At 35.2% G+C, this 72,089-nt stretch overlaps 3 protein-coding genes and 1 pseudogene across 3 annotated transcripts; 1 reads left to right on the top strand and 3 right to left on the bottom strand.

The window, feature by feature from the left end:
* Positions 1-10,997: 10,997 nt before the first annotated feature.
* LOC107892645 (uncharacterized) lies at positions 10,998-11,672 on the bottom strand. Its single transcript, XM_016817711.1, has one exon. It carries the CDS (start codon positions 11,670-11,672, stop codon positions 10,998-11,000), a length of 675 nt encoding a protein of 224 aa, XP_016673200.1.
* A 24,955-nt stretch (positions 11,673-36,627) lies between these two features.
* Positions 36,628-40,656, top strand: LOC107891898 (electron transfer flavoprotein subunit beta, mitochondrial). Its single transcript, XM_016816826.2, has 5 exons — positions 36,628-36,855; positions 36,942-37,226; positions 38,572-38,652; positions 39,313-39,407; positions 40,291-40,656. Exons 1-5 carry the CDS (start codon positions 36,787-36,789, stop codon positions 40,514-40,516), a joined length of 756 nt encoding a protein of 251 aa, XP_016672315.1. The 5' UTR covers positions 36,628-36,786; the 3' UTR covers positions 40,517-40,656.
* Positions 40,657-41,700: 1,044 nt separating this feature from the next.
* On the bottom strand, positions 41,701-46,162 carry LOC107891899 (1-aminocyclopropane-1-carboxylate oxidase homolog 1-like; annotated as a pseudogene).
* A 9,469-nt stretch (positions 46,163-55,631) lies between these two features.
* LOC107891900 (1-aminocyclopropane-1-carboxylate oxidase homolog 1) lies at positions 55,632-68,418 on the bottom strand. The gene is made up of 3 exons (XM_016816827.2): positions 67,868-68,418; positions 67,342-67,663; positions 55,632-55,925 (listed from the first exon to the last, which is right to left on the bottom strand). The coding sequence occupies exons 1-3, from the start codon at positions 68,416-68,418 to the stop codon at positions 55,671-55,673; spliced, it is 1,128 nt and encodes a 375-aa protein (XP_016672316.2). The 3' UTR covers positions 55,632-55,670.
* Positions 68,419-72,089: the final 3,671 nt, after the last annotated feature.

The following is a 72,089-nucleotide window of genomic DNA, read 5'->3' as shown; positions in this document are numbered from 1 at the left end:
TCTAGTGTTAATTAAGAAATGTCGAATGTCACCAACTAAATGGCATACACACTCACCCACATGTATAAAAATCATCCACACCCCCTATAGCTCATTCGGCCTTCACCCTTGCTAGTTTTTCCCATTCTTTTGTCGGTTATATATACATAGTCCTAAGGTAGTATCATGAATGGGCTTACATATATTTGTGTATATATATATATGGCCGAATATGCAAAGCTTAACTCAACATCACCTATGTTCCTAAGTGATGGCCAAATATGTATTTCTATATCTATTCATCAACTATATTATTACCTTTAATTTATCTAGTCACACAATTTCATCTCATGAATACTTGACCCAAGTCTCTCAAAAATGAAACAACATCTAAAATGAACATCCCATTTTACCCCATATGGCCGATTACTACATTAGTTACCAAGCTAACAAATTCAACAATTTCAACCTCATTACAACTTCTACCTATCCAATATAACATGAACACAATCCTCCACCCCTAAATTAGATTCGGCAATCACTTAACCCATTTTAACCTCAACCTTCAAGTTAAAAGCAATTAACCACTCACCATATCCTACATTACTATCCATTTTAATGACATTACACATCTACTAAGAGTTTCAAGCTTCTTGGCCGAACTTCAACCTCAAAATCCTAAGTCCAATCTATAGGATGAGTAGAATTTAAACTAACCATCTCAAACATGCATAGATTTTCAAGAATCCTTCAATACATACCTCATTCTAGTTGCATGCATGGCCAAACCTCTTAGAAACTTTTCCCCTTGGCACCGAATATTCAAGAGCTTCTTAATCAACTTGAAGATGACCAAATGCCTTAGCTTCACTTTCTTCTTTTCTTTCCTTCTCAAGTCACGGCAATGGGGGGGGAGAACATGGATGAGACAACTTTGTTCTCATCACCCCTCCCTTTTCATTTCTTTATTACTAACCCTTTATTATATTTTTTTCTCCCATAACACACTAACACAACATGTTTCCAACATGTTTCACCCCATAACATTTTGTCCACTCTCATGCTCATGGCCGGCCACTACTAATTAGGGGGGGAAATTGACATGCAAGTCCCCCCTTTTTCTTACATGCACTAATAGATCCTTATGCTTTGACCTATCATATTTCAAAATTTTCTCACATAAGTCCTATTTACTAAAATTCACCTACAATTAATCAAAATTCAAATATGAAATTTTCACACATGCATATATACATATAATAAGCATCAAATATGACAGCTAATTATTTTTATGACTCGGTTTAGCGGTCCCAAAACCACTTCCCGACTAGGGTAAATTTTGGGCTGTTACAACTCTCCCCACTTAAGAAATTTTCGTCCCCGAAAATCTTACCGGTAAATAGGTTTGGGTATCGTTCTTTCATCGAGCTCTCAGTTTCCCAAGTAGCTTCCTCAATCCCATGTTTGAGCCATAACACCTTCACTAACGGAACCCTTTTGTTTCGCAACTCATTTACCTCACGAGCTAGGATACGTATCGGTTCTTCTTCATAACTCATATCGGCTTGAATTTCAACCTCTGATGGGCTAATTATATGCGACGGATCAGATCGATAGCGTCGAAGCATCGAAACATGAAAGACATCGTGAATCTTTTCAAGCTCAGGGGGCAAAATCAATCTATACGCAACTGGCCCCACTCGTTCGGAGATTTCGTACGGCCCAATGAATCTCGGGCTCAACTTGCCCTTACGGCCAAACCTAAGTACCTTTTTCCAAGGCGAAACTTTAAGGAACACTTTATCTCCCTCCTGATATTCAATGTCCTTCCGTTTCAGATCCGCATACGATTTCTGACGATCTGTGGCTGCCTTCAGACTTTCACGGATTACTTTTACTTTCTGTTCGGCATCTTTAATCAAATCAACTCCGAAAATTTTACTTTCACCGAGCTCGGTCCAAAACAATGGTGTACGGCATTTACGACCGTACAAAGCCTCGTAAGGTGCCATCTTAATACTTGATTGAAAACTATTGTTGTAAGCGAATTCAATCAAGGGTACATACCGTTCCCATGAACTACTGAACTCGAGAAGGCAACATCTCAACATATCCTCAAGTATCTGAATTATCCGCTCGGTTTGACCATCGGTTTGGGGGTGAAAAGCGGTGCTAAAATGCAGCTTGGTACCCAAAGCTTCTTGCAATTTCTTCCAAAATCGCGAAGTGAATCTCGGATCTCTATCCGACACGATAGAAATAGGTACTCCATGTAATCTCACAATCTGAGTAACATACAATTTGGCTAGTTTATCCAATGAAAAATCCGTACGTACGGGGATAAAGTGAGCCGACTTAGTCAGCCTATCGACAACAACCCAAATCGCATCCTTCTTACTTGCGAACAATGGCAGTCCAGACACAAAGTCCATTGTGACTCGGTCCCATTTCCACTCGGGTATCATGATCGGCTGAAGTAATCCTGAAGGCACCTGATGTTCCGCTTTCACTTGTTGACATATTAAACATCTCGAAACAAAGTCAGAGATGTCTCGCTTCATACCATGCCACCAAAACCGACGTTTCAAGTCGTTGTACATTTTCGTGCCCCCCGGGTGAATTGACATTCGGCTACAATGGGCTTCGTTCAGTATCATCGGAATGAGTTCCGAATTCCTTGGAACGCACAAACGACTTCTAAACCTCAAACAACCATCATCATCAATCTGAAACTCCGATTCCTTGTTCGGAACACACTCAGCTCGTTTTGCAACCAATTCATCATCAACTTTCTGAGCTTCACGAATTTGATGAGTCAATAATGGTTTGGCTTTTAATTCAGCTGCTAACACATTGTCAGGTAGAACAGACAATTGTACATTCATCGCTCGCAAAGCAAACAGTGATTTCCGGCTTAAGGCGTCCGCAACCACATTAGCCTTTCCCGGGTGGTAATCAATGACAAGCTCGTAATCCTTCAACAACTCAAGCCAACGTCTTTGTCGCAGATTCAAGTCTCGTTGAGTCATCAAATATTTGAGACTTTTGTGATCCGAAAACATATGACACTTCTCGCCAAACAAATAATGTCGCCATATTTTTAGTGCAAACACAATGGCGGCTAGTTCGAGATCATGGGTCGGATAATTTCTCTCGTGTGGCTTCAATTGTCTTGACGCATAGGCCACAAGTCGACCTTCTTGCATCAATACGCAACCCAACCCAAGTAGGGATGCGTCACTATAAACGACAAACTCTTTACCCGATTCGGGTTGCACCAAAATTGGAGCTTCAGTCAGATGAGTTTTCAGTTGATCGAAGCTTTTCTGACATTTCTCCGTCCATTCGAACTTAACATCCTTCTGAAGTAGCTTCGTCATTGGTGTGGCTATCATCGAGAATCCTTTGACAAATCGTCGGTAATAACCGGCGAGCCCTAGAAAGCTCCGGACTTCGGTAACATTTCTCGGAGGCTTCCAGTTAAGTATGGCTGAAATTTTGCTCGGGTCAACTCGAATACCCGATGTGGATACCACATGACCCAAGAAGCTAACCTCTCTTAACCAGAACTCACACTTACTGAACTTAGCATATAACTGCTTATCCCGCAAAATTTGCAACACTTGCCTCAGATGCTCAGCATGTTCGGTCTCATCTCTTGAATAGACCAAGATGTCATCAATAAACACAACTACGAACCGATCCAAATACGGCCTGAAGATCTGATTCATCAAATCCATAAACACCGCAGGGGCATTAGTGAGCCCAAACGGCATCACTAAGAACTCGTAGTGACCGTACCTCGTTCTGAAAGCAGTTTTGGGTACGTCCGAATCTCGAATCCGCAACTGATAATAACCCGATCTCAAATCTATCTTTGAAAACACCGATGCTCCCTTTAATTGATCGAACAGATCATCAATACGCGGTAACGGATACTTATTCTTTATCGTCACTTTATTCAGTTGACGATAATCAATGCACAACCTCATGGTTCCGTCCTTCTTTTTCACGAACAATACTGGTGCACCCCAAGGTGAGAAACTCGGTCGAGCGAAACCTCTATCCGTCAATTCTTGCAACTGAGCTTTCAACTCTTTTAACTCGGTTAGTGCCATACGATACGGAGCGATCGAAATAGGCGTAGTTCCAGGTACAAGCTCAATACCAAACTCTACCTCCCGAACAGGTGGCAAACCCGGTAACTCTTCAGGAGAAACATCCGGGTATTCACAGACCACCGGCACCGATTCGGGTTTCTTTTCTAACTCCTTGTCATCAAGTACATACGCGAGGTATGCTTCGCACCCTTTCCTTACATATTTCTGGGCCAACATTGCTGATATTACAGCTGGCAACCCCCTTAAGTCCGCAGACTCAACTCGGATTATTTCGTTATTTGCGCACCTCAAATCGATAGTCTTGCTTTTGCAATTCACAACCGCATCATGCGCGGTTAACCAATCCAAACCAAGAATAACATCGAACTCGTCGAACGGCAAAAGCATCAAATCGGCCGGAAAACAGGATTCTCGGATTATTAGAGGGCATCTCTTACACACTTTATCAACAAGTACGCATTGACCCAAAGGGTTTGATACTCGAATTACGAGCTCAGTAGACTCAACAGGTAGAGTCTTACTGGTTGCTAAGGTTTCACATACATATGAATGAGTAGAACCAGGGTCAATCAATGCAATCACATTAGTATCAAAGAGAGTGAAGGTACCAGTGATGACGTCGGGGGAGGATGCCTCCTCTCGTGCGCGAATGGCATATGCTCTAGCAGGAGTACGGTTCTCGGCGCGATCGGCCGTATCAGAGGCCCCCCTCTGACTACCACCCCTGCCTCCTAAAATTCTCGGTGGTCTACCTCTAGATGTCACTCCACTAGGTCTTGCACCTTGAATCTTATTCTTCTCATCCAGCTCCGTGCAATCTCTAATGAAGTGGTCCTTCGAACCGCATCCGTAACAGACCCTGCTAGTAGACTTGCCCCAACATTCACCTAGGTGTCGTCTTCCACATTGGGGACATTCAGGTTTCTCGTGACAATTATTGCCCACACTAGCTACCGAAGTAGCTCGGGAGCCCATCGATGGTCTTGCCCTGATGGAAATTCCCGCAGTCGCCCTCGACTTCTTAATGTCCTCCCTGAACTTCTTTACAGCTGAGAACGGAGCTTTACCCGTCGATCTCTTACGATAATCTCTAGCTTCAAATTCAGCCTTCCTCTTCTCCTTTCCAAGTTCTTCCGCCTTACAGGCTCGTTCGACTAGTGTTACGAATTCTTTTATTTCCAAAATACCCATTAGTAGCTTTAAATCTTCATTCATTCCTTCCTCGAATCTTTTGCACATAGCAACCTCGTCAGCTACACACTTCCGGGCATACCTACTGAGTCTTACGAATTCATGTTCGTATTCAGATACAGTCATACGGCCTTGCTTGAGTTCCAAGAACTCCTTACGCTTCTGATCAATGAACCGTTGGCTAATAAATTTCTTCCGGAATTCCATTTGAAAGAAGTCCCAAGTTACTCGCTCGTTCGAGACTATGGAAATCAAGGTCCTCCACCAATAGTAGGCTGAGTCTCGCAACAAAGATACAGCACATTTTAGACATTCGTCGGGTGTGCATGACAATTCATCGAACACCCGAATGGTATTATCTAGCCAGAACTCGGCCCTTTCGGCATCATCAGTTACTATGGCCTTGAACTCCTCGGCCCCACGCTTCCTAATCAAGTCTACAGGTGGCTTACTCAGCCTCACAGGATCAGCGACTGATGGCATTACAGGCTCTTGGGGTGGATTATTCAAATTCGGGAATTGTTGGACAGCCGGGTTGGTTCGGGCATATTGCGCGACCCACTCATTCATCATGGTAAAGAAGGCTTGTTTAGCCCCCTCACCTTGATTATTCGCAGATGACTGAGGTTCAACAGGCGGCGTCCCTTGTGCAGGAGCAGCCGCTACGCTCTCAACGTCATCCGCTAGGGTTCTTTCTACACCGGGATCCATTTACTAATCAAAACAAAAACATTTCAACCGTCGGAAGTCATCACACATTTAAACATTAACATTCGGCATGTATAGCTAGACTCATACGCGCTATGGTAGTCCTAGAACCGACTATACCATAGCTCTGATAACAATAAAATGTAACACCCCGAACCCGAAACCAACACCGGAGTCGAACACGAGGTGTTAACTGGCTTTAACCCCTTACAAAATTTATTTTCCAGACACTGCCCAATCTGTGTACTAGTCGTTTTAAAAATCATATCTTGAGTTTCGTAACTCGAAAATCAGTTTCGTAATTTTTCCCAGAAACTAGACTCATGTGCCCATCTATGTATTTTTTTCTAGAATTTTTGGTCGGGCCAATTAGTACAGTTTATTAGTCAAAGTTTCCCAAGTTGCAGGGGTCGACTACACTGACCTTTGCCCATTACGACTTGAATATCTCCCTGCACAGGGCTTCAATACTGGTGCCGTTTGTTTCTATGAAAACTAGACTCAGAGAGGAATCTGTACATATATGGTACGACCCCTAATTGTCTCTGGTTAATTTATAATGAATTTCCAAAGTCGGAGCAGGGAATCCAGAAACCGTTCTGGCCCTGTCCCACTAAAATCTGATTATCTCTTAATATACTGCCCATATGATCTTTTCGTTACTTCCTCATGAAAGCAGACTCATCGAGCTTCGATTACATAATTTATTCATCAATTAATTCCACTCCTACTATTTTTAGTGATTTTTCAATCTCATGACACTGCTGCTGGCAGCATCTGTTACGAAAGTAACTAGGTCCATTTCATGCCTACCCTTGATCCAATTCAATCGAACATTCGTGCCATTTTCGCATGGCTTAAAGTTTACATGCCATAATTCAAACACAACGTACTAGCTTATACATGCCAAAATGATCTTCTAAACACACTAAGAAGAAAGTACCAAAACTTGCTATCCGGTGTGATGACTTCGATGACGGCCCGACCCCGCAAAAATAGATGAGTCCAAGCAACCTATAATGGGTGACAAGGAAACACCGAGTGAGTTTATAACTCAGTAAGTCATAAGCTATGCACTACCATCCATCAATAACATTATCACAAGAGAAAACAAAATGGAACGAGGCTAATTACTCCATCCATTCCGAACCATACCATAGTTCCTCCAACCTATCAATTCAATTTCATATCAATTCATGCATTCACATTCCATATACTCATCAATAGGACATTGAAGCATTTTCATAAATCAATTTATTTTCGTTACAATCAAACGACTAAACGGCCTTTCACCCATCCTACGATAAATTTTATGTATGTGACTTCAAGTATATTTGTCACATAGGTTCAAACTTACCGAGCTCAACACCAAGTATAAGCATAGCACATAATAGCCATGTACTCAAAACACTTACCCGATCCGCTGTCCGCGATCGACTCAATAGTGTCGCACACATAGTGTCCGTAATGATTCACGAATGTATATCAAGTCCGCACACTCAGTGCTATATAATCAACTCGCACACTTAGTGCTACATAATCAAATCGCACACTTAGTGCCACATAGTCAAACTCGCACACTTAGTGCCGCATGGTCAATTCGCACACTTAGTGCATCATATTCATTTCGCACACTTAGTGCAACATAGTCGAATCGCACACTTAGTGCTGTACAATTTAATCCCGCGCACTTAGCGCCAATCTCATGGTCATAAATGGTTATCCCGCACGTTTAGTGCCGAGATCAACAACTCAGTACATCTTACCTCTTTTCTTTCATTCAACAATTTCATCATCACATACGTACATGCATATATATATATATGTATATTTATTCATTCCATTCAGCATCAATACATACACATTATGACCATTTGAAATAGTACCAACTACATGCTTAATGACTTACCTCGTGTTGGGTAAGACGGTTCCAACTCGGCTACTCGATAACCTTTTCTTTGCCTTTGCTCGATTCACCTCCTTTAGCTCCTTGAGCTAAATCAATAATTTAACTAGTTTAACCATCTTGCTAACCATTCATACTTCAATTACACATGCATATGTATGTTTGTATATTCGGCAATGACAATGGTAATTTAGCAACCCTTAGTTTAACTCATAATTGTTCATAACACATTTAAAGCATCCACTCCATTCCATCATTTTAAAGCACATACATTACTCAATATTATCCAAATTCACATTCGGCATTTTCACAAACACACATGCCGATTTCATTCACTCATTTCTAATGTTAATTAAGAAATGTCGAATGTCACCAACTAAATGGCATACACACTCACCCACATGTATAAAAATCATCCACACCCCCTATAGCTCATTCGGCCTTCACCCTTGCTAGTTTTTCCCATTCTTTTGTCGGTTATATATACATAGTCCTAAGGTAGTATCATGAATGGGCTTACATATATTTGTGTATATATATATATGGCCGAATATGCAAAGCTTAACTCAACATCACCTATGTTCCTAAGTGATGGCCGAATATGTATTTCTATATCTATTCATCAACTATATTATTACCTTTAATTTATCTAGTCACACAATTTCATCTCATGAATACTTGACCCAAGTCTCTCAAAAATGAAACAACATCTAAAATGAACATCCCATTTTACCCCATATGGCCGATTACTACATTAGTTACCAAGCTAACAAATTCAACAATTTCAACCTCATTACAACTTCTACCTATCCAATATAACATGAACACAATCCTCCACCCCTAAATTAGATTCGGCAATCACTTAACCCATTTTAACCTCAACCTTCAAGTTAAAAGCAATTAACCACTCACCATATCCTACATTACTATCCATTTTAATGACATTACACATCTACTAAGAGTTTCAAGCTTCTTGGCCGAACTTCAACCTCAAAATCCTAAGTCCAATCTATAGGATGAGTAGAATTTAAACTAACCATCTCAAACATGCATAGATTTTCAAGAATCCTTCAATACATACCTCATTCTAGTTGCATGCATGGCCAAACCTCTTAGAAACTTTTCCCCTTGGCACCGAATATTCAAGAGCTTCTTAATCAACTTGAAGATGACCAAATGCCTTAGCTTCACTTTCTTCTTTTCTTTCCTTCTCAAGTCACGGCAATGGGGGGGGAGAACATGGATGAGACAACTTTGTTCTCATCACCCCTCCCTTTTCATTTCTTTATTACTAACCCTTTATTATATTTTTTTCTCCCATAACACACTAACACAACATGTTTCCAACATGTTTCACCCCATAACATTTTGTCCACTCTCATGCTCATGGCCGGCCACTACTAATTGGGGGGGGGAAATTGACATGCAAGTCCCCCTTTTTCTTACATGCACTAATAGATCCTTATGCTTTGACCTATCATATTTCAAAATTTTCTCACATAAGTCCTATTTACTAAAATTCACCTACAATTAATCAAAATTCAAATATGAAATTTTCACACATGCATATATACATATAATAAGCATCAAATATGACAGCTAATTATTTTTATGACTCGGTTTAGCGGTCCCGAAACCACTTCCCGACTAGGGTAAATTTTGGGCTGTTACAATCCTGGATCTTTTCAAGCACGACTTCTTGTGTAGAAGATTTCAAACTTCTGAAAATGCTTCAAATGTTGTAACTTCTCCATTCAACTCCCCGTTCAAGTTGTCTTGCTCCTTTAAGTTCGAACTTGCTTCATTAGAACGCCCTTTCAGGTTTTCATCCTAATCCTTTTTGTTTATCAAAACACCCTTTTCGAGTTTTCATCTTGATTTTTTTTAGGCATAATATTTCTTCACAGCATCTGAGTTCACTAGCTTAGGAGATTCTTTGCCATCCATCTCAGTAAGAATCAGAGCCCTTCCCGAGAATGCTTTCTTTACAACATATGGCCCTTCTCAATTTGGTGCCCATTTTCCTCGAAAGTCTTTTTGTATTGGGAGGATCTTTTTTAGTACAAGCTCTCATTCACAGAATTCTCTTGGCCGCACCTTTTTGTCATGGGTCGTGATCATTCTCTTCTGGTACATCTGTCCATGACAAATTGCTCTCAAGCGTTTTCCTTCAATAAGGTTTTGTTGATCATATCTAACTTGAACCCATTCTGATTCTTCTAACTTTGACTCCATCAAGACGCGTAAGGATGGGATCTCCACTTCGATAGGCAAAATATCTTCCATCTTGTAAACCAAGGAGAAAGGAGTTGCTCCCGTAGATGTCCACATAGAGGTGCGGTATGCGTACAAAGCGAATGTTAGCTTCTCATGCCAGTCTTTATACATCTCAGTCATCTTCCCGATAATCCTCTTAATGTTTTTATTAGTCGCTTCTACTGCTCCATTCATTTTCGAGCGATAGGGTGAGGAATTATGATGCTTTATCTAAAATTGCTCACATACTTCTTTCATTATCTTGTTGTTCAGATTCAAAGTATTATCTGAAATGATTCTTTCAGGCAGACTATATCGACATATGATCTCCTTTTTTAGGAACCTACAGACTGTAGTCTTCGTCACATTGGCAAACGAAATGGCTTCTACCCATTTTGTGAAGTAGTCTATAACCACAAAGATGAATCGATGTCCATTAGAAGCCTTCGGGAAAATTGGTCTTATAACATCCATGCCCCATATAGAAAAAGGCCACGGAAAAGTCATGACATAAAGGGACAAATGAGCTGCATGAATTTTATCACCGTAAATTTAACACTTATGGCACTTTCGTGCTAGCTAATGCAATCCCTTTCTATTTTCAGCTAATAATAACCAAGTCTCATAATTTGTTTAGCCATAGTGAAACCATTGGCATGCATTCCAAAAATTCCTTCATAGACCTCTTCAAGTATCTTTCTGGCTTCAACATCGTCTACGCATCTCAAGAGCACTTGATCTTTTTCTCTTTTGTATAGAATATCCCCATCAAGAACAAATCCAATTACTATTCTCCTTATCGTTCTTTTGTCATTCTCGTTGTCTTGCTCGAGATATCATTGATTCTTGATATACTGCAAGATATCATGGAACCATGGTCGTCCATCTGACTCCTTCTCAATATTAAAATAATGTGCGGGAACCTCATATATGCTCATTTGGAGAGGCATTATTTTAATTCCTCTGTTTGCTTTGAACATTAGAGCCAAGGTGGCTAGGGCATCAGCCAATTGGTTTTCTTCTCGTGGGAAGAAGTTAAAAGTCACTTCTTTAAACTCTTTGAACAATTTCGCAATGAGATCGCGATACTTGACTAATTTTGAATCCCTCACTTCCCAATCTCCACGGATTTGATCAATGACTAATGCTGGGTCCTCGTACACCTCTAAGATTTTGATTTTTCTCTCGATAGCTGTACGAAGTCCCATGATGCTAGCTTCATACTCCGCTATATTGTTAGTACAGAAGAAATTTAATCTAGCAGTGAGCGGGTAATGGTCCCCTTCCGGTAACACTAAGACTGCTCCGTTCCTATGCCCCAATGCATTCGATGCACCACCAAAGCTCATCTTCCATGATTTCTCTTTTGATGACTCACACTCTTTTTTTGAAATGCACATCAAGTCTTCATCTGGAAAATCGAATCTCAAAGACTTGTGCTCTTTTATTGCTCGACTTGCCAAGAAGTCAGCTATCGCGCTTCCCTTTATCGACTTTTGGCTCACATACATGATGTCATACTCAGACAATAAGATCTGTCATCGTGCCATTCTTCCTAAGAGTGCGGGTGATTCCATTATATATTTTAACGGATCCAACTTCGAAATTAACCATGTCGTATGATACAACATGTATTGTCTAAGCCTCCGAACTACCCAGACCAATGCACACCATAAATTTTCAATTGACGGGTACTTTGCCTCATACTCTGTGAACTTTTTTATTGAGGTAGTAAATCATCTTTTCTCTTTTCCCTGACTCATCATGTTGCCCCAGTACGTAACCCATTGAGTTTTCAAATATGGTCAGATACAATATTAAAGGTTTTTCAGGGGTCGGCGATACTAGCACCAGAGGATTAGACAAATACTGTTTTATTTTGTCAAAGGCTGTTTGGCACTCCTCATTCTATTCTCTCGGATTATGCTTTCGAAGGGGTCGAAAAATTGGACCATATTTATTGGTAAGTTGAACAATAAATCGAGCAATGTAATTCAACCTTTCTACAAATCCTCTAACTTCTTTTTGTGTGCGCAGGGGTGGCAGTTCTTGTATGGCTTTTATCTTGTCTCGATCAACCTCGATACCTCTCTCACTGACAATGAAACCTACCAGTTTTCCCGAAGTAGACCCAAAAGTACATTTGTCTGGGTTAAGCTTCAACTGGAACTTTCTTAATCTTTCGAACAGCTTCCTAAGATTCCCAACATGCTCTTTTTCTTCCCGAGATTTAGCAATCATATCATCGACATAAACTTCTATTTCTTTGTGCATCATATCATGAAACAACGTCACCATGGCCCTCTTATATGTTACCCTAACATTCTTTAATCCAAACGACATTACCTTATAGCAGAACGTTCCCCATATTGTTACAAATGTGGTTTTCTCCATATCCTCGGGAGCTATCTTTATCTTATTATAACCTGAGAAACCATCCATGAAAGAAAACAGTGAATGATTTTTCGTATTATCCACCAAAGTATCGATGTGTGGCAAAGGAAAGTTATCCTTGGGGCTTGCTTAATTCAGATCACGATAATCTACGCACATTCGCACTTTGCCATCTTTCTTCGGTACCGGGACTATGTTAGCTACCCACTCAGGATATTTAGAGACTTGTAGAAAGCCGGTATCAAATTATTTCTTGACTTCTTCCTTTATCTTCAATAGCATTTCGGGTCACATCCTTCTTAGCTCTGCTGAACAGGTTTGCATTCTGGTTTTAGTGGGAGCTTATAAAATACAATATATGTGCTTAACCCTGGCATGTCTTGATAAGACCAGGCAAACAAATCATTGTATTCACGGAGCAAGGTGATCAAATCCCGCTTGGTATTTTTTGAAATGGAAGTCCCAATCTTCACTTCTTGTTTTTTTTCTTCATTCCCCAAGTTCACTACCTCTATAGATTCTTGATGGGGTAGGATCTATTTCTCTTCTTATTCTACCATTCTCAGTAATTCAGGGGACGAGACACAATCCTCAACACTTTTCTCAACTTCGAATTCTCCTAAACAAACAACCTTCTCGAAATCGATTTCTGGATGTATAACGGGATTGTTCATACTATTGATATCTGAGCACTTGAAAGGTGAAATTAGAAAAACTATAGAGGAGTATCGAGGTTTTGGAATCAACGAACACAATGTTATGGAATGATATGAGATACATGCAAGAAAAGGATATAAAGAAAAGGAATAGTCACGAAGTTAATGGAAATGAAAAGATCATGACAATATAAAACAAAATGCATCTTCATTAATGTTCATTGAAATGATAAAGAGCAAACATAAGCTCTTACAAAAGGAACCCTACTACTTAGGGACACACAAAATGAAGGGTTAACATTGGGCATTACTCTGAAGGAGACTTAAAAACTACAAGACGATCCACAGCAGTCCAATTGTTCAAAGTAAATCTAGGAGGACAATGGCGTATTACTGAAGCATTCTCAATTGCATCATCCTCATCGTCAATAACATTTAGGCTAATATTCTGAAGACCCTTTTCAATCAATAATGTGATTTGCGGATTGTCTTGCCCTTGGTACATTACCCCTGCCGATGTAAATGTTTCTGACAAAAGAGGATATATCGTCGGCTCCCATTCCAATTCCCGACCTGAGGCTCTTGCGATTCTTCTTTCTCGATTTTTCTGTAATTACTTTCTTTTTTGATGTATATTTGGCTCGAACCCTAGATCGTATTGAAACTTGTGGTGTATCGGTTTCAATGCTCTAGCTATCCCTTGCTAATATTTTCCCAAACCTCTCCTTGCTCGAGCTCCCTTTCCCACAGTCAGCTTAATTCTTATTTTGGTATTCTTTGACAACTTGGGTGTGGGAACCTTGCTTCCTTTGGCGACAAATGTGGCATTGATAAATTTGAAGGAACGAAAGGAACATTCCTCTACATCATTGCTTACTTCAATGTATAGTGTATCAGCAGAGATAGATGCGACAATGTCTTCTTCGCCAATGACAGTAATCAAACGATTGTCCATAATAAACTTCACTTTTTGATGGAGAGATGAAGGAGCTGCCCCAGCAGAGTTAATCCAAGGCCTTCCTAAAAGGAAATTGTATGAAGGCGTGATGTCCATAACCTGGAACTCGATATCATATGCACATGGGCCTACTTCTAGAGGAATCTAGATATTTTCCATGACCTCTCGTCGAGTCCCATCAAATACCCTCACTATAGAGTGACAAGGCCTTAGATAAGACATATAAATTGGCATCCTAGCAAGCGTGGTCAAAGGCATGACATTGAGTGCAGACCCATTGTCGATGAGCATATTTGGTACTATGTAGCCCTTGCAACTGGTTATGATGTGCAACGCTTTTACAGAGCCCCTATCATTTGGCGGTATTTCATCATCATTAAAAGAGATAAAATTATCCGTATTCAGATTATTTATCCATCTATCAAGTTTTTCCACAGATACATTACTTGCCACATAAGCTTGATTTAACACTTTTAGCAATGCGTTTTGATGTGGCTCTGAGTTCAACAATAGAGATAGTACCGAGATTCGCGTTGGCTGCTTGTTTAATTGCTCTAGGATACTATATTCACCGTGCTTAATAAACTTTAAGAACTCATGCTTCATCCTCATTCACAAGCTTTTTATCTTTTTACTAGGACGGTATTTCAATATCGACCTCAACCTCATACATTGGTATTTTTCCCTTTTGGCTCGGGTCAAAAATTTTTTATTTGGTTCAACTAATTCGGGAGAATAACACTTTCCACTACAAGTAAAGTGTCCTACTCCACTGACACCTTCGCTCATAACTTTTAACTTTTCACCTTCAGGTACAACGATATTGACATCATATTTCCACGGTACTACCTTGTTGTCCTTGTAAGGGAAAGGAACAAACACTTCAATTATCACATTTGGTTTAACTTCTTGACTAACTTCTTCCTTCTTTATCTCGTAATAAATCACCAAAGGCCAATCAGTGCTATAAGGGAAAACCATTAATTGATTATCAGAGGCACATATTTCTCCTTCCTCGGCCTCCTCTATTCTATCAAAGACCTTGACTTCCTTGTTATCCATCATGTCCTGAAGTAGTTTTCTAAATTCCTTACAAGATTGGATGTCATGCCCTTCTATGCCATGGAAATCACAGAAACCTTGGTCTTTTATACTTTCTTCTTTAAAAATTCTATTGGACAGGCAGAGCAAACCCTTTTCAACCATCATCTTTCATACCTTCCGCAAATGTGTCTTTACTTTGGTAACATAACCCTTAGCTCGCCAATCATCTTCATTTGTCACCGCATTTACATTCCCACCAGTATGGTTAGGAAGAGGATTTCTAGTCACATTGCTAACGCCATCAAATCACAGAACGCCGGCATCGATGAGACCTTAAACCCTCCTTTTAAATGCAAGGCAATTTTCTATAGAATGCCATTGATTTCCAGCGTGATACATGCAACTTGCGTTAGGATCATACCATTTTGGGTATGGGGGCTTTAGGGATGCCATATAATGTGGGGATATTAATTGCTTTTCCAATAGCTTAGGATGTAATTCTCTATATGACACAAAAATTGGTGTGAACTGAGGTGTTTCAGAATTAGGTCTTGCTGGCCTTTGTTCATTTTTGGGTTGGCTTTGTGTAGGCATGGTACTTGGTGGGAACATGGTGAATGGTCTTTGGTTATTTATTACATAAATGGGGTAAGGGAGAGGTGCTTGATAGTAAGGACTTTGGGGAGAAAAATAGAAGTTTGTAGGTAGGTGATAATGAGGTCATGATTAGGCTGGGTATGGATTGGAGGTACAGTGGCTCTTGGTTCCAACCATATGGGTTTCTGCCTCCTTTGAACCTTCGAAGCCATCCATTTTCCCACTCTTGATGGCGTTTTCTATAAGATCCCCGAATATTACAATGTCTGTAAAGTTTTTTATGGCGTTTCCTACCAACTTATCGTAAAATGGTGCTTTCAGAGTGTTAATGAAGAGGATTGTTATCTTCTTCTTAGTTAACAGGGGTTCTACCTGAGCCGAGATGTCCCTCCATCTTTGTGCATATTGCCTAAAACTCTCTGTCGGCTTCTTTTCCATCATTTGCAAAGTTAGTCAATCAGGCACCATATCTGATACATGCTTGTATTGCTCACAAAATACTGATGCTAAGTCCCTCCATGATCGGATCCTCTCTCTACTGAGCTGATTATACCATTGAAGAGCCGAGCCAACCAAACTATATTGAAAGTAGTGTACCAACAATTTATCATCATTCACGTAGCCAGTCATCTTTCGGCAAAATGTGATAAGATGTATCTTTAGACATCTTGTTCCATGATACTTTTCAAAATTTGACGCCTTAAATTTTGGGGGTAGAACCAGATCGGGTACCAAACTGAGCTTTTTGACATTCAAAGTAGAGAAAACTTCAGTACTTTCTACTGTATTGATCCTTTCTTCCAGGATCCTATATTTATCCTGAGTATTATTGTCATCAATTTTTAGCCTTACTATTTCTATAAGGTCATCTAGGTCTGGGACAATGGGATCTGAAGGATTAGCCCCAAGGTTTGATACAAACATTCTTTGTCCTAAGTGAATAGGTTGTACAGGGTATTGCCCTAATACAATAAATTCCCCTTGGGGATATCCTCTTTGTGTTATATGAGCATGAGGAGGAGTGAATCCCGGGGGATAGAGTAGATCCTGATTATTATTGGCTCTTGACTGGGGCTCTATGGTATCGGGGCTCTACATAGGTCCCTTTCCTTTTATCAAAGCTGTCATCATCTCTATCATTTTTGGCCATTTGATCCATTTGCTCTAGTGATTCTTCTCGGGATCTTACCATCAAATCTCTTACCTCTTGCTGTGACTTGGCCAGTTGCTCTTGCAACTCTCTTTGGGTCCTTTCTATCCTTTTCATTCTTTTATTGAGTTCAGCATCCATAGCTCTAGCTCTTAAGTGTGTCCTATAAGAGTGACGTGATTCCAGATTCGTAGTGTAAGAACTGTGAATTAGACAGTTTTAACCTTAACGAGTGATTAGGGTGATATGTACATGCAATGAATGAATGGATGACTAATGAATGTTAGTTATGCGAAAATATGCAAAAATGGGTGTTGATTTCAAGATAGCCCTATACTTGGGCATTTCATTAATCAAAAGAGTCTAGTACAAAAAGTTTTACCATCTTGGTTTAACGGTTACACAAATTTCCTAGCCACATTGTCTTGTTTCTTTATACGTTCTAAGAACTCCGATATGCTTTACCTTTGGCTTGGAGGGTATTGGCAACTTAGAGCTTCTACTTCATCTGATAATTGCACTATTTACGCAGCCGTCTTACGAATTTCATTGATCAAACTATCGAGATGCATATCCTTTTCTTGGAGGGCTCTTTTGTAGGCATGAATATCTCTATCATACTGACCATTCTTCTCTTCTAGAGCCCTCAAGAGGTCATCCAAATGTTGTTAATGAGCTTGCAGTGTACTTTCTAGACTTCGAATTTTCCTTTTAGCTCTTGATGCTCAGACTGACTAACCATCAACATTCTTCTTTCTTAACTCTATCATAGCATATATAGCTCTTTCTTTCTCATTCGCTTTTGCTTTCCAGAATTTCATCCCATATTTGATGCTGCTTAGTTCCTCCTTCCATTTTGCCGATGATTTTCCCAATCCATTATTCCTTATAGTGCCTCTTAATTTCTTATTTTTCAAATGAAGGTCTTTTAAATCCTTTCTCATGACCTCAACTTCTTTTTGCACTTTCTTAGTTTTAGATTTTTCAATTTGAACATCAATCTTCAGGTGGTAGTTTTCCTCCTAAAGAGAACTAATATCTCGTAACAGTTTGGCTTTTTCATGTTCAAATTCATGTCTTACCATTTTCAGCTCAGACAGCCTTTCTGGCAAGCATCATCAATCGGTGGGGTTAGTTGACTCTTCCCTCGTCGTTGCCTCCATATGTCATAATCTACAATGATAGTATCAGCATAGAGAGCCAATTCCATCAGGTAGATTTTTCTCCAAGGATTCGAAGTATCTCGAACCCTTTTCATGTAACCCTCACCCGTAAAGGCAAACTCTGATTGTGCTAATCCATCGGTAACTGGTACAAATTATCGCAAAGTGAACTGTCTTTGAACCATCAACGGAGCATATCCAACTCCTCTCTATAATCCTAGTAAAGGCACCCAATTTTGGTTTCCACACTTGTATAACAAAGCAGAAGGACGAATCCAAGGTACTCTTCAAGTTATATATTCAGCACAAAGGTTCTGAAAAACTAAGACCCGGTGCTATTCAGTGACATCCTTTGGCCAATCTTTTTTAAGGTGTGCTTCTAACGGAGTGAATTTTTTTGAAAACATATGGAAATGTGTGCGCTCCCCTTTCCAAAAGTGGCTAAAAATCCAAACATTAAGTAACTGAGCGCATCCGATAAAATGCCATTCCCCTTTCTTCCTACAATTATTTAGAGATCTAAAAGTCTCGGCCAAGATGTTTGGGACGAGGTTGATTATTTGCCTCAACTTTTCGAAGAAATCCACTACTGTAACTTCAATGTGCCCAAGAACCTTCGGGAAGACGATTAGTTCGTAAACGACCAAGGCAAACAGATCTACTCTCTTCAAAATATCTGGATGATTCTGCACTAACTCTCGAAGAGAAAACCACGGAACACAACTGACTTCATTCTTCTTTTTTATCTGTTTTTCAGCCTATGTATCAGTCATCCCTGTCAACTTCATTAGCTTTTTTCTTAAAGGTCATTGGTTTAGGCTTCTTCACATATATCTTGTTGAGTTGTATATTGTCAATGTGAATGAGGGAGGCATACTTTTCTATGGTCAGAGTTATGTCTTCCTGATTGAAAGTGAAACACTGATAGGCTGGGTCCCAAAATCTAACCATGGCTTGAATCAACTGCTCGTTCACATTGATTGCTATCAAGTGAGCTATATCACTGTACTTTTTAGTAAAAATGCCTCTGGTATCTGAGTCCCACTGTTTCCAGATCCTTGTTAAGTCTTCGAGATCATTTGAAGTCACACGCTCAGGAGGATTAGAGATGTATCCTCCCTTTAAACTGTCCCCTTTCGCTTTCTGAGTCCTTAAAGACCAGTCTCGGACTACGGTATTTTTCTCGGTTACTTGCATAATTGACTCTCAATTAGAATCCCGTTTTTTGCAACCAATCTCTAATCAACACCTTCCTAATAAGATGTCTATGAAGCATGATGAAAAATAAAATGAAGACAAATAACATTGGTTAGTACTCACAACAAATATAAACGGAGGAAAAACTATGAAAAATCTAACAAATTAAGCTATCTAAATATGCATTTTGGAGAAACCGACATACTTTTTTTTACCCGATCATGCTTTACAAAATAAACTTACCCACATACTCATCAAATATTCTACTTGATCAAGATCTATTAAACGGACCCGATCCTTTTGCAAAAAATGTAAAAAAAATAAAAGGTAAGAGGCGTTTCTCCCATGTACTTATTTTGGTGACTATTCAACGGACGGAGGTTTAACATGGCTCTAATTAGGTGGCTCGTACGGTTCACTATATATGGTTTCAGTTTTAGAAAGGTACTCGAATTGTCCATATTGTCACCTACTAAAGCTAGTATGGAACCTCGACCAACACCCATCACAGGCTCGCGAGCTCAATTCGAGGGATCACATTTACTTATGCCTATGCGAATGGACAAGTTAACTCACAAAAGCATAAGTCATATGTAACCCGGAAGCATTTCACTAGCCTGTGCGGAGGGACGAGTTAACTCACGAAGGCGTAGCGTTTACTTCTACTTAAACGGACAGAGCCCGGGTAGACAGCTCATGTTATGCAAGAATGCAAGTGAACAGTGTGTGGGGAAAAACTCACAAACATTTTATTTTTTATTTTTACTAAAAAACAAACTAAAACCATAAAACTTAGAGTTAGAAAAAAACACGAAAATAAAACAAGTTAGAAAAATATTTATTTCAAAACCGGATGTAGATGCATGATGTTTCAAAAATAAAATTCAAGGATCACGATTAAAAATTAATTTGAACAAGGAATTTAAAAATTTTGACAACATGCGTTTAACATCAAACTCGACTCTCAAAATTAATGTCACAGTGGAGTCGCCAGCTGTAGCGACATAAAAATTTTAGCACGGACGCTAATCGAAGTGATTATTGAAAATTTAAAAATAGAGTCTTGACTTTATTTAAAAAAATGGCCACCGATCTTTTTTCTTTAGGTGTGATCGGGCACTTACAAAATTCTCTTTTTAGAAGAAAATTTTATTTTTAAACTTTTCTAAAAAAAAGAGGTAATTTTAGGTCTACGTTAAAATCCAGAGAAAATTAGTTCGGGAGTCGGTTATAAGCGAGGAAGGTATTAGCACCCTCGCGACGCCCAAAATTGATATCTCGTTAAGTGTGCGTTGTCTTAATTTTCAAAAATAAGAGTTCAATTTAATGTATGATCGTGATCTATTTTTTTTTAAAAAGCGAGAATTTTCATATTATCGTAGTATATACATTTTAAAAAAAAATTTTGATAATTTACAAATAATCACAAAAAAATATTTTTTTTATTTCAAAACATGAGAATTTTTTAATTTCTCGATTTTTAGAAGGGCGTCCCGTATGTAACACGAGCCAATGATATTCACCCAACATAGCGATGAAATCAACGACTTAGTGTTAAATTGGTTCGTTGTCTTATTTATTAACATTAGGTAAATTAAAAATAAAATAAAATAAAATTAAACATATAAATACAAAATAAAAAATGCTAAAAATACCAATAATATTAAAAATGAAATGTCATAAAAATACATAAACTAAATTTAAGACGAGTTGAAAAATTACCAAAAAGCCCCAAAATTACAGGTTTAAAGAACGGGCCTTCTTCTTTTTTTCTCTTTTTTTCCCTCTTTTTGGCCTGCTGCTGCTGATGCTGGGCCTCGGGCTTGCTGGCGCTGAAACGGGCCTACTGCTGGTTGGCCTGCTGGCTACTAGGCCTGCTAGAATGGGCTTGGCCTGCTGCTTTTGGCTGCTGCCTGGGATTGGGCCTGGCCTGTTGTTGGCCTCCTGCTGGGTGGTCTACTTGCTGCTGCTTCTACTGGGTATGCTGTTCGGGTCGGACGCAGGTCGGGTCGGGTTGACCCGACTGTTTTTAATTTTTTTTCTTTTTCTTCTTTCTTTTTTTTCCTTTTTTTTCTTTCTTTCATCTTTTATCTTTCTTTTTCTCTCACCTTTCTTCTTTGTTCGGCCCCCTAGCTCCTTGCGCCGTCGACGACGCTTCCTCTGCCTGGTGCGACTACCGATGGTGGCGCAGTGGTCCTCTAATCTTTTTCGTTTCTTCTTTTCTCCCTTCGTTTTCTTTTTCTGGTTGTTGTTTTTTATTTCTTTTTCTCTTTTTCTTTTTGCTTTGCTTGTTTGGGTTTTAGGTGATGGCGGTAGAGGGAAAGCAATGGCGCGACGGTAGTTGTGGTGGAATCGGCCGAATTCAAGAGTTTTTTTTGAAATTTCTTTGCTGTTTTTTTCTTTTTCTTGGCTGCCAATCCCCCTTTCTCTCTTTCATTTTTCTTCTCTTAATCTTACCGATTTTGTCTTCTTTCTCTTTGTCTTCAGGTGACAGTGGAGGGCATCATGAACCTAGGGGGCTGCTGGGGTAGCTGGAGGTGGCAGTGCACGCCCGAGTGCCGATTGGTTGATTTGACATGTCTAGAAGGACTAAACTGTAGAGGACGCAAAACTTTTGGGGCCAAAATGTAATTTTTGAAAAGTTTAGATGCTAAAAAGTAATTTTAAGAAAGTTTAAGGGTTAAAATATAATGTAAAGAAATTTTAGGGGTCAAAATATAATTTTAAGAAATTTTAAGGGTCAAAGTATAATTTTGAAAAGTTTAGGGGGTCAAAATATAATTTTGAAAAAACACAAATTTTGACTCGGACAAAATTCAGTGATTACACTAATCCTATACTTGGATTAGGATAAGGGAGAAGATAGTAAAGTACAACATGGTAAAATACGAGAATTCAGGGTAAAAAGTGAGTACAAGCAGGTACAAATATGACTTAATATCATTATGGTTGACCAAGAGTCACTACGATATTAAAAATATAGAGAAAAGTAATAATAATAATAATAAACCTCATAACTTTTTTATCGATCAAGTGTCTGGGTGCAGGCTCGATGTGCTAACATAGATAGATTTGACAACTTGAATTTGTGGGCATCACAATGCTATGGAGTCACTTTGGTGCACTAGCATGAACAATTTGCTTGAAAATTTTTATCTAAGTCAAGCCCCATAGCGCCTATGGGCACACCAAAAAGACATTTTTCTTAAACTTTTTCAGAAAGTTTCAAGTCTCTCTATACTCTAAATGAACCTTAATACCTCATTAGCCTCACTTTTTGTAACACTCCACCCGAAAATCAATTAGATACAAAATGTTACATTTGTTGCTAAAGCAATTCAAGTCAACAAAAAAAGACTCACTGAAGCTAATAATTGAAAACAAGTATGGCAATTTAAGTTAAAGAATTTTAAGAGTGTTAAATGCACTTAAATTAAGTCAATCGAGCCCACATACAATATTTGAGGGTCAAAGGTGGTTAAACATGGACTAGGTTACGAATCTTGAGACAAACTAACAAAATGCAGGACTATGTCCCGATACAGTAAAGTCATGTCTCGAGACATGCCTCCTTTATTTTTGAATTTTAGTTTTGAAGTTTTGAGACAATGGAATCATGTCTCAAGACAATTACCCTTATCTCTCGAGACAAAGCCTCATATCTCAAAACCCTTAGAAGAATTCTTATTAATTTAGCTTCAATATTTTATGTCTCAAGACTTGATACCTTATGTCTTGAGACAATTGGATCATATCTCGAGACATGTACTTAGGAAATGCATGAAATACAAATTTTTGTTCTTGAGATCTTGAGACGTGTTCTTGATGTCTTAAGACACCAACCCAAAAATGAAGAATTTAAGCAATGTATGTCATGCAATTAGACTTCCAAAAACACCTAAACACATACAACATGACAACATGCAATCAAATCAATACCAGCACATATGATATGTGAAATCAAGACTAACACATAGAATCTCAAGATAGTTAATACAATAAATTATGATTTCACTAAGAAAGTAAATTATAAGCCAAAACCATTCATTCAACATATAAACTTTGCATCCAAAATCCAATTTAAAGGTAACTAAAAGTCTTCATAATATACCATACCATACCATTTATGCAAAAATATAATAAAACCATACTCAAGATATGAAAATTCACCTAGAGACGTATATATCAAAAACTAGCCAAAAAAATTTACAAAAGACCAAACATAATAGCTCAAACTCGAGCTTGGATGCTACAAACACAAGATCCATTACACATACTCACCCTTGTTACCTACGCATGGTACAAACAAATCGCATGTTGAACATATAAAGCTTAATAATGCTAAATAAAAACCAAATTCATAATATAAAATTAATAAACAATAAAACATATTTGAACAATAAGAAATCTACATTCAAATAACCATTTAAACATCAACTAGATACTTATAACTCTAAATTCCATGTCTTAGTTCAAATTGTTCAGCAATTCGAAGTATGCTTAATATCATAAGAACATCACACATCCTTTTTCCATAATGTCAAAACCTTTTTTTAATCGACTTATTTTTTAAAAATGAAAATGGGAGTCACCACCTATCCTCTTTTATGAGGTGTGATCGGATCACCTCGTAATTTGATAGTTTTAAGCATTTTGATTTACAAAAACAATAACTTTTGGCCTACAAAATTCAAGAAATGGGTTCGGGAGTTGGTTACGCACGAGGAAGGATTGGCACCCTCGTGACGCCCAAAATTAGTATCTAGTTGATTTCTTGATGCCTTAGTGTCGAGAATTGAAAATTTAAAGGAAGTTTAAAACATGATCCCTTTTTGCATAATGATATTTTTAATCAAAGCGTATGTAAAAGAGCCTTTTATCTCAAGGTAACAAAAGGTCACATCCCGTAAGTTAAGATACGACATCTCGAATCCTTGAAAATAAGCTTGCCTTTTAATTTTTTATTTATTAAATCTCACGTATTTTAATTTTAAAAGGATATTTGGTCATTTAGGTGGCCACCGGTCATTGGCGATGGCGCTGTTGTCCATGGTGGCCAGAAAATGTAAAAATTTTCCCTTTTGGCCCTTCAGCTTCCCAAGGCCAAATTGAGGGTTAAAAAGCCTACGGTTCCAAAAAACAAAAACAAAAAAAGGAGAAACCTTTAACCCCCTATGTTAGCCGATTTCGACAACCAGATCTCCGACGATGGGAATACGAATGACTTAGGTAAGTTTTTTTATTTTATTTCATATATGTAAAAAAATAATAGATTTAAAAAGAGTGAAAATAAAAATCATAAAAGAATCACCTTTTTCTTTTGAATCTATATTCGATTACTAATTTTTTGTATTTGATTTCTGTTACAATCCATGGCTTTTATAGCCTAATATTACGCTATTTTTTGCTACTGTTTATGCTGCCATTTTTGTTGTCCTTGTTTCTGTCTTTCTTTGCAGGTTTGGCGCGGTCAACGAAGGTGGAGAGGCAGACCTCTTGCTACTTTGGTGAAACGGCGGCAAAAAGGGTGTCAGGCCTCGAGACGAGGCGCGCTGATGTGGCATGAGGAACGACGCGAGAGATAGATTAGGGTTTCTTAGTTTTTTGAAAAAAATTAGGCCATGGGCTTTAGGGTTTTGGTTTGTTTTAGGCTATTTAGGCCTATAAATTTAGGCCTATCATTTTTGTAACTGGACTGTTTTATTATTTTTATTTAAATTTTGCTTTATTTTTGTAATTTGAGCGCACATAACATATATCCTTCATCAATTTCTAGTTCCTAAGTAACATTTCCATATCAATTTTAATTAAATTATGTATTTATTAATCAAATGTGGAACAAGAATGAGTACAACCTATCTTTTACTCCTCCTCGTAACATCACTTAATATCTCCTAGTCAATGCATACAAAACTTGTATATCAACATATCATAGTAGGGAATTCGCCAACCGTGACTTGGAGTATGTGTATGGTTTTCTTGTTGTAGTGCTCAACTTTTTGGGCAAAATACCAAAAACAATCAATTTTTTTAAATTTACCGAAATGGGCTAGGCATTTTATTATTTGCCGGAATGGGCCATTTTCCTCTAAATCGCGTCCACGTCAGCGCGATGTCGGGGGACTTGTCAGCAAATTACGTCCACGTAAGTGCAGTTTGCTGATGTGGCAGTAAATCGCGTCCACGTCAGCGTAATTTGTGTCTACGTTAGCAAACCGCGCTTACATGGACGCGATTTGTTGCCACATAGAGCACCCCCGGGGACGCGATTTCGCTGTGTTTCCCGTTAGGAGTTTTAGAGTTTTTGGAGAAAAAGTAAACAAATAAGGGATTAGGGTTTAGGGTTTCGTAATTAAATTAATTAAAATTTATTCAAAACTAGATTACGTTTCATGTTTATATGTTTTTAAGATAAAATCAAAGCAGGATGATTTATCAGAAGAATTTTTGAAGTCACGCCCACGTGTACGCGCTTTTGCTACAGTAGGTCCTGGAAAAATAATTTCGAGTTGACGTTTTTGAGCAAATAGTTTAAAAAATGCTTTAAGCAAGATGCTTTATAAGAAGAATTTGTGAAATCGCGCCTTCGTGGACGCGCTTTTGCTACAGTTGGTCCTAGAAGAAATAATTTCGAGTTGACGTTTCTGAGAAAATAGTTTAAAAAAACGCTTCAAGCAGGATGCTTTATGAGAAGAATTTGTGAAATCGGGCCCACGTGGATGCGCTTTTGCTACAGTAGGTCCTGAAAAAATAATTTTGAGTTGATGTTTCTGAGCAAATAGTATAAAATAACACTACAAGCAGGATGATATTTGAGAAGAATTTGTGAAATCACACCCTCGTGGATGCGTTTTTACTACAGTAGGTCCTGGAAAAATAATTTGAACTTGACGTTTCTGAGAAAATAATATAAAATTGCTTCTAGCAGGATGGTTTATGAGAAGAATTTGTGAAATCACGCCCACGTGGACGCGCTTTTTCTACAATAGCATGTTTGGGCTGAGGCTATAAATAAGGCAAAAAATGTTCTCAGAATGCATAAGTCACAGCAGAAACAATTTAGAGAGGCTAAGAAGGTTAGAGTTTCAAATCTGAGTGAACGTATTAGTGCTATTATTTACTACGATGGTGAGGTTTGCCACACCGAGAATGGTGTTGTTTTTTTGTCAGAGAATTCGGTGCGACTAGTTTTTAACCAGAACATAGATTTGACAGAACTTCATAAAAGAATTAGGCATAAAATTTTTGGAACGACACCAATAAAAGTTCTGTCTATTACGTATTGATTATATTCTTCTGTTGATCCGGTGACATATGACTCGTTTGACATAAAATGTGCTCGTAGCTTGGAGGCAATAGTGCAAACTCATCCTGCTAGTAGAGTACCTTATATTGATTTATATGTACAATTTACATCGCCAAATGATGTACTTGCCACCGGTGTTCGAGACGTATACATGACCCCTGGTCGACATTCGGTTTGTGGGTTATAAAACACAGAACAGCCCATGTTTGGTAGCGGTGTTGAATGCACATCCCCTGCAAGACACTTTGTCGGTGGATGGGACATGTACGTCGGTGGCTCGATGTTTGATGCTGGAAATACGTACTGAAGAACAGCATCAAGTTCTAGTGGTTGGCAATCTACCTCCAATTGGGGACGTTATGAAATGCCCAGAAGAAGGGATGATGTACTCCCTATGACGTCAATCGGCGAGGGGACCTCGTACGCAGCAGATGATTGTGGGTTAAAAAATGACTCCGATATGGATCCACCTCGAGAGCCCGGGCCCGATGGTGCAAAAGTTGGCTTATTTTCTAAACCGGAGCCTAGTCCAACAGAACTTGAAGATGCTGAAAGGAGTTCAGATGAAGAAGAAAATCCACGATTCAGAGCATACTCACCTCCAGCCCACATGCATAATGTCGATTTGTCTGCAGATGATGTGTTAAAGTTTCCAGATCTACCACACCGATTGCTTGATCGTACAAGTTCAGGGCTAGATTCCGGTGAATTTGAAGTTGGTAATCAGTTTACCAACAAGGATAGTTTTATTGGTGCTTTGAAACAACATAGCATCAAAAATAGCGTTAACTACCACGTCGTTAAATCCAAATCTCATAAGTTTGAGGCGAAGTGTGCGGTGCAAGACGGCACATGTTCATGGAAAATCTACGCCTCGTTAAGGAAAAGGACAGGGTTGTGGGAGATTAAAAAGTACAAAGGTCCACATACATGTGCTGCAGGTACAATATTGACAGTTTCTGAATATTACTTTTATTATGTAATTTCACATTATTTAATGTACTCTGTTTATAGGCGTTTTACAAGATCATCTCAAGTTGGATTCAGCTATGTTAGCAAGCTTGATACTGCCCACGATAAAAGCAGATCCCAGGACTTTAGTGTCGGTGTTAATTGTCAATATTCGTAACCAAATGGGGTACACGCCCTCTTACCGCAAAGCTTGGATAGCTAAGCAAAAGGCATTGAAGAAGATGCATAGTGGGTGGGACGTCTCATATAATGAAATATGACAGTGATGTCAAGTGCCAGAGAGATACGTCTTAGGTGCCATCATAGACCTTGAAACAGAACATGCTTACTACAACGGTCGATTGCTACGTGGATGCCAAGTTTTCAAAAGCCTATTTTGGACCTTTAAGCAATGCCGAGACGCATTTCCACACTGCAAGCCATTGGTACAAATTGACGGTACCTTTATGTTTGGTAGGTATACTCATCGGCTATTGCTTGCAGTGGCACAGGATGGCGGTGGGAGAATTCTTCCAATTGCATTTGCAATAACACCGGGGGAGTCGTCTGATGACTGGGATTTCTTTCTCTCTAGGTTAAGGAGGCATGTCTGCCCCCAACCTGATATCTGTGTTATTTCAGATCGGGGAACTGGTATACTGCTGCATTTGATCGTTAGGGAAGCTTATGGCAGCGTACATACCATCAATATTGCCTAAGACACGTTGCTTTCAAGTACTACAGGCAATATCCATCTAAGATAGAACAACGACAAGTGACCAACATGGGTATTTAGTCTATATCTGTGTTATTTCGTTTGTCAATTTGAATTAGTTTTATTGGTAGAAGTGGTATATAATATTCGCTATGAACTTATATTGGCAGGGTATGAAATAAATAAAGACCGTTTTCATGAGATGTTGGCAATATTAAATTCAATTAATGGAGAAGGGGCGGACTACCATTGTAACATACGTTTCAAACAGTGGGCACAAGCATACGACGCCAGCCTATGATATGGCCATATGACGTCAAACCTGGCTGAATGCATAAATTATATTATTAAAGAAACGCGTCATCTACCGATAACATCAGTTGTGCGAGAGATATTTTTCGTTTGGCGGCGCTATTTCCAAAGCGAGCAGCAAGTTATGCAGGCCAAATGCAGGGAGGCCATGTATGGAGCAGTAAGGTAGTTCAAGAAATTAACAAGGCCAAGGTGCGGGCAAACACCATGCACACAGTGTGTCACGATCGAGACAACTTATGGTTTCGCGTGACAGAGTTTGATAGACCGCACCAAGGTGTTGTTGGCGGGCAATATCGTGTACACTTGCGAAATAGGACTTGCGACTGTGGGATGTTTGATGCACTTCGTTATCCATGCGCTCATGTTATTGCAGCTTGTCAGAATCTCCGTCTAGATCCGATGAGCTATGTAGACGAAGTGTACAAATTAGAAAACATGTAGAACATCTGGATACACATTTTCCCACCGGTCCCAGATGAACGTAAGTGGCCGTCCGTATCTCTTCCTCCTTTTAAGCTGCTACCGAATAGAGAATTACGTTATAAACCAAAGGGTCGACCTTGCTCAACTAGAATACGTAAAAATATGGATATTCGAGAAACAGTTAGTCAACAGAAGTTGTGCGGATGGTGTAGGAATCTAGGCCATACAAGTCGATCATACCCTAATCGCAATAGTTGAATGTAATTGTAAAAAAAATATATTTTTTCAATTATTAATTGATAATTGTATTAATTGTTAGTAAAATTATCAAATTATTAATTGTTAGTACCAGTCAAAACATTTTTCCAAATCTAACATTATGTGAATGTAAAATTATTAACTGATAATTGTATTAATGGTTAGTAAAATTATCAAATTATATTTAAGTTAAGGGTTAGGGTTTTTAAGTTAAGTGTTAAGGTTTTTTATTTAAGGGTTACGGTTTTAAAGTTAAGGGTTTAAGGTTTTTAATTTAAGGGTTAGGGTTTTAAGTTAAGGGTTTATGGTTTTTAATTTAAGGTTAAGGGTTAGGGTTTTTAAGTTAAGGGTTTAGGGTTTTTAAGTTAAGGGTTAGGGTTTTTAAGTTAAGGGTTTATGGTTTTTAATTTAAGGGTTAGGGTTTTTAAGTTAAGGGTTTAAGGTTTTTAAGTTAAGAGTTAGGGTTGGGGTTTTTAGGCTAAGGGTTTTTAAATTAAGGGTTATGGTTTTTAAGTTAAGGGTTTAGGGTTTTTAAGTTAAGGGTTAGGGTTAGGGTTTTTAGGTTAAATGTTAGGGTTTTTAGGTTAAGGGTTAGGGTTTTTAAGTTAAGGGTTAGGGTTATGGTTTTTAGATAAGGGTTAAGGGTTAGGGTTTTTAAGTTAAGGGTTTAGGGTTTTTAAGTTAAGGGTTAGGGTTTTTAGATTAAGGATTAGGGTTAGGGTTTTTAAGTTAAGGGTTTAAGGTTTGTCAATTAAATTATACATTTACTTATAAATTATAATTTATAAATTTATAAATTTTTAATAAATTAGTTTAGGGTTTTTAAGTAATAACTCCAAAAAATTCATATTTTATTACATCAAATAATATCAAAATATTTGTACAAATAAATTTAAATACAAAAATCAATGTCTGTGCCCGCCGGATTCAGAGCCACATGGCGGCCGTCGACGGTTACGCGCTGGATTCCTCCTTTGTCTAGCTTTCGGCGGCGGTTGTGGTTCCTCCGGTGGGAATTCTGGTTCTTCCAGTAGGACATGTGGTTGTCGGAGTTGGGACGATGAGCCACCTTGATAGAATAGTGAATATGGAAGTGTTTGCATCACCAACGGCAACGGTGTTTGAAACCCATATGGTGGTGGGGATTGGTAACGAGAAGAGCTCCCCTACGGCCCTTCTTACAATCCTTCATGCGTCGTTGGCCTATACATTGGCGGTCCACTCGGCGTAACAGGAAATGGAGTTGAACCGGTCCATTGGCTCCAAACTGCCATAGGACTCAGAAAAGGAAACATATAAGGGTTAGGATACATAAAAGGGCTAGGAAACGCACCTAGGATCATTTGAAAAGGCGATTGCGTGGGTATCATCGGTTGAACTGCTAGGTCGGATGATTGTGTCGGTGCTCTCATTGGGCTTGGTGATTGAATGGCCGCTGATAATGGCCCAGGTGAATGTCTGGGCCTCATTGAGGGGCTAGCATCGTCGTCCTGTTGTCTTGGATTTAAAGGCCCGCGTCTTTCCCTTTGGATACGTAATTGCCGCTGCTTCTCCTTTGGTGACAGTAAATAAGGCTTGCCATGGATCCTAAACCATGGCATGTATTCCGGCACGCACACTAACTCCGGAACGATGATTGGTTCCCCAGTAGGTATATAATCATACCGATCTTCCCACATTTGGATGTACTCGGACCAGAATCTCGGCCAATCCGTATTCAATTGTCAAAGGTCAATTTTGTGGTGATCGTCAAACACTTCAGGTTCCACGGGAATCGGTTGTCTACATTCAAATTGCTGTAACACCCTGTCTGACTGGTGCATCTCCACGGTCGTGTAGTTGATCAACGCGACTTTCGCGTGCCAAGCGTTTGGTTTTTGTAAGAACTCATCCGGAATTACTGCCCGAATTACCGGATCCTTGTATGGTGTCCATTGAAACTATATGAACATGATAGAAATATTAGTTATATACATAATACTAAATACTAAATACCAATCAACTAGCGAATGATGAAAATATCAATTTTATTCAATACTTACATGTGCTTCCAACTGTTGGTTTAATAGAAGCCGTATATCTTCAAGAGAGGTAGGTAATCGAGCATGACTTGCTGGATGGTTCCACCTAATTAAATAAATTTTTAGCTTACTTTTATTTTTAAAAATCTACATAATAATTGTAAAATCTAATATAAAATTTACCTCGTTATGAGTGGGAATGTATATGAGTGGTCCACTCGAGGACGTAGAAATGGAAAGTGAAACCGTGCCTATGACTGCAGTAGTGACAGGCAACCTCCGATTTTTGCTTTCCTCGGTCACGTCGCCTCACACATCTCTCAATATAACATTGCCAAGACGGCAAACCCCCAACTCAATTCACCAGCTGCTCTAAAATCAACGAGTTTCAGCAGCCATCTTAGACGTACGCGGCTCCGTGACGAGTTTGGAATCAGATAACCTCCAATTAACTGAAGAATGTATGCTCGAGCATATCGGATTCTTTCTATTTCGGTTGAATCTTCATCCGGATCCGGGAATGTGTCTCGTAACCAGCCCATCTCGATCTTACCTCCGTCTATTTTCTCTAGAATAGCGCCCAAAAGCTCGTAGCACACCGCAAGCCAATCGCTAGATTGGGCAGACCCAGTGACTGGGTACCCGTCCACCGGCAATCCCAATTGCAGACTGACATCTTCCAAAGTGATAGTGCACTCTCTACATGGAAGATGGAATGTGTGAGTCTCGGGTCTCCACCTCTCGATCAACGCACTGATTAGTTTCGGGTCCACCTTGCATCCCCGGCCTACCATCGCCATGTGCCAAAAACCCGCTTCCCGTAGGTAGTTCTCTACCAACGGTGATGGAGGAGCATGCATATTCCGGATATTGCATTCCAATATCCGATCTACAGACTTTTATAACAAATAATAAATTAATAATTATCTAAAAATGCATAAATAAAAAATTCTTAAATAATATTTAAAAATTAAATTTAACGCTTACCATTTTCATTTGTTCCACCGATATGTGCTGATTATCAAGACAAGTCAATTCTCCGGCCATTGCTGAAATCGTACAAATTTTTACGGTTTAAAAAAATTTTAAAAAATAATTTTTTTAAAAATTATTTAAAAATAGGGATTTAAGAGAAATTTAAGAGAAACTTGAGAGCAAATTGAGATTAAATATGGATTTGAGAGAAATTTGGAAGGAATTTGAGAGCAAATTGAGAGGAAATTTGAGAGAGGATTAGTTTGTGAAAAAATAAAATGGGTGGGGGTATTTATAGTTTTTTTTTGGACCGTTGGGGGGGGCAACAGTAAAAAAAATGACCGTTGCACTGTTCACGCGCGGGGCAAATCTCGTCCACGTCAGCGCGATTTGCTGACATGGACACAAATCGCGCTGACATGGACGCGATTTGCTGCCACATCAGCAAACAGCGCTTACGTGGACGCGATTTAGGGGAAAAGGGTCCGTTCCAGTAAATAATAAAATACCGTGCCCATTTCGATAAATTTAAAAAAAATTAGGCTTTTAATGGTAAATTGCCCAAACTTCTTATTAATGTTAAATGAAGTTTATTATTTTTCTCTAAAAAGAATTTCTTTCAAGATCAATGGATACCGGTTAATTTATTTATTTATTTTACTTTTCTCTTCACCTATTTTTGATTTTTTCAAAATTTTATTTATTTTAATATTTAAATCGGTTGAACCAACGGTTAGACCAGTTGAACTGATTGAATTGAGAATTGATGGTCTTATTAGTTCGGCCATCAATGTGATTCTAAAAACCTTAATCTCAACTTTTGCTAATGAGATTCTAATAAATAATCTTTTTTAAAACAAACAACACATGAGATTTCTTTAATAAATATAACTATAAATTTTCATTTTTCGCATAATTATTTTTTGAGATGCTCTAATTAATCATGTAAACTAATTAAAGCATGTAAATTAGATTTTCGCACCTTAGGTTGACTCCATCAGACCCGAATTCAATTTAAATAATAAAAAATATTTTTGAAATTAAAATTTAATTATAAAAGTATATAAAATATCAATTTTAATATTTTATTAATTTTTAAATAGTAAATGGGTAGTTGAATAGTTGTTTGCTCAACATATTATTTCTAGGGGTGTGTTCAATTGAATTGAGTGAAAAATTTTCGAGTTAATTGAGTTGACGAGTCTTACTTTATCATCCTAACTCGATTTTTTTCGAATCGAGTTGAGATAAATAAAACTTGAGTCGAGTCGAGTCGAATCGAATCAAGTGAATTCGTTTGAGTTAAATTAAAAAATTAAACATGTCAAATTAAAATCTTGTTACAGTATTATTAATTCTATGATAGAGCATATAAATTTAAAAAACAAATTCAAAGCAAAATGGTAAAAATATATATATTTTAGTATGATAAACTTGAATTATTAATTAACTTATTTATGTCCCAAAATTATTATTTTAGAAAATTTTAAAAACTTTAACTTTTTTTATATATTGTTTAGGATTTTTAAAAATATATATATACTTTTTTTAAAAAGATAAATTTTAGAATTTTTATGAATATTTTTAATTTTTGAATGTTATTTTGAATTATTTTGTAATATTTGTTGAGAGAGAGATCAATTTGCTCATTTTCAAAATTGATAGGGACCAAAAGGATATTTACACCAATCTGTTATTTAAACTATCCGAATTGGAAAATTTAACTCGAACTCAAAACTCAAATTACTTGTTCGAGTTGACTTGAATAACTTGAACAACTCAATTTAATTAATTTAAAATTTAAATTTTTTTCATTTTTTCGAATTGAAACGAGTTTTGTTTACATCTGATTATTTCAATTTTATTATTCAACGTTGATTTATTTCTTAAAATTGTATAAATCATTTAAGAATAGAAAATATATTTAGATTTGATGAAATGAGACAATATCTTTAGAGGAAATTTTATAATAGACTATTTTATTAAAAATGTCTATTTTCAACTTTATTTATGAAAATGGGTCACTTAAAATTTTATTTGTCAAAATGGGCCAAAAAATCTAAAATGCGCCTGCGTGAAAATATTTTAAGGGAAATTTAAAAAAAGCACGTTGACGGGGACGCACTTTACCCCATGTCAGCAAAAGTGCGCTGATGTGAGCGCGCTTTTACCCCATGCTCAGACTAAATTTTCAAAAAAAAGTCATTTTTTAAAAAATATATAGACCAATTTTTTGGAAATTTACGAGAATAAGCATTCATAAAGACTTAAAGTGGCAACATCATTTTTTTTGTGCTACCAATTAATGTGGAAATAAAACTAATAAAACATATCTTTATATAGACCTAAAGTCTCATTTCTCTTATTTTCTTAAGTAAAATAGGATGTGAGATATGCGTATATATAAAGCCATTAATAGGTTTGCAACTTGTTCCTAAACAATGTGGGATTTCTTCCTCTTTTAACTAATAACATAAGATTAAAGGCTATACTATATTTTATAATTATTTTTACAAAGCAATTTCTATTTTTTATATTTTGTTAACACTTTCTCATATTATAAAATTATGTTTTGAGATCCTTTAATCTTGCTACATTTTAGAATTGTTAGCATATACAAAAGGACTATTAAAAAAAAGAACAAATTGCACATATGAAACTTGTACATGCAGCAATATTCTATTCAATTTTAAATGTTTGAAGTTAATATCTATACAATTCTAATTTTTAAAATGATTTTCCATTATTTCAATTTAGAAGTTATACTTTTAATTTTTATTTATTTATTTTATTTTATGTTATGAATGTTTGATTAATAAATAAATGATGAGTATTTGGTACTCAAATAGTATATTTTTTTTGTAATTTTAAAAAATTAATATATCTTGTTTTAAATATTTATTTTTTAATATTTTACTATACTCATTAATTTTTTAATCCTAATTTTAATTTAATTTTCATCACCTAATGAATGCTGATAAATTTATTTCAGATGTATTTTGACTAGATAGATAATCTATTTAAACATAGTATATACTTATGTTAAATAATTTTTTTTAGAAATATATAATATACATAAAATATAATAATTATTTTTCATATTTTTATATCTAGATTAAATTACATTAGTAGTCTCTTAACTATGATTTTTTGGTTATCGAATTATAAAACTTACAAAATGATCACTCAACTATTAGTAATTTTTTAAATATTTATTTTTTAAATATTTTACCATACTCATTTTATATTTTATAATTTTTTTACTTATAGAGTTTAAAAAATTTATTTGTAATGTAACAAATGTTAACTTTTTGTACAAAATTTTAAACTCTATAAGTAAAAAAATAGAAAATATAGTGTAGCCTTTAATTTTATGTTGTTAGTTAAAAGAGAAAGGAATCCCACATTGTCTAGGAACAAGCTACAAACCTATTCATAAATCTATATATACACATATCTCACATCCCACATTACTTAAAAAAACAAGGAAAATGATACTTTGGGCCCCTAAAATGATCTATTTTGTTAGTTTTATCTTTACATTAATTGGTGCCACAAAAAAAATTGTACTGCCACTTTAGGTCTTTATAAAGGCTTATTCTTGTAAATTTTCAAAAAGTTAGTCTAAGCACTCTAAAATTTCCTCTTAAAATGCTTCCATGTAGGCACATTTTGGGTTTTTTTAGCCTATTTCGGTAAATAAAGTTTTAAGTGAACTATTTTCGTAAATAAAATTGAAAATAAACTTTTTTTTAATAAAATGGTCTTTATAATACATTGAAGGGCATATTGAGCAAGCTTGTTTATATTTTGATTAGATTGCCTATTTGAGGTGGTTGAATATCCATCTTATTTGAAGTGATTGGTGAACTTTAAGTGAGTCTAAAAAATATAACATTTTTGGCTCATACATTGATATATCATACTAAATACTAATTGTGTATCATTATTTTGCAAAGTTAAAGGAATGGTATGTAACTACTAGATCATATATTGTAGCTATATTGCTATTATAAGAAAAATCATATAAATTGTCGAATTTTAAACATATAAATATATTATAGAACACTAAATGCATTACATTATTAATATTAAAAATTATATCACATGTGCGCGTGTAAATAACAAATATAGGATATAAATATGTATTTAGAAATAACACATCATAAATAATAAAATATATGACTTGAAGCTAATTGATAATAATAACACATTAAATATATACTATATTAAAATTTTAAAAAATAGATTAAAATTATGTATTATTTTTTAAACGAATATCTATATTATTTATCTCAATGATTTTTTGTTATTTAAAAAATTTAATTTAATTTTCCTTTTTTGTCTTTCGTCTCTTCTTTGCCTTTTATCATTGTATATTCAAATATAGACAGGTGTGCCAAAACAATTTATATAGTTCTCTACGTCTCAACTTCCATTACCAAAGCTCCAATTTCAAAGACCAAAACGGCTGTAAGACGTAAGACAAAGAACTGCCAACCATGAAGATAATGGTAGCCGTAAAGAGGGTCGTGGATTATGCCGTTAAGATCAGAATCAAACCCGATAAGGTAAATAACAATGGAGACCCATGGTTTTAAACCTTAAATCAATTTATGACAATTTCCACAAAAATGTTTTTTTTTTCTTTGGGTAGAGTGGGGTTGAAACCCAGAATGTGAATATGTCGATGAATCCGTTTTGCGAGATAGCTTTAGAAGAGGCTTTGAAAATTAAGGAATCTGGGTTGGCTAAGGAGGTCGTTGCGGTCACCATGGGACCTTCGAACTGCGTCGATACGCTTCGAACGGGTCTGGCTATGGGTGCCGATAGAGGGATCCATGTCGAAGCTGCTCGTGATTTGGTTCCTCTCAGTGTTGCTAAGGTTTTGAAGAAGCTTGTTGAGGTTGAGAATCCTGGGTTGCTCATTCTTGGAAAGCAGGTTTGGTTCAGTGTTGCTCATTCATTTTTATTTAAGGATGTTCTTGCTTAAAGATTCTGAAATGTTTGGTTCTGTGAGTAACTTAAATGTCGTGGTTACTCGGGATTGTTTTAAATTTGGGTGAAAGATCGTTTTTCCCCTTAGTTGTCTTTCTTTTTAAGGATGTTTTTTGCTTAAAGATCTGACATGTTGGTTACATGGGATATAGGTAAATTATCTTGCACGAGTATGCTTCTTAAAATTTTTCAAAGTATTTTCATGGACATCTTGGAAAATATGTCCTACTAACATCTGATATGGGTACTTCAAGAAAAATAAAGAATCAGAGCAACATAATCTGAAGGTGTTGGTTACATTGGATTGTTTATAATTGTGGGAAGTTTTGATCTTCCAAGTGTTTGCTGAAATGGTTTATATAACAGTGTAGTTGTCCATTATATTAGATGGAGCTGAAAGTGATGATTGATTATGTAAATGCTGATTTTTTTTTAATCTTTAATGAAAGAGATTTTGAATGTTATTGCAGATTTAAAGGATATAGGACTATGTCACTCAGATTCTTGGGTGCACGTATTGGAAACTAGTATATGTCCAACACTAATATGTTTAATTTTTCTAAGTTTGTTTATGTATTTGGGAAGTCTTCTGTGGATTATCTTCATACCTACGTCCCAAAAATGTGTTAGACACAGGTACTTGAAGAAAAAATGAAGAGTTGGAGTATTTATATGGTTTTTTTTCCTGTTTCAAATGATGAGTTCGGATAACCAGTGCAGGCGCTAGTTAAGGATTAGGATTTTATTCCCATTATTTTTCCTGGGTTCACAAAAAGTAATTCATTAAATTACACTTTCTATAATCATTGCCTTAACGGTTAACATTTCCCTCTTGATAATTACCGAGAACATGGAGTAAACTGAATAAGAATGGTGTTTCCTGTTTTAATGTATTGCTCTTTTGCCTTCTGATAAGTCTGGTCATGATCTCAGTTAATTTATTCAAAACGTTCTCATCTTATCGGAGTTTTCTCCGGAAAAGATTACCCAGTTCCGTCTTATGATCATCACATTTAGCTATTTTACATTTTCAAAGTTTTCTTACTTGAAAAGAGGCATTTAAGTGTCTATTTCATTGACAAGAGAGTTTCGTGATGAAGTTTTTCTCTACATTTCAGCCTTAAACGAGTATGCCATAGTTAAATTTACCAGATCTTTGACATGTTAATCTTTCATTGTATATTTATTGTTTTTAATCAGAACTGGCTTCCTTTTTCTTCTTTTACTACCTCTTTTGTTGGAGGAAGTTATATAGAAAATGACTTTCTTATTATCCTGATTCTATGTAGGCAATCGATGACGACTGTAATCAAACAGGGCAAATGATAGCTGCGCTACTCGGGTGGCCTCAAGGAACATTTGCTTCAAAGGTCAGTTCAACAGTCATCTTATTTGGGAACTACCCTTCTATTGCTATTTACTACTTTGCATTTTATCTGTTCTTTTGGTTCATAACATATGTCTTCATAGTTCATATAAAGCTTTAGCAGAACTAGTATTGCTTTTTCTTGGATGTAAAATCACATTCGGTTAATTAGAAACTAAAACCCTTGCCTTTCTTTCCTTTTTTTTCTTGAAGCTCATGTGTATGACATGTGTATGAGGATATGATCCTCCAATGACCTTTCAAATACGTGGAAAAAAGTGAACGTACACTTGTCAGACACATTCATATGCAACACTTGCACCTGAGTCTAAGTAAAATGAGCTAGTACTGACCAAAGGTCATAAGAAGAAAATTTGAGATTGGTTGTTAGGGGTATTAGAATGTCTGTGGGTTTTGTTCTTTTCTTTACTATTTCTGTATTTATGTTATTTGGACTCGGATGTGAGTGTTAGACACAGGTATGCTCAATTTATTTAAAGATTTCCATCTATTCAGAGGGTCCTTGGAGGATGTCCAAATATGTGACAAACAGGGGTTATTCAAATTTTTGTTTTTAAATGAAGAGTTAGGGAAAAATAAGTATCTAACATCTATGGTAGCATGTCAAATGTTTTTGTGGTCTTGACTGCTGTGTTTTTAGTAGGTTGTGTTGGACAAGGAGAAACAGGTGGCAACTGTAGATAGAGAGGTGGATGGTGGTCTTGAAACACTCTGTTTAGACTTACCTGCTGTGATAACGTAAGTACCTAATCCGGTCAACTTTTCATGTTTATTATAAGTTATCACTAATCCGAAGTTTGTTACTTGTGTCTGGCACGTTAAAGCTACTCTGGTGACAAATCATACCAAAATTTGTTAGTTAGTGAGAGTAAGCATGTTAATTGTTAACTGTTATACTATTGGAATAGGTGTTGGATATGGGTATATGTCTAACACATGGATTCGTGACTGACTTATCTGTTGAGGGTCTGTGCTAAGTTTGTAAGTCTGATCTTGAACGTTCGTGGTTCAGTTGTGGTAAACTTACGATCTTTTACACCATGCATCTATGTTCTTGGGACTCTTCATTTTGTTTGAAGTACACGTGTTCTACACCCGTGTCCAATATGTATTTGGACATGGGTAATGAGGATATGACCCTCCAAAGATCCTTCAAATACATGAAAAATATAAAAATAATAAATTTGAATGTGCCTGTGTTGAATACATGCTCATATCTAATGTTGGCACCTGAGTTCAAGTAACAAAGTTGTGCACAATGCACCAGCTTAATAAGACAATAATGGGAACCTTTTAATTGCTCTGTCTATAATATATACTTCCATTGGTACCGTATGTGTACCTATGTTATCTGGACTCGAGGCAAGTCTCAAGTATGGGTATGTTTTAGACTCGGGTATGTTAATAATTTTTTTCTAAGTTTTCCCTTATCATTAGAGGATCCTACCTCCGTAGGCCCATACTCATGTCTGAATGTATCATGCAAAGGTGTCAGGCACGGATATTTTATGAAAAAATGAAGAGTCCGGTTCAACATAAAGAATTGCTTTGGATAATTTAATACAGTTTTTATAATAAGCAGTCTTCTGGATTCTCATTTCAAGTTTTCTGCGATATGCAGAACTGATTTAAGACTGAACCAGCCAAGGTATGCAACGCTTCCCAACATAATGAAGGCGAAATCAAAGCCGATAAAGAGGTATACTCCGGAAGAGTTGAATGTCGAAATCAAATCTGGTTTAGAGGTTGTTCAAGTCACTGAACCGCCCAAGAGAAAAGCCGGAGTGATACTCTCGTCTGTCGATGAGCTGATTGACAAGCTTAAGAATGAAGCTCATGTAATTTGAACATTTCCTCACTTCTGTGGTAACTGGTCTAAGCTGATTCACAACTTGTCCAAATAATGATCTTCAAACTCAAACACAAGAGTTTACAGAAATTTAAGTCTAAACTTCCTGCTCAATAAAGCTAATATTTTTTTATGAAATTGTTCAGCAAAAAGACCGAGCAGACCGAAAACCGAGTTGAACCTTAATGTTCAGTTCAAATACTTAGGTTTAGTTTGGATGGGTGGTGTGTTTAGCTCCGGTGAGGTTAAAAACAGCGGTGGCGGTGAGATTAGTTACTGTAGCAGTGAGATTGGGTACTGTAGCAGTGAGATTAGAAACAGCGGTGGAGTGTGTGTTTGGATTCAAACGCAGCTGTAGCGGTGAGATGAAAATAGAAAATGACTTTTAAGGACATTAGATTAAAAATGATATATAATAGAAATTTTAAAATTATTTAATAATTATAAAATTAATAAATGATTAAAAACTATTACAATTATATTTATTTTCAATAATAAATAATTAATTTACAATTACATAAATATGCTACTGCTGGTTTTTACTAATTCCTAGCACATAAGTTACTGAACAGCTCAGTTTAACAAGAAGGTTTAACAGTGTTACTCAATTGAACTAATTTCGTTATCTATGTTTGTATGAAATTTTGCCTACATACTAAATCCTTTAAAATGTTTTACTAATACAATATTATAAGACATTGGGGGAGATAAAAATTAACTTAAACCTTAAGTTTGATTTAGTTTAACATTGGAGTTATAATATAAGATTAAAGACTCAAAATATGACTTTATAACATTAGCATTGTTAAATCCCTGTTTAGCTTACAATCAATCAAAACATTATTTCAACAGAAATTGGATAAAATATTTTTAAAAATGTAACATTCATATTTTCAAAATATTTTTATACTTTTCATTTCATTCTTACTATTTATATAATAAATCAAATTTAAATATATAATTTCTGCTTCATTTATATTGAAACCCAAGGCATACAATTCAAATCTAGATCCATGTTTCCAACATCACACTAGTGTATTTGTCCAATAGATTGGAATATTCATCAGAAGAGAAAATGCAAAATGATTCACATTTGAGCTAAAGATGAAGCAATGCAATGATGAATGAAAAATGATTCATTTCTTAATTTCAGAAGAAATCCAATAGAAACCACATGTTCAATTCTTCATCAACATATCTGATTCATTTCTTATTGTTCATGGTTCAAAAACCATCAAAAGCTTGAACGAGTCAAGTATAAGATACATGACTAAAGCCTAGATAGAATTACAAACAAAATGTAGCTGACATACCAGCTATAACATCAAACATAAATCAACAACTACTCCTACTAACTTTAAGTATAAATTACATTGCAACTAAATCAAGTTACAAATGAACAAAATAAACAAAATGCTGCTGCTTATCTGGTTCAGCTTGGATGCTGGTCTGCACGCTGGTTTGCTGCTGGTTTCCTATTGCATTGCAGGCCAAAGTTCAACAACATCCTGTGCACCATCCTTTGCAACAAAAGAAAACCATTCAAAACAAAGACTTATTGATTGAATCCAAGAAAAATGGACAAGCTCCAGCCTTAGGATCATTTTTATAGATAAAAAGTTATTAAGCATCTAACCTAAAACCAATAGGCAATAGGTTGAGAGGCCCAACCTGAATATAAAACCGAAACAAACCCAATATTTAATAACTTTGGGATAGCACTACTTAAGGCCCCTTCAAGTGTAGATCAAAGGGCATAGACATGGACAACCTCAAGAGGGTTCCTTGTACTACATTTTTTGGTTAATGGGTACCACCAGAGATGCAATAGACAGCAGTAGGTATCTCAATTTTTAGATAGAACTTTATCTCAGCACAAACAAGTCTAAACCGATGTGCATATATGCACACATGACACATGCCATACAAACACCATTGCATTAACCATATGACATAAAGTGGTATGTAGTTATATGAGATTCAATTATTTCTAACAATTTGAAGTGACTACCATTACCTAAATATAGTAAATACTAACCAGTTGGGCCTTGATTTCTTCTTGTAAGCTCTCCATGTCAGATTTTAGCCGGTTGACAATGCTTCTCTGGGGAGAAAAGTAAATGTAAGATAATTAAGAGATTTTAAGAAGGATTGAGAATACAAATTAGGATAATGAAATGACAGAAAGTGCTGCAATGGAGAAGCACGATGAACTGATAAAAAAAACATATCATGACCATGACAGCCGGTAATGCTGCTAATCTAATATTTGGAAACAAACCTGTTGGTTATAACTATCAGTCAAAGATGAATTTTCAGCAGCCAAAGATTCTGCTAATGTACGTGAGGCCTCAAGAGCTCGTTGCAGTGAAAACTTTTCCTGAGTCAAGTCTTCAATATGCTGCAGAATAAGGATGAATAGATTAGAAAAGCCAAGACAATGAACAGAGAAAACATTAATAAACAAAACCGTTAACAAATTTGTAACAAGCTCCCTAACAATTTGAACATCACCAGACAAAGAACACAAGAGAATAAAATGCAGATCAGCATACAGACAGCATAGCATTTTAAAATACAGCATAAAACTGAATTCATCCTGCGCACCATCCTTTGCAACAAAAGAAAACCATTCAAAACAAAGACTTTATTGATCAGACTATTGAAGAGTCATAAAAGAAGTCACAGGAGTCTAACAATAAAAATTCCCACTGCAAGCATCTTTAGAAGCAAAAGTTTGCAACATTGATCATAAGAACAACTCCGATTCTACAGAATAGCAAATAAACTCACCGATTCTACAGAATAGCAAGGAACCATAAGAACAATATATCACGTTTGCAGTGATTCTTTGATTCTGGATATTAACTGATCCAAAATCCGACAACGTAGGTTATACATACTAAAACGAGCTATTTTTTAATGGTTTTCACGAGTCACGACTTCCACCATATGCCAAGAAAATAAGCAAATGGCATTGAACCAATCTGGTAGATACCACAAAAGTTCACTGGTTTTGCAAAAGTTTTAACAACCTCTCCCAAAGCCCAGTGAAAATAAAAGGAAAAATGTAAAACTTAAAATATTTTTGGGAGACGAGAATGCTAGATCAAAAATCCACAGGACGGATATACTCCAATGACCATCATTATAGAGCCATAAAGCTATGTAAAAACTCTCTGAGAAAGAAAAGTGAAAACAGATTCCATCAAGGTTTACACCTGAGCATAACAAATGTAAGTCCCTTAAATAAGAGAAAAAGAAAAAAGAGGGATCAAATAACAATGTCCTCTGTACACCCCCCATGTTATCACTAAAATAATATGGATGATGGACTCATAATACATGCATATATGATGCAGAACAGGGGAAACTCAAGATTAGAAAATAATCAACAAAAAAAAAACTGAAACACGATATTGAAGCATAATTACAAAGGCCTTACAGAATGTTAACCAAGCAATAAATAATGGAAATGAAGCAAGACAGTTTTATTATTGAACTTCCGATCAAGAACTTTTGCTCCTGTCAATCCAAGAACACAGAATTTAAAAAAAAAATGCAAAACCAAATAAGGAAAAAAATGAAAATTTCAATTAGAAAAAAAGAGAAACACAGAAAATCCAAGAACACTGATTTACAACCCAAGGGGAAGGGGAAAGGGGAGAAGAAGGGTAACCAAACATCAGAAAAGCCTGAAGAATAATGCAACGGAAGAATATATGGGTAAAAGAGGAAAAAAAAAGCAATTGAAGTTACCCAATTTTCACTGGAACAAAAGGCTCCAGTCTGAAATTAAGCCTCCGGTGAGGTGAAATGCATTCTCAACGCACTGAAGAATGCTTTCCAAACAGCCTTGCGTTTACTAACGTTTCAGTTGCAATTTTTTTTAGCCTAAAACAGCCAACGCACTGAAATGCAGTTGCATCCAAAGGGAGCCTTAAGCATATTTGGTTGTGCCGTAGAATTCGGTTTGAATCGGTGTCAAGAACATTTGAAAAAAAAATCAATGCCCAAAATTTCATGATGACCATCTAATTCTTGATTTATGAGTTATATCAGTTCAGTATAGAAGAATTTGAATAGTTTAAATAATCAAATATTTTAATACTTGATTTGGCTGATCACTTTGTAAGTTAAAAGAAAAAGGACAAATTGATTAAAATTTAAAAGTTGATAACTAAAAAGATCCAATTAGAAGTTATATAAATACATGGTAACTGCTGTTATTTGCATCATTTCTCTCAAAGGCTTTATATATTCAGTGCCACAAAACCCTTGTGCAAAGCGGTTTAGATCCTTAGGAAGCTGAAGAGTGATGGAGAGCTAAGGTTGCAACTTGAAGTGTGCAAGTGCAGATTTCTCATCAAGTCCTTTGGAATCATAGTAACTAATGAAGTCTTCAACTGTGGTCTCACGGTACAATGGAGGGTTTTCTTTCGACAATAATTCCTTAATAGGTCCATAGATCCTGGTTGAAGGGTACAAATGTGGAGTGAAAAAGCATGCCACTGACACTCTGGGGCCTTTCTCATTTGCCAATACCTGATATTCCACACTTATCAGTTTGTCATTTGATATAAGCTGCAACAACATACGATCAAACAGTATTTGGAGGATCACAAATGCATTACATCTATGTTACTAGGAGTAGAGTATGAATATTCAATAAATGTATGTATTCCGCACAGGTATATTCAATCTTTGAAGCAACATAACATACCTGTAAGAGAGATCCAATGTTAACAACCAAAGCCCCAGGCAGAAAAGGAACATCAAACCACTGATTTTGATGAAAAACTTGGAGTCCACCAATATGATCTTGAAGTAAGATGGTGAGGAAATCAGGATCAGAGTGCTTTGTAGTTCCCAGAGTCAGCTCAGGTTCAGGACATGCCGGGTAATAATGACTCAAAAGACAATGCCCTTTCGAACAATCCAACCCTATAAGGTGGTCTGGAGTTAGCCCAATTGCCTTAGATAGTAACTTAAATAAAGTTGTTCCTAGTTAATGAATCTGTTTCGAGTACTCCATTGTTATATCTCTGCAAAATATGAAAAATATTAACAACATTCGATGGGTTAGGCATAAATATTAGGGAGTTGAGTACCTGCAAGCAAGAGGCAGTTGTTGAGGATGAAGAGGTTCAGGTCCCATAACACAAAACAAAGTGTCCCTCCAATTTGCAAATCTCGACTCATATAAATCAAAGTTACTTCCATATATAACCTTTTTCGTTTTCTCCCTAGTATAATACGATTTCTTTACTTCGGTTGGAAGCTCGTGAAACCCACGCGCCGCCGCCAACATCTCTTCCAACACACTTCGGGGCACCCCATGATTGACCACCTGGAAGAACCCAACCTCCCCACCCGCCTTCCGGATTCCTTCCACCACCTCATCGGACCGGGTTTTAATGTTTTCAAGGTCAATCACTGGAATCGTGAACTGGGTTGGGATTGGCTTGACGGAATCATGGTCCTCCACCTTCGGCCGGCGGAAAATCCGGGGAATTTTGGTTATTCCGGCGTCGACGAGACCTTTGACGCCTGATTTAGAGTCGTCAAAGGCTTTGAGCTCTTGGAATCTGTCATAAGTAGTTGGAGTTTGGGTGCCGGAATCTCTTGTAAAGCTAGCAGCCATAATTTATCTGTTTGGAGTTGCTTTGTATTAAGACATGACAGGGATTTTAAAATGACTAAAATAACAAACTTTAACTATTCTCAACTACCACTAGATGACTAACAAATTTATTCATGGATAAATAAGTGTTCTGTTTAAGGACCTTCTGCAATGTTCTGTGCATGAGGAAGGTAAACAGCATTTGGTGAAACCAGTGACCATGGAAGAAGTTAAGAGTGCAATTTTTGAGCAGGGTAGTGGAAAATCTCCAGGACCTGATGGTTATACCCCTCATTTCTTTAAGAGTGCACGGTCTGTAGTTTGGGAGGATGTTTTTGCTGCAGTTCAATACTTCTTTTAAAGCTCTGAAATGCTTCCTGCTTTCAATACAACCACCTTGGTGCTTATTCCCAAGGGGCAGAAACCTAGTAATGTTGCTGATTTCAAGCCTATTCCTTACTGCTCAGTTAATTACAAGTGTGTGACTAAGATCCTTGTGAGAAGGTTGACACCTCTTCTGCCTAATTTAGTCTCACCACGCCAGAGTGCTTTTGGAAAAGGGAGGAGCATATCTGATAATTCTCTTTTAGCTCATGCTTTTAGAGGGTATGGCAGAGGTAAAATTTCAGCTAGATGTGCCTTAAAAAGTTGACTTGAAGAAGGCTTTGATTCATTGAGTTGAGGTTTATTCTTGGTGCTTTGAGACTAAGAAAGAAAGAAAAGGAGACAATGAAATAGCAAGATGAACTGATTTTCAACACTATATTTCATTTTAGAAAATTACAATATATATCTTTTTGTTTTCCAAACATATCACTAATCCAACTAATATATTGGAAATGAGAAAATTTGTACACAAACTGATTATGAAATCAGCACCTAAACATATCAAGTCATTACCAACTTAGTTTGTTCCTAACTAAGTATCTTAACATAAGAACTGAACAAAAGATTAAACCAAAACATCGATTTTCTGCTTTAAGAAGACAACTAGCACTTCATCTCTCAGTTCACTTTATCGCTGAGTAGCTCGCATTTAGACGGTCTGCAAATATGCTTGCAGTTAGACAGTTCGCCAATGTGCTTAGACAATCCGCCAAGCCTGTCGTAAAAAATTTCTTCGCATGACAGTTCGCATATTGATAGTCCACAAGCCTTCTTATGCTCGGACTGTCCGTCATGTGACTTAGAGCTAGAACTGTCTGCCATATGTGTTCGCTAATTGGACTGTTCGCTATTTGTGTTGTTCACCATGTGTGTTCGTTAATGCATGGTTGGTTATCTCGCAACAATTAGGTAGGGTGATCCATTGTCACCCTACCTATCTTTCTTTACCATGAATATCATCTTGAAACTATTGGACTTGGGAGCAAAGGAAGGAGTGTTCAGTTTTTGTCCAAAATGTCATCCCATTCAATTGATTCATCTGTGCTTTGAAGATGATTTGCTTATCTTTTGCAAGGGTAAAGCAGATTCTCTGATAGGTATTTGGAGTATTCTGTGATCCATTGTCACCCTACCTATTTTTCTTTACCATGAATATCATCTTGAAACTATTGGACTTGGGAGCAAAGGAAGGAGTGTTCAGTTTTCGTCCAAAATGTCATCGCATTCAATTGATTCATCTGTGCTTTGAAGATGATTTGCTTATCTTTTGCAAGGGTAAAACAGATTCTGTGATAGGTATTTGGAGTATTCTTTCAATTTTTTATCAACTTTCTGGGCTTCAGTTAAATGCTGGAAAAAATGAGATTTTTGTTGCAGGTGTGTCACAAGAAGAACGCAATCTAATTTAAAGTTCCACTGGTTTCAGAATTGGGCAGTTGCCAGTGAGATATCTTGGTATTCCTCTAGTTACTAAGAGACTTCCAAAGAAAGATTGCTTGCCTTTGTTAGAGAGAATCAGGTCTAAGATATTTACTTAAGACTGAAACAATTGAGTTTTGTTGGGAGAATGCAATTGGTTCAATCTGTTATCTTTCAGATTCAAAATTTTTGGTGTAAGCACTTCATTTTACCTAAAGAAATTCTTAAAAAGATCAACCAAATGTGTTCTAGTTTTTTTGGAAGGGTGATGAAGGCTCAGCTAAAGGGGCAAGGATGAGTTGGATGAAGATTTGTCTTCCTAAAGAAGCGGGTGGACTTGGAATGGACCTTGAGAGTTGGAATAAAGCTTGTATTATCCAACATAAAAGAAGCATTTTGGCAAGACATGGATCTCTTTGGATTGCTTGGATAAAGGAGTACTTACTTAAAAAGTGTTCTTTGAGATAGGTTCCATTTAAAAGAAACATTATTTGGAGTTAGAGGAAATTCTAAAACTTAGAGAGGAAAAAGCAGCTGTGTTGCGAAATTTTGAGTTAAATGGGAGGAAGGTCATTGTTCCCAAAATTTGGAGAGTGATCAGGCCTGTAACACCCTTAACCCACATCCTTCGCCAGAACAGGGTTACGGAGCATTACCGGAGTTTACAGAATAATTGCACATAATTCCACTATTTACTTATGTTCATATCAAGTTGTCTACACGAGTCATAGTTATTAAATTATTTATATCTTGAGCTACGGAACTCTGAATTAAGATAGCTAAATTTCTCTGAAACTACACTCACATATATTCTTACCATAAAATTTTCAAAATTTATGGTTTAGCCAATAAGTACAGTTTATTCTTTAAAGTCATCCCTATTCTGCTGTCTGACAGTTTCGACCCTTCTTCACTAAAAATTAATTATCTCCTTGTACGGGATTCGGATGATGTTCCCATTTCTTTATATTGAAAATGTACTCATTAATAATTTTAAACATATAAATTCTAACCCATAACTATTTGTATACAATTTTTAATGAATTTTCAAATTCAGAATAGGGGATTCCGAAATCACTCTGACCTTGTCTCAAAAAAAATTCAAATCTCTCATAATATTAAATTCTTTTGCTTACACCTTTTCTTCTATGTAAAACTAGACTCAATAAAATTTAATTTCATATTTTATTCAACCTCTAATTTGATTTCCAGATTTTTTGGTGAATTTTCAAAGTCGGACTACTGCTGCTGTCCAAAACTGTTTTAGTGAAAAAATGTTGATAACTAAGTTTATAACACCTTCACTTTCTTTCAATTAAACTCTATACATGCCATATAAACCTTAAGATGCACGATAAAATTTACCGAAGTAATCTGGATAGTGTGCCCTGATGTGTTGATCCGATCCACCGATTTCACATCAATCTACAAAGAACATTAAACGCACAGGAGTAAGCTTATGTAAGCTTAGTAAGTTCATAGGCATAGAAAATAATTCTTACCGAACATCTTATAACAATCATACAATATATAATTTCACTAATTCTTCCCTGTCAATCACAAAATCAATGACAAAATTTACTTGATTGAGCTCAATATCAATAAATGATCAATTTCAATCTCTTGGGTCCATTTATTGCTCTATTTTCTTAATCAATTTAGGGAACGGTTACCGAATTAAGTACTTTGTTTTCACAATACCGTAGTATAACTATGGTCTTGCACATAATCACATATCACACACCGAAGCCATAGCCTAGCCATGGTCTTACACAGAAGCATATATCACATTGATGCCATAACCCAGATATGGTCTTATACGGAAATCACATATCATATATTGTCATGGTCCAACCATGGTCTTTTCAGTCAATGCGTATGAGTCACTAAACAAAAGTACTCAATCCAATGTTCCACTAAATTAGAACTTTTATTCAAACATCCATATTTTTACGATTATCTCAGTTTAATAACATTCATATACAATAACATACCATAGCATTCATGAAATTTTAAAGTATAATACAACATTTCCTGCCAACCACAATCTCAAACAATGAATTTACTCAATCGAGCTCAATATTAAATATCAACTTATTTCCAACATTTAGCTCTATCTACATTTACAAGTACTTGTCAAATTAATGATTGTCTTATGGATTTGAGTACATTGTTTGCTCGGTACCACGATTTGCTTGAATATTTCACAATGCTATAACTCAGTATGGTTTTCTTCACAGAAATACCATACCTACTTTTCACAACTCAGTATGGTTTTCTTCACTGAAACACCATACCTACTTTTCACAACTCAGCATGGTTTTCTTTACCGAAATATCATACCTACTTTTCACAACTTAGTATGGTTTTTTTTACTGAAACCATACCTACGTTCCACACTTTTCCATGGATCCACCATGGATTTATTCGTCAATTCATCACTGTTTACTGAATGTATGTACTCAATCCTGCATATCCATTAATTTGAACTTACAATCTCATTGTTTTCTCAATTTTACCATAATCATAATTTAACAACAATATACGGATTGATACATTATATCATTCCCATATTAACAGTTAATCATAAAATTTCAGCCGTATGAACTTACCCGGGCTAATTTGTAGAATTTGAAAAAATTTTAGGGACTAGTTTGATATTTTCTCTTTTCCGAGTTTATCTTCGGATTCTCGATCTATAATATAAAGTTTTTCATTCATTAACATATAATTCAATACTAATTCACTTCGCAATTTATGCCCTTCAATTTTTGAAATTACACTTTTACCCCAAAATTTACAATTTTTACAATCTTGTCCCTACTCAGTTAACACTTTAATTGAACTAATTGTTCCTAAAATAACACTTTATCTAATCATTTAGGCTATTATACAACCTTTTATATTCAAAATTTCAGTACAAAACCCCAATTCCTAGTTTTTTCACAATTAAGTCCTAAAAATCATTTTCTACTAAAATCACTTAATAAAATCATAATATAATAAAATTAAAGCTTCAAATCTATGATAATTCATCATAAAATTCCAGTACTTACTCATGGTAACTTTCAAAATCATTCATAGAATACAAAACAAATGAATTCAATAGTTGGACTTAATTGTAAAAGTCACAAAACATGAAAAATTACAAAGAAAAAAGAAAGAATTGAACTAACATGATGAAAAATATGAAAAACCATCTTGAAAAATCTCTCCTATGGCGTTTTGGTTGAAGAAAAATGATGATATCTCTACATTTTTCAATTTTGTCTTTATTTTATATGTTTAATTTGCAAAATTTCCAATTTTGCCCTTGTTTCTCCTTATTTTCTTGCTGATTTTCTTGCCCAAACCATCGAGCCTATATAATTTGGACCTAATTGCATTTTAAATCCCTCCTTATTAGTCACTTAAGCTATTTAATCACAATTTAACAAATTTTTCATTATTTTCAATTTAGTCCTTTTTAATTAATTGACTATCTGAACGTTAAATTTTCTAACGAAACTTTGATACTAACTCAATGACACTCCATAAATATTTATAAAAATATTTATGGCTTGGCTTATGAATTCGAGGTCTCGATTCCTCGTTTTAGACCCAATTTACCTATTAAATTTCTTTTAAATCACAAAATCCACTGATTCAAAAATCCTTCTAAATTCACACTTGACCCATAATTATTAATTTATTAAATTTTCAAGCTTACTTGTCGGATTTAGTTATCCCAAATCACTATTTCTAATACCATTGAAAATTGGGTTGTTACATTAAAGTTGAGAAGTTTGTATGGCATAGGATTGTTTGGTTTCCTCTATATATTCCAATAAATTCTTTCATCACTTGGATGGAAATTCTAGATCGACTTCCAACCAAGGAAAAGTTGATACGGAGGGGAATGAGTATTGATGGTCATTGCTTGTTTTGCCATTATGAGATTGAAAATACGGATCATATTTTTGCAAAATGTGCATTTACAATGAGTGTGGGAACAAGTTTTGGTGTTATGCAATGTCGAAAGGACTATGGTAAATTGGCAACTTGAATTTGGCTGGATTTGTAGCAAACTCAAAGATAAAGCTCTGGTTTCAATCATTCTAAAATTAGTATGACGCTATTTGGAGAGAAAGAAATGAAAGACAGTTTAGGGGTTTGGTTTGTAATGAAGAGGAGATTCTTAGAAGCATTACAGAAGCGGTTAGCTTAAGGCTTAAGGCAAGAAGATTAATAGAACTAACTATGTAAATAATATTTTGTGTTTAACTTGGAATATTTTGGAATAGAGGGTTTATCATGTACATATACTCACACCACGTTTGGTTGGGGTGAATGGAATAGGGATATAATGAAATAAAACTATAATGGAATAGAGTTGTTATAGTATTCTTGTGTTTGGTTGGATGTAATAGATGTTGTAATAGCGTAAAGAAAAATGCTAAAATGACTAAAATACCCTTAGTATAATTTTTTCAGGTAGATGATTATTGTTATTAAATTTTAATAAGAGCATTATTAAATATAATTTAATAAAAAATAAATAATTTAATCATATTTTAACATAATAATTATTAAATACAATTAGCAACATTCTTAATATAATTATTATTAAAATATGAATTAATAAGAATCATAATATATAATATTATAAAAATAATATATAATCTACTTTATTATTTTTAAGATACAATGTGTAAAATATCATTGACAAAACAAATAATTTAATTATCTTCTAAACTAAAAAGTAAAAGATTAGAAATAATAAATAACTTGAGAATTATATTTTACATCCAAACATAATGTTTATACATTAACAAAAAGTTAGATGATGTCATTAACTTATATGCCATAATCTATATGTTAAGTTTTACAACTTTTCAGATTGTGAAGGTCATCTTCAAGCTTTTTCTTACTAAAATTTCTTTTTTGGAGGAAAAATTGGAGTTGTTTGAAGGGGTTGTGGATTCAACTTTTTTCCAAGGCTCCTTAGAAATTCTACACACCATCTTCATCTTTTCCATCTATCTTCTTTATTTTCATCTTTATTTTATTTTGTTCCTATTTAATTATTCAAATATTTGATTTATTTCATTGTTTTTCTATCTTAATTTTCTATTTTAATAGCTTCCTTTAATTTTTAAATTCTTATAACGACTTGAATTTGTTTGTGTTTCAGGTTGTGTCAAAATTTAAGTTTCTTTCTGATCATTTAGAGCCCTAAGTCAAATCTACAACTTAGACAAACTTACGATCCTATTATGCACTCATTCTTTACCACAGGGTTACATATCAAATTCCATTTGGCATGTTGGTTGGAAATAACATTGTCATATACCAAATTCTACTGGATTGGCCAAAAACTTTCTTGAGGATCCCCTTCACTAATAAAGAATGCAAGAAAATAAAAACAAACAAGAGTGATCTATTTGAAATTAGGATTGATCAGTAAAAGAAATCTTTTTTATGGGAGTGAGTCTAGCTGATGTAATAGAGGAGTGTAGCCTATATACAAGTATTTATATATTTAAGGTTTAAGTTGCATATTATTAATAGAAGAATACACATAGTAATATCATAATATTATAATAATTATTTTACATTAATTCATAATTTAATTATATAACAATTAATATATTATATTTCCTTAAATGTGTATGTATACTATTTGATATAATATAATATGTACTAAATATAATCAGGGGCAAATCCAGGGGGCTGCAGGGGCCCCGATCTCCTTAAAATGAAAATTTTTTCATTTAGGCCCTTTAAAATGTTTAAAATTTTAAATTAGTAAAGGTAAAATTGCACTTTGGCCCTCTAAAACGATAATTTTTTTATTTAATCTTTTAAAAATTACATTTTTACTATCGTAAAAATTACAATTTAATTTGGACCCTTTAAAAAAATATTCTGGCTTTACCCCTGAATATAATTATGTCATGTTACAAAATAAATTCATATCATAATATTTATTTTAATTATATAAATATTAATTAACTTTTTTGTTTAAAAAATGTTAACTAATTGAATTGATCAAATAATAAAAGGGATAATCACAAATTTAAAAATTCAAATGACTCCATCTTATTGTTCAGTTAGGTTTACAAATAGAAAAAAAATATAATTTAAGAAAAGCTACATGAGATTTAAGAGAATAAGATGTTAAATGAGATATAACTTTTTGATAATTTTTTTACACATATTTAAATTTATTATTAATGATTCTATTTAAATTTATTATTAATTATTATATTTAATTTATTGATATTTATATGTTATTCATTGGTTAGTATAAACTTTAAACAAAATTGAGGATTAGTTTTTATAGTTAAAATATAGCTTTAGTTGTTAAAGGTTATGTGTTGGAATCTTGCAAGAAGTAAAACTATATATTTTGTAATCAATGTTGAGTCGGAAATTCAACGGATAGAGATTTAATTCGAATTCATATTTGGATATTAAAAGTCAAATAATTTTTAGATTCAGATTTTTGGTAGATTTGTAGATTTAGATTTAGATTTAGATAATTCAAAATTTGCAGATATTTGACCCGCTGCCATCCCTAACCAAAATGAACCAAGTTGTCAAGTTCAAAGCAATATATATATATATTATCCCTTTATTAAATTTTCAAATGGTTTAGGTTTTATTTTTCTAAATCATAATAAGATTATGGCATAAGAATAGATTTAACCTCTTAACGTTTACTTTTTTATTATTATTTTTATTTTGGCGTTCAACCTTCAATTTTTTGTTAAATTACTTTTTATCATATGGAAAAGTTAATATGACAACTTGTGTGGTAGTTCACCAGTAATTCAAAAAATTCAAAAAAAATAGAAGTTATTAAAAAATTCAACAAATTACAAAAGAATCATATATATTTTTAAACATATTCATGTTAGTAGTGAAGTATAATTGGAGTATGAAGTAGGCCGTCACATTAATGTCATAAAAATTTTAATAATTCAGTCAACTTTTTCATTTAAAACTAAACAATATAACGAAATTTTCAAGATACAAAAATATAAACGTTAAAAGCTAAGCCTAAAAGGGTTCGGGTATATTTGACTTCAAAACGAAAACCTTTGCATATATGTGAGGTAGTGCTTTAATTTTTAAAAACAAGTTATTATGATAAAATGATTTTGACCCCAAACTTAAAACCTTTGCTTATGCATGAGATGGTCCTTTTTCAAATCTTTTAGTTCTTTTAAAAAGTATTATAGTAAACTGGTTTTCAAAAGAGTTTGAATATGTTCCACCCTCTCACTGAAAACCTCTGCGTCCTCAATTTTTTAAATAATTGTAAAATTAAATTTCATATTTTACATTTTCGGAGGACCTTTGCCTTTGCCCCTGTTCGCGTATGTGTAAGATGGCAAGTCTAAAAAGAAGTCCAAGTAATTGTAACTTTGAAATAAAAAATTTGGCTCTTAAAGGTTGAAAATGAACTAAAAATATAATTAAGATCGCAAGCAACACACTAATTTATAAATACATAAATTATTTCATTGTCTTATTGAAATAAAGTTTTAGACTCGAATAGTTCCAAAATGATTTGACACTTAAAAGATGAAAATAAACTTAAAAGTAGTTCGATTGAGTTTACAAGCAACACAATAATCTACAAACACGTAATTCATTTCAGAAGTAAAATTTTAGACTCAAATAGTTCCAAAACAATTTGGCACTTGAAAGTAGTTGGATTAAGTTCACCAACAACTCATAACCTAAGGTATTGGAGAGATTTGCAATGAATTCCTTTCGAGTAGTAGTTTGACACAAAGTCTTTCATGGTAGTCTCCTTATAAAGTGGAGGGTTTTCTTGAGATGTCAACTCCTTGATTGGTCCATAAAGCCTCGAGGTATTCTCTTGTGGAAGTTGTGTTCTAAAGAAACTTGCTACTGAAATTCTTGGATCTTTTTTATTAGCAAGCACTCTATGCTCAATACTTACAAATTTGTCATTAGTTATTAACTGCAGAAAAATAAGAAAAAGATTATAATAGATATTTGAAAAATGTTAAAAAATTAATCCATAATCAATTAAGAGTAATTATTTTGTCCCTAGTGAAGTTAAAAACTCCATAAACTGGTCTAAAATGATGTCAAATGTTTTTTTTTAAATTTTAATTTTTATTTATTTATATAAGATATTTATCCATCAATTAAATGTTAAAAAGAAAATTACAATTAACAATTTTTTTAAAAAATTGAATAGAAGCAATACATTAAATGTTAGAATATGAAAAAAAACTATTAGTTTAATAAAATCAATGCATTAAATGTTAAAAAAAAACCCATACCGACTATGAATAAGGAATGAGAAATTTGTAAATTAATTTACACATTGTTAGACAAAGTTTGAGTAATTCGAAACATGGAGCTAACCAAATTCAAACATTTTAATGCTTAGATTATTCAAGTAGTTGAATTATATATAAAAAAAATTATCACACCACCAAACTCAAACTCTAATGTCTATTTTTAACCATAAATTTATAAAGTTTAATAAGTAAGCTCACCTATTTAGTGAGTTAAGCATCCAATTTTATTAAAAATTTGAATGTTGATAATGAAGATGCAAAAAGAATGTAAAGAAAAAATATATATAACACACAAATTTTACGAGAAAATCTTCTCGGGAAAAAATCACGAACAGAGGAGAATAAAATTTACTAATGTCTAATTCGAATGATAGAAGAAGAGTTTCGACTACATCTATTTATAGGTTAAAATAACCTAATTTTAATCAATGTCAAATATATTATGCTAATAAATGTTAAATATATTATACTAAATACTAAATCTTCTAGAAAGAAAATATATTTTGTTTATCTTGACTTGCAAATAATCTCTTATAATTTAGATCATACAACTCTAACAAATTTAATTACACAAATTATAAAAAATTGGTTATTTTAAATTTATCATACTATATATATATTTGTTAGTAGTGTGAGATTACTAACATTACAAACTAATACGACTCATGTATTCTTATCATGCTCACATCATATGATTATGTCAAAGCTGATAATTAATCAGATTTAATAAAAGCATTATTGAACACAACTTGAAAAACATAATGAAAACATAACATCTCAAAACCTATATAGTATAACATGAAAAAGTATACACAAACATGATTAACTTAAACCTATATTGCTTCTCGAGTGTAAAAGATGGATATAGATGTGTTCAGCATGGATATGATTAAACTTTCTAAGCTTTTTATGTAGTTAGTACCCCTGAAAATCACATCTTATATATGTATGTCCCACAAACATTTCAGAAAAAAAATGAATATTCAAAGCTTCAAATATAAATAATTAATTTTTTATCTCGTGTGATGCATGAGTTGTTAGTTTGTTTTATAAAATTATTATTTAAATAATGATATATTAAATAAAATTATTGATTAAATAATATTTAAAATTAAGATATAATCAAAATTTAAAATATACTCAAGTTTTTGAAATATAATATATTAGTTTTTTATCTCGTGTGATTCATGGGTTGCTTGTGTGTTTTATAAAATTATTATTTAAATAACGATATATTAAATAAAATTATTGATAAAATAATATTTAAAAGATATTAAAAAATATACTTAAGTTTTCGAAATATAATATACTAATTTTTTATCCCGTGTAATGCACAGGTTACTCATATGTTTTATAACTTTTTTATTTAAATAACGATATATTAAATAAATTATTAATAAAACAATATTTAAAATATATAACCAAATTAAAAAATATACTTAAGTTTTTAAAATATAATATATTTGTAAGGTTATGAATATAACTTATGGAGGAAGGAAATTTGAAGATAAAATTGTTATAATAAAGTTTAAAATAATTTTTATTTTTAAAATTTTAATCTTAGAAATCATATTATATGTACCTAAGAATTTTTAATTTTAGAAATAAAATTTTAAATAATATATTTTTATGGTTCAAAATAAAGTTTTAAATAACATCAAAGCATATATTTGACTTATTTAAAAAATAAAAAATAAATCACTAATTTTTTTGGTAATATGAATAGTGTTTTAAGTAGAAGTGAAATATTTAAAAATTATTACATAAAATAAATTAAATTGCATAACAGTTTTTAAAAATTTAAAAAACCAATTTTGAGGGAAAATAAATAAATAAAATTTATTTGATATTAAACACAATTAAATGCAATATAATAAATAAGATATATGAACTTAGATTTCAAATATATTTAATAACTATAATTATGAAATAAATATTTATTTATTGATAATAGCTTTTATCTTTATGACAAACATTAAAAATATTTTTAATATTAGGTTTTGATGGGTTTTGTTTTGAATGTGTCCTGTTAGGAATCTCCACCGGAAATATTTTTTTTGTTTTATATAGTTTTATAGACAGTAATTGGGGCAAATTATCAAAAAAAGCCGGTTTTTTTCAAAATTTATTGAAATGGGCCGATTTTTTGATTATTTACCGGAATGAGCCATTTTTCGGGAAATCGCGTCCACGTTAGTGCGATGTCAGGGTACGTGTCAGGACATCACGTCCACGTCAGCGCGACCTGCTGACGCGGACGTGATGTAGGCCGCGCGTGAACAGTACCCCAACGGTCAAAATTTTGACTGTTGTCCCCCTAACGGTAAAAAAAAACTATAAATACCCCCCACCCCTTTATTTTTTTTCACAAACAAATCCTATCTAATTTTTCCTCTCTAATCGTCTCAATTTCCTTCCTAAATTCGCTCAATTTCCTTCCTAAATTCTCTCAAACCCATATTTAATTTCAATTTCCTCTCAATTTCCTTCCAAAATTCTCTCAAATCCATATTTAATTTCAATTTCCCCTCAATTTCATTTTTTAAAATAATTTTAAATTTTTTATATTTTTTAAAATAATTTTAAATTTTTTTATATTTTCATCAATGGCCGGATCATTAATTCGTCTTGATAGGAATCACATATCGGTGGAGCAAATGAAAATGGTAAGTATTAAATTTAATTTTTAAATATTATTTAAGATTTTTTTATTTATGTATTTTTAGATAATTATTAATTTATTATTTTTTATAAAAGTCTGAAGATCGGGTATTGGAATGCACTATCCGGAATATGCATGCTCCTCCATCACCGTTAGTAGAGAATTACCTACGGGAAGCGGGTTTCTGGCACGTGGCGACGGTAGGCCGAGGATACAAGTTGAACTCGAAACTGATCAGTGCGTTGATCGAGAGGTGGAGACTCGAGACGCATACATTCCATCTTCCATGTGGAGAGTGCACTATCACTCTAGAAGATGTCCATCTGCAATTGGGATTGCCGGTGGACGGGCACCCAGTCACCGGGTCTGCCCAATCTAGCAATTGGGAGGCGATGTGCTACGAGCTTTTGGGCGCTATTCCGGATAAAATGGATGGAGGTAAGGTCGAGATGGGCTGGTTACGTGCCACCTTCCCCAATCCGAATGCAAATTCAACTGAAATTGAAAGAATCTGATATGCTCGATCATACATTCTTCAAATAATTGGAGGTTATCTGATGTCCGGCACGTCACGGAGCCGTGTACATCTAAGGTGGCTGCTAAAACTCGTTGATTTTAGAGGAGCCGGTGAATTTAGTTGGGGATCTGCCGTCTTGGCAACATTATATCGGGAGATGTGCGGGGCGACGCGACCAAGGAGAGCAAACATCGGAGGTTGCCTGTCACTACTGCAATCATGGGCACGGTTTCACTTTCCATTTCTACGTCCTCGAGTGAACCACCCATATACATTCCCACTCGTAACGAGGTAAATTTTATATTACATTTTGGAATTATTATGTAGATTTTGTAAGAATAAAAGTATGCTAAAAATTTATTTAATTAGGTGGAACCATCCGGCAAGTTATCGTGGATTACCGTCTGAACTTGAAGATATACGGCTTCTATTGGAACAACGGTCGGAAGCAGAAGTAAGTATTATTGCAAATAGATATTTCCATACATTCGCTAGTCGATTGATATTTAGTATTTAGTATTTAGTATTACGTATATAACTAATATTTCTATCATGTTCATATAGTTTCAATGGACACCATACGAGGATCCGGCAATTCGGGCAGTAATCCCGGAAGAGTTTTTACAAAATCCGAACGCTTGGCATGCGAAAGTGGTGTTGATCAACTATGCAACCGTGGAGCCCCACCAGACAGACAGAGTGCTACGACAGTTTGGATGTAGACAACCGATTCCTACGGACCCTGAGGTGTTTGACGATCACCACAAAATCGACCTTCGGCTATTAGGTACGGATTGGCCTAGATACTAGTCTGAGTATACAGAAATGTGGGAAAATCGGCATGAATATCTACCTACTCGGGAACAAATCATCGTTCCGGAGTTAGCGTGCGTTCCAAAATACATGCCATGGTTTAGAATCTATGGCAAGCCGTATTTACTTACGCCAGAGGAGAGGCAGCGGCAAATACGTGTCGGAAGGGAAATACGCGGGCCTCTAAATCCAATACGAGAAGACTACGAAGGCAGCCCCTCAACGAGGCCCAGACAGTCACCCGGCTCATCATCAGCGGCCATGCAATCACTGTCCCCAATGAGAGCACCGACGCAGTCACCTGACGCAGCAATTCAACAGATGATACCCACGCAACTGCCTTTCCCTATGATGCCAGGTGTGTTTCCTAGCCCTAATATGTACCCTAACCCTTACATGTATCCTTTTCCGAATCCTATGGCAGGTTGGAGCCAAATGCTCGGTTCAGCTCCATTTCTTGTTATGCCGAGCGGACCGCCGATATCTAGGCCAGCGGCGTAGGAGAGATCGCAAGGGGGGCCGTCGGGGAGCTCTCGCCACCAACGTATGGCTTTCAAACACCGTCGCCGTTCATGATACAAACACCTCCACATACACTATTCTTTGAAGGTGGATCATCGTCCCAAGTCCGACAACCAGATGTCGAACCGGAAGAACCACAATCACCACCGGAAGAAGAACAACCGCCGCCGGAAGCTAGAGGAAGGAGGAATCCAGCGCGTAACCGTCGACGGCCGCCATGTAGAGCCGAATCCCCCGGGTATAGACATTGATTGCCGTATTTAAATTTATTATCTGATGTAATAAAATAGAAGTTTATTAATATAATAAAATAGAAGTTCTATTTGATGTAATAAAAACCTAATTTATTTAAAAACCCTAACTTAATTAAAAACCTAACTTAATTAAAAACCCTAACTTAATTAAAAACCCTAACCCTAACCCTAACCTAATTTATTTAAAAATCCTAACTTAATTAAAAACCTAACTTAATTAAAAACCCTAACTTAATTAAAAACCCTAACCCTAACCCTAACCCTAACCTAATTTAATTAAAAATCGTAACCCTAACCTAATTTAATTAAAAACCCTAACTTAATTAAAAACCCTAACCCTAACCTAACTTAATTAAAAACCCTAACTTAATTAAAAACCCTAACCCTAACCTAATTTTACATAATTTGATAATTTTACTAACCATTAACACAATTGTTGGACTTAATAATTTTACATAATTTGATAATTTTACTAACCATTAACACAATTTTTGGACTTAATAATTTTACCTAATTTGATAATTTTACCTAATTTAATTAAAATTTTTTTGGCTTAATAATTTTACATAATTTTACATAATTTGATAATTTTACTAACTATTAACACAATTTTTGGACTTAATAATTTTACATAATTTGATAATTTTACCTAATTTAATTAAAATTTTTTTGGCTTAATAATTTTACATAATTTGATAATTTTACCTAATTTAATTAAAATTTTTTTGGCTTAATAATTTTACATAATTTTACATAATTTGATAATTTTACTAACCATTAACAAAATTTTGGGACTTAATAATTTTACATAATTTTACATAATGTTAGATTTGGTAAAATGTTTTGACTGGTACTAACAATTAAGAAATTAAACTAATTTGATAATTTTACTAACAATTAATACAATTATCAATTAATAATTGAATAAAATCATTTTTTTCTAAAATTACATTCAACTATTGCATTAGGGCATGATCGACTTGTATGGCCTGGGTTCCTACACCATCCGCACAACTTCTGTTGACTGGCTGTTTCTTGGATATCCATATTGTTCCGTATTCTAGTGGAGCAAGGTCGACCCTTTGGTTTGCGACACAATTCTCTATCCGATAACAGCTTAAAAGATGCAAGAGATACGGGCGACCACTTACGTTCATCTGGGACCGGTGGTAAAACGTGTCTTCATACGTTGTACATGTTTTCTAATTTGTACACTTCGTCCACATAACTCATCGGATCCAGACGGAGTTTCTGACAAGCTGCAATAACATGAGCGCATGGATAACGATGTGCATCAAACTTCCCACATTCACAAGTCCTGTTTCGCAAGTGTACACGATATTGCCCCCAACAACACCTTGGTGCGATCTGTCAAACTCCGTTAAGCGAAACCATAAATTGTCTCGATCGTGACACACTGTGTGCATGATGTTTGCCCTCGCCTTCGCCTTGTTAATTTCTTGAACTACCTTACTGCACCATACATGGCCACCCTGCATCTGGCCTGCATAAGTTGCTGCTCACTTTGGAAATAGTACCGCCAAACGGAAATATGTCTCTCGCACAACCGATGTTATCGGTAGATGGCGCGTTCCTTTAAGAACAAAATTTATGCATTTTGCCAGGTTCGACGTCATATGGCCATATCGTAGGCCTCTGTCGTATGCTTGTGCCCACTGTTCGAAATGTATGTTACAAAGGTAGTCTGCCCCTTCTTTGTTTTGGGATCGTAAAATTGCCAACATCTCGGTAAAACGATCTTTATTTATTTTATATACTGCCAATATAAGATCATAGTGAATATTTTATACCACTTCTACCAATAAAACTAATTCAAATTGACAAACGAAATAATATAGTTATAGACTAAATACCCATGTTGGTCACTTGTTGTTGTTAGCTCTTAGATGGATATTGCCTGTAGTAGTTTGAAGCAACGTGTCTTAGGCAATATCTATGGTGTGTGCGCTGCCACAAGCTTCCCTCTCGATCAAATGCAGCCAGTATACCGGCGCCCTGATCTGAAATAACACAGATATCAGGTTGGGGGTACACATGCCTCCTTAACCTCGAGAGAAAGAAATCTCAGTCATCAGACGACTCCCCAGGTGTTATTGCAAATGCAATTGGAAGAATTCTCCCACCGCCGTCCTGAGCCACTGCAACCAATTGCCGATGAGTATACCTACCGAACATGAAGGTACCGTCAATTTGTACCAACGGCTTGCAGTATGGAAATGCGTCTCGGCATTGCTTAAAGGTCTAAAATAGGCGTTTGAACACTTGGCATCCACGTAGCAATCGGCCGTTGTAGTACTCATTTTTCGTTTCAAGGTATGTGATGGCACCTGGGACGTATCTCTCTAGCACCTGACACCACTGTCATATTTCATTATATGAGGTGTCTCACCCACTATGCATCTTCTCCAACGCCTTCTGCTTAGCTATCCAAGCCTTGCGGTAAGAGGGCGTGTACCTCATTTGGCTATGGATATTGGCAATTATCATCGGCACTGAAGTCCTAGGATCTGCTTTTATCGTGGGTAGTATCAAGCTAGCTAACATAGTTGAATCCATTTTGGGATGATCTTGTGAAACACCTACAGAGAGAGTACATTAAATAATGCAACATTGCAAAATAAAATTATTATTCAGATACATTCAATCCTGTACCTGCAGCACATGTATGTGGACCTTTGTACTTTTTTTATCTCCCACAACCCTGTTCTTTTCCTTAACGAGGCGACGATTTTCCATGAACATGTGCCGTCTTGCGCCGCACACTTCGCCTCAAACTTATCAGATTTTGATTTAACTACATGGTAATTAACGCCGTTTTTGATGCTATGCTGTTTCAAAGCACCAATAAAACTATCATTGTTGGTAAACTGATTACCAACTTCAAGTTCACCGAAATCTACCCCCGAACTTGTACGATCGCGCAACCAGTGTGGTAGATCTGGAAACTCTAACACATCATCCGCTGACAGATCAACATTAAGCATATGGGCTGAAGGTGAGTATGCTCTGAATCGTGAATTTTCTTCTTCATCTGAACTCCTTTCAACATCTTCACCCTCTGTTGGAATCGGCTCCGGTTCAGAAAATAATCCCACTTCTACACCATCCGGCCCGAGCTCTCGAGGTGGATCCACATCGGAGTCATCTTCTAACCCACAATCATCTGCAGCGTACGACATCCCCTCACCAGTTGACGTCGTAGGTAGTACGTCATCCCTTCTTCTGGGCATTTGATAACGTCCCCAATTGGATGTAGATTGCCATCCACTAGAACTTGATGCAGTTCCTCAGTACGTATTTCCAACATCAAACGTCGAGCCACCGACGTACATGTCCCATCCACCGACAGAGTGTCTTGCGGGGGATGTGCATTCGACACCGCTACCGAACATGGGCTGTTCCTTATTTTGTAACCCGCTAACCGAGTGTCGACCAGGGGTCGTGTATACATCTCGAACACCGGACGGAAGTACATCAGTTGGCAACGTAAATTGTACATATAACTCAATATAAGTTGCTCCACTAGCAAGATGAGTCTGCACCATTGCCTCCAAGCTACGAGCACCTTTTATGTCGAATGAGTCATATGTTACCAGATCAATACAAGAACAAAATCGATATGTGATTGACAGAACTTTCATTGGCGTCATTCCGAAGATTTTACGCCTAATTCTTTTACGAAGTTCTGTCAAATCTATGTTCTGGTTAAATGACAGTCGCACCATATTCTCCGACAAAAAAACAACACCATTCTCGGTGTGGCAAACCTCACCATCGTAGTAAATAACAACTCATTTTGAAACTCTAACTTTCTTAGCCTCTCTAAATTGTTTCTGCTATGACTCATGCATTCTAAGAACATTTTTTGCCTAATTTATAGCCTTTGCCCAAACTTGCTACTGTAGCAAAATCGTGTCCACGAGGGCGCGATTTCACAATTTCTTCCCAAATAGCATCCTGGTAGAGGCGATTTTATACTATTTGCTCAGAAACGTCAAAAAAAAAATTTCTTACATGACCTACTGTAGCAAAATCGCGTTCACGAGGGCGCGATTTCACAATTTCTTCTCAAATAGCATCTTGGTAGAGGCGATTTTATACTATTTTCTCAAAAACGTAAAAAAAAATTATTTCTTCCATGACCTACTGTAGCAAAATCGCGTCCACGAGGGCGCGATTTCACAATTTCTTCTCAAATAGCATCCTGGTAAAGCTGATTTTATACTATTTGACCAGAAACGTCAACTCGAAATAATTTATTTCGGGACCTAAAAACCCTAAAAAGCCTAAACCCTAAACCCTAAAAGCCAAAAAAACCAAACGTGAAAAATGCGTCAAAATCGCGTCCCCAAGAACGCGCAACGTGTCAGGACATCGCGTCCACGTCAGCGCGACCTGCTGACGTGGAAGGAAATCGCTCCCTCAAGGACGCGATTTCCTTCCACGTCAGCAGGTCGCGCTGACGTGGACGTGATGTCCTGACACGTACCCTGACATCGCACTGACGTGGACGCGATTTCCCGAAAAATGACCCATTCCGGTAAATAATCAAAAAATCGGCCCATTTCGGTAAATTTTGAAAAAAAAACAGCTTTTTTTGGTAAATTACCCCAGTAATTGCTATACTTCAAATGTCTCCATGTTCAGGCTCACAAATGGCAATAGATTTGGGTTTTTCTTTTTTCTTTTCGTTTTAATGAGGAAAAACAAGATATGAGAAAGCCCCATCCATCATCACCCAAATACTTTTAATTTTTACGATAGTAGAAATGTAATTTCATCATTTGAATAGCATATATCTTTAGGATTAAATCAAATTTTTATTATTTTTAGAAAAAAATTAAAAGACCTAAATAAAATTTTTTCTATTTTAGGGGGCCGGGGCCCCTACCAGCCCCTAGCTACGCCCTTGCTTATGATAAATATTTTTGAACTTTGAACTTTAAACTATATTTTCAAAGGAGCAATAAAAAATAATTTCAATTAAATATGTAAGAAATTTTTTAACTTTAATCTAAATATTAAAATGAATAAATTAATTAATGGAAAGGTAGATTAGTTAAAATAAATAAATTAAGATGCAAATGTGATATTTTTTATAATACTCAGAATTTATTTTTTTGACATTATCTCTTTTATGATAAAATTATAATGATATTTTTAAAAAACCGAAAATTAAATAAATTGGGATATATAAAAAATTTAAAAACAGTCATTTTGTATATATTTAAAACAAATCAACTATACTAAAATTAAATCTAAAATTAAAATATAATTTAAAATCTTATAGAGATCACATTTGTTTTTTATTTGAATATTTTATATTTATCTCAAATAATGTAGCACATCTTTCTAAATCAAATAAAATAGGTGTATATGATAAGATAATCCTTTTCTTTATTATTTTACTTTATTCTTAATTTTCTTATTACTCTATTGTTCTTGTTTTCTATTTCGAATTTTTGAATTTAATAAAGAAAGAATTTATTACAATTTATCGAAAGATTCGATTTGTTAGAATCCAATCCAATAGCAGGGATTATTAGTAAAAATAGAATTTTTGGAAGATATGGAAAGATGCAAAACTCTATATTTCTATTCTATTTTATTTTCTATTTAAATTATATATACATAAGCAATAGAGGAAGATAAAATTCGTATTTTTTGTCTCTCCAAATTTAAATTTCATTTTACAGAAAGAAAAATTCGTTTTTTATCTTATTACTAGAGGTTTACTCATTAATAATATCTATTTTTATTGATAAATTATAATAACAGGACAAAGCCCGAATAACAAATGTGATTAGTGCAACTCAAATCTAGATCACACCTAGGACAGTGAACACCTTGATTATTAAGTTATCACATGAGATTCAATTATTTTCTATTTTTTAAAAATAATAGAAGTAAATAAAATTTGTGTGTGTTTTTAAATATTTAATCGCGTGTGTTTTTTATAATGTAAATATCTTCCGTGTTTTATTTGAATTGAGGTCTGTTTTTAGTTGTATATCATGCTTATTTTAAATTTTATTTTTAAAATGGTTAAGTATTGAGATCATTTAAACTGAACTTATTAACAAAATATTAAGTAATTAAAATTAAAAATTACTGAGATAATTTATTATATATTTTTAGAAAATGTATAAATTTAATAAGTGAGATGTAAATAATATAAATATGTTATGCTGGATCTTAGACTTTATAATATAATATAATATATATAGCAATAAAATACCTAAATTATGATATTAGGGTTAAAGTTAAGGTGAGCTTGCCTGCATCATATCGCCCAAATTTACAACAAGAGCTCCACGGACAGGATTAATATCAAGCCATTGATTTTGATGGAGGATTTGAAGTCCGCCGATCTCATCTTGTAAAACTACGGTGCAGAAGCTATTATCGGTGTGACTGCTGGTGCCGAATGTCAAGTCCGGTTCAGGGCACGGTGGATAGTAATGGCCTTTCACAAACAATCCCTCACCGCACCCAATATCTTCCAAATAACTCCAATTCAGACCTAAGGCTTCCGACATCAATTCTAACAAAGTCTGCCCTAATTGCATCATTTTGCTTGAATATTCTATCATTATATCTCTGCGGATGAAGTTAGCTTCAGATATGATTTTTGCAAATATATGTTCCGTATCAAAATATGTTTCATATATATAAGTAGCTATTTACGTTTTAATTTCCTTCATTTCATACGTGTCTGATCTATATTCCTAGCAACATTTGCTCCAATTAAACTTAATTAATCCATTCCGGACATTGATAATAGAGGTTATATTTACTACTTACCTGCAAACCGCAGGCAGTTCTTGAGGAAGAGGGTGGCGAGGTGCCATAACACAAGATAAAGTATCCCTCCAATTGGTTGCTTCCGCCTTGTAAAGATCGATGTTAATGTTATAGTACACTTTCTTGGAATAATCTCGAGAATAAATCTCTTTCTTAGCTTTGTCATCCTGTTCATGAAACCTGCTAACCCCATTTATCATTTCATCCGTAGTCGCCAACGGAATCCCATGGTTGATAACTTGAAAGAAACCCCATTTCTCGCAAGCTTCTCCAACTTTCTTCACTATTTCGCGACGTAAATTTGGATCATCGTCGACGCCGGTCAAGTTTATGATTGGGATTCCGTCATTGTTGGTGGGGCTTCCAGGTTTCTGGTTATGGACGTTGTTTCTCTCAAGCTTGTACTGTTCGTCGATGAAAATCGCTGGAATCTTTGACAAGCTCGAATCTACCAGCCCTTTCACTCCTGATTTTGTTTCATCGAAAGCTTTCAATTCCTGTTGTCGATTCACAATGGATTCTTGAGCTCGTTCTAAGCTTATTTCTTTCATGTTCGAGAATTTTGGCTTTTGAGAATCTTTGACACCCTGACTATCTATATACAGTTATTATGGGGCAAATTACATATAAAAGCCCCTTTTTAAAAAAATTTATCGAAATGAGCCCGGTAAATAATTATTTACCGGAATGGCCCTATTTCCCAAAAGCGCGTCCATGTCAGCACGATGTCAGGGGACGTGGCAGGAAAACGTGTCCCTGAGGAAGCGTTTTACCTACGTGGACAAAAACGCGCTCTCAAGAACGCATTTTCTTGCCATGTAAGCGCTCCCTTGGGGACGCGTTTTGCCCGTGCATGAACAGTAGCAACGAATACTTTTTTGACCGTTGGTGACCCCCCAACGGTAAAAAAAAACTATAAACCCCCATTTTATTTTTTTTCACAACTAAATCCTTTCTCTCAATTTCTCTCCAATATTCTCTCAAATTCCTCTCAAATTCCTCTAAATTTCCTCCCAAATTCCTCTCAAATTTCTATTTAAAAGAACTTTAATTTTTTAATTATTTTTAAAAAAGTTTTAATTTAGTCTCTATTTCGCAACAATGAATTTTTTTACTTATATTAATTACACCAATTTATTCCGACAAATTTCTATCATATCGATCAAAATGTTGTATACTAATCGATGCATGAATAATTTTAAAAATAATCTATAAAACATGGAATCTAGTCATTTATTAGCATGCTTCTGTTATATGTATGTGTATTTGAGATAACATATGATATGTTAACCTTGTAATAGGTTATCTGTTATGACATGCATGTATAACTGTAGCATGTATAATTTTTTGTTCTGATTATATTTGCATCGGGGACGGGTTATATTATGTGGAGGAAGTGTTTCTGTGAGAGGTGAAATCTCGTTCATTATACTGGCAGTACAGTTGCAAAGATTTTGAAAAGTTTCTTAATGTCACTAAGTGGTGTGTAGGGTTGGATGGATGTTTCATACCCCATATGGTGTGTTGGGATGACCGGAGATGGTGTGTAGCAGATGGTGGTAGGAAAGCATGTCTGCTCTGTTATGATTCTGTTTTTGTAAAATCTATCTTGTATAAATTTATGGTTAAGTTATTTGTTACACCTTGAGTTTTGAAAACTCACATTCCATTTGTCTAATATTTTCAGTTAATCCTCAGACTTAGACAGGTCGGTGTGATGGTGATCGGTTATAAAAAGTTTTTCGTTCAGGTTGATTATTATAATTAATTTAATTTGGGTTAAAGTGTTTTTGTAAATTTTGAACTAACTGGACTTTTTGGACTGTTTTGGGTTTGAACGTTATTTTCCGTTTTCCATATTAAATTGTTTAAACGATTTATCTACAACGACTGTTTTCTGCAAAAACAAGAGGTTTCAAATAACAAATTGTGTTTTCAAAAATATATCTTTTAAAGAGTTCCTCTGCAAAATTTTAAGTTTTTAGGAAATCACTACAGCAAAACAGGCTTTTAGCGGCTTTTTTTAAGGAGCACCGCCAAAAGTATTTGCGGCGCTTTCACAAGCGCCACACAAAATGCCGCTATAGACAATGTTACTAATTTTAGCGGCATTTTTTCACATAAACACCGCTAAAGAACATGACCTTTAGCGGCGCATTCATCACAAACGCCGCTAAAGAACATGACCTTTAGCGACGCATTTATCACAAACGCCGCTAAAGAACATGACCTTAAGCGGCACTTTTTTCAGAAACGCCGCTAAAGAAACCTTTAAAAAATATTTTAATTAAATAATATTTATTTTGATGATAAATATTATATTATGTTTTATTTTTGAAATTTAAACTTTAAACTATATACTTTTAAGGATAAAAATATTGATTAAATTAAATTTTCTATTAAAATTTTAACTTTAAAACTAAATATAAAAATTAATGAATTTAAATTTAGAATTTAAATATTATGTTTAAATAAATTAGCAATCTACCTCACAGCTCATCTGACCTATATTAACTCGGCCAATTATAAAAGAAGCTACAAAACACGTAATAGTTAACAATCATGGTTAAAGAAGCTAGTACACAAGGTAGCTATAAAACCCTGTTTCAATAACACCAAATTCAAGTTCCGACTAAGATAAACGACCATGGAATGCAACATTAAATAAAATTCCACTTGAAGAAGTGCTAAGCCTTGGCTTTTCCAGCTTGAAGAGATTGAATCCTCTACTACACCCTCAATATCTAAAGGATGCAAAATCAAATGATCAGATAAACCAACAAACTTGGTAAACAAGAGAGATGTTAAAAATAAAAAATATGTATAGCCATTAAGACTCAAAAAAAATATAACAAACAATTAAGTGCAGCTTTAGTAGCAGGTTGAACCATACTAACAAACAATCTCAATCATAGCTCTTCCATGTGTCTCAATTAGGCATTTTTTCTAATGATTGTCTAAACTATTCAATTGTTTAACAAGGAACAATAGTATTAATTTACAAAAAGTAGAACAGCAACATGTTCCACTACTATTGTTTAACGTTATATAGAAATGTCTTATATAGCATAAAAGAGAACTAAGTCACATAAAAAAGAAGAAGAACACCAACTGTTTCTCTCTTGCTGTGTTGTTTCTCTTCCAAATCTTGAAGAGATAAATCAAGCCGCTTCCTGAGGACAAAGAAACAAAGTTCTAAAGTTATACATATGATAGTTACAATGTCGCATAAGACATTTCAAAAAATTTTGGTGTCATTTCTTAAAGTAAGTATTGGTAATCATCCATATTTATAGAAAGTCAAAGATATGGGTATCAAATATTGGAAAGTTAAAGATATGGGTATTGAGATATTGGCATAAGAAATCTGAGATATTTGCAATAGTTGGTCCCTAATTGTAAAGTGACTTTGCAAGTTGATCCTTGAACCTCAACTATAAATAGGCATAACCATCTCTCATTCTGTATCCCATATTTGCCATTCTCTACTTAAGACATTATTCTCTCTCTCTCTCTCTCTCTCTTTGTAAATTCTCACTTGTATTTTGGAGTGAAATATATTTGGTAGTGCCCGGGGACGTAGGCAAAATTTGTTGAACCTCGTTAAATTCTTGTGTTCTTTATTATATTATTCTGCATAAATTGTGAGTGTGATTGTAGTGATTTATTGTGCTATTAAATTATGATTTAGGGATATTCTGGCTAGGAAAGACCTGGTACTTAAGCGATCCTTGTGATCCACCTCTCTTTCCTGGGAATTGAACTTAGTGTGATTTTTTAGTACAATAATTTTACTCTTTTACACGTTTCTGCACAATAATTGGTATCAGAGCTAGATTCGTACTTGGGGAATACAATCGTTCACGGCACTGTTCACGTACAGTAGTTGGGATTGAGGAGAAAAATGGAAAAGGTATCGTTATCAGCAAAGACTACTGTGACCAATGCAAAATTTGAAGTAGAGAAATTTGATAGTACCAATAATTTTGGTATGTGGCAATGTGAGATCCTGGATGTCTTATGTCAGTAAGAGTTGGATACAGCCCTTGAAGAAAAACCTGACAAGATGGATGACAATTAGAGGGCTAAGACCAATAGACAAGCATGTGGAACAATTCGCATATGTTTGGCCAAAGAGCAGAAGTACTCTGTCATGAGGGAGACATCAGCGAAGAAGTTGTGGGATACACTGGAAGAAAAGTTTCTAACAAAAAGTCTTGAA

The sequence above is a fragment of the Gossypium hirsutum genome, chromosome D09, assembly GCF_007990345.1.
Source record: "Gossypium hirsutum isolate 1008001.06 chromosome D09, Gossypium_hirsutum_v2.1, whole genome shotgun sequence".
NCBI classification, from domain to species: domain Eukaryota; kingdom Viridiplantae; phylum Streptophyta; class Magnoliopsida; order Malvales; family Malvaceae; genus Gossypium; species Gossypium hirsutum.
The sequence above is the reverse complement of the archived record's forward strand: the minus strand, read 5'-3'. Positions and strand labels throughout refer to the sequence as shown.

Bases quoted from the DNA above. Each gene is read 5' to 3' on its own strand.
- LOC107891898 (XM_016816826.2), top strand. From the start codon at position 36,787: ATGAAGATAATGGTAGCCGTAAAGAGGGTCGTGGATTATGCCGTTAAG. The intron at 36,856-36,941 runs GTAAATAACAAT...TTCTTTGGGTAG, and splicing joins TCAGAATCAAACCCGATAAG to AGTGGGGTTGAAACCCAGAA. The intron at 38,653-39,312 runs GTCAGTTCAACA...TGTTTTTAGTAG, and splicing joins AAGGAACATTTGCTTCAAAG to GTTGTGTTGGACAAGGAGAA.
- LOC107891900 (XM_016816827.2), bottom strand. From the start codon at position 68,418: ATGAAAGAAATAAGCTTAGAACGAGCTCAAGAATCCATTGTGAATCGA. The intron at 67,664-67,867 runs GTAAGTAGTAAA...CTTCATCCGCAG, and splicing joins GAACTGCCTGCGGTTTGCAG to AGATATAATGATAGAATATT. The intron at 55,926-67,341 runs GCAAGCTCACCT...ATTTTTCTGCAG, and splicing joins ATTTGGGCGATATGATGCAG to TTAATAACTAATGACAAATT.
- LOC107892645 (XM_016817711.1), bottom strand. From the start codon at position 11,672: ATGTATGTGAGCCAAAAGTCGATAAAGGGAAGCGCGATAGCTGACTTC.